At 46.1% G+C, this 72,089-nt stretch overlaps 1 protein-coding gene across 2 annotated transcripts; it reads left to right on the top strand.

Moving 5' to 3' along the window:
• The first annotated feature begins 23,371 nt into the window (after positions 1-23,371).
• PRNP (prion protein (Kanno blood group)) lies at positions 23,372-68,883 on the top strand. 2 transcript variants are annotated; one of them, XM_068274822.1, is made up of 2 exons: positions 23,372-23,468; positions 63,841-68,883. In XM_068274822.1, the coding sequence occupies exon 2, from the start codon at positions 63,851-63,853 to the stop codon at positions 64,655-64,657; it is 807 nt and encodes a 268-aa protein (XP_068130923.1). In that variant the 5' UTR covers positions 23,372-23,468; positions 63,841-63,850; the 3' UTR covers positions 64,658-68,883. The 2 variants fall into 2 exon arrangements, with proteins under 2 accessions (XP_068130923.1, XP_068130924.1); XM_068274823.1 differs by lacking the exon at positions 23,372-23,468 and adding an exon at positions 39,066-39,086.
• The last annotated feature ends 3,206 nt before the right edge of the window (positions 68,884-72,089 follow it).

The following is a 72,089-nucleotide window of genomic DNA, read 5'->3' as shown; positions in this document are numbered from 1 at the left end:
AGCAAAAGACAAATCTCTCTCTGATCAAATCTGATTAGAGAGAGATCTGTCGGCTGCCCGTACGCCGCAGGCCAATTCATGCTGAAATCAATTTCATGCTGAAATCAATCAGGAATTGGCCTTTTGACGCCGCTTCACCAGCCCGGCACTGTCTCCCTAATGTGCAATGTACACACACTAGGGATGAGCAAGATTAGTTTCACAAGAAGCAAAACTATCATGGCGTGCATAGGGGCATGATCTGCAGCGCAGAGGGTTAAGTTAAAGGGGCGTAACTACAAATCATGGGGCCCCCAGCAAAACTTTGATGGGGCCTCCCAATGTTAACTCCCTTTCCCTTGCCTTCCTTGGTAAACCTCATTGCTGGGGGGAAATCAGGAAAAAAAGGGCGCAGGAGCCCCTGTGGAAAAAAAATGGCGCCACATTGGTATCTATGATACAAACAGCGATTAGTGGCAGAAAAGGGAAATTTGGGAACGCATGGTGGCACCCGCTATCAGGCGCTTGTCCACGCCAAAATGTACCCCTTTTCCTGTAAATCACAGCTTTTACTTTTCCACAAAGCACCAGAGTGCTCGCTACGCAATGCCGCAATTTGCATTTCACAAACCCCCTGCACCCGCGATTGTATTGGGCGGATGCAGAAATCTTGCCACTCATTGGGCGCCTCCCGGAACCCAATGTTAGCTAGCTGCTTGGCAATTGCTACTCCAGCAAGCGAACAACTAACACAGGAGCACCGCAAGGGTGTGTTTTGTCCCCGCTCCTGTTCTCATTATACACCAACAACTGCACCTCAACCGATGACTCTGTCAAGATCATTAAATTCACAGATGACACAACAATCATCGGCCTCATCAGCAGGAATAGCGAGCATGCCTATCGTTATGAGATAGACAGGATCTGCAACTGGTGCAAAGACAACAATCTCGTCCTCAATGCGGCAAAGACTGTTGAACTGATTGTGGACTATAGGAAGCGTCCGCCCCCCCTCCTTCCAGTTCACATTGGGGAGACCGAGGTCTCCAGGGTTCCGTGCGTTAGATTCCTCGGCACATCCATTACTAATGACCTAAGATGGGGGAGAACACCACCAAAATCCAGAAGAAGGCACAGCAGCGGCTATTTTTCTTGCGCCAGCTGAAAAAATTCGGCATCCCGCGTGAACTGCTTAAGAGCTTTTACATGGAATCCATCCTGTGCTCCTCTCTCATCGTCTGGCATGCAGGGGCATCTGCCAGGGACAAGTACAAACTGCATAGAGTAATCAGCACCGGAGAAAAGATCATAGGAGTGCCCCTGCCGCCCCTTGATCTTCTCCACACTACCAGAATGAGGACAAGAGCCATCAAGATCTCGCAAGATCCCTCCCACCCCGGCAACCGCTTCTTCAAGCTTCTCCCACTGGGCCGCCGTTTCAGAGCTATCCCATCCAGAACCACCAGACGCTGGAATACCTTCTTCCCTCAGGCGGTACACCTTCTGAACTCAACCTCGAGCCCCCCATGACCAGTTCAGCCATCCCCTGGCCCTTGCCCTGAATGCATGTTCCCTAGGCTCACTCCATGTGTGTTATGTTATTTTTGATGCAGTACATGCTATGTTTGCTATGTTATATATGTTTGCTATGTTTGTATATGTTCGACTGCCATGCCATGTGTACCAAAAACAATTCCGGGTACGTCATTCCGCATACTTGGCGAATAAAGCTGATTCTGATTCTGCAGTATCGCAGCTTTACCTTGGGAGGGTTAAGAGCTAGGAGAGGGGGGAGGGTTAAGTACGGGGGTTAGGGTTAGGCACCACCAGGGGGTCTTAGGGTTAGGCACCACCAGGGGGGTCTTAGGGTTAGGCATTGGGGGTCTTAGGGTTAGGCACTACCGGGAGGGTCTTAAGGTTAGGCACTACCAGGGGAGGGTTCTGTGTGAGACCAGGATTTGGTTTAGCTATAGTAAAATATCGGTAAATATTACCAATATTTTACTATGGAATCCAGCAGTAGGTTATCACTAATTTTAGCTATATTCTACTAGCAGCAGTCCCGTGCGCACTTTTTTCCAGGTGCCTTCATTTGATGTATGCTGCTGGGTGGCCCATCTTGAAAAAAATCATAAATCAAGTATGGACATCATAATCGTCACACCCATAGCAAGGGTAGTCACAGAAACACCTGATCTGAAGGATGGACCCTTTTATCAGAGGGAGTAAAGTATTAGTTGGGGCCCTCTTACAGCTGTGTACCCCTGGCGGTCACAAGTACTGTTCCCCTGTAGTTATGTCCCTGTTAATTTTGCTATAACACCACATCTTGCCGCTGCACTGTACGCTGCTCTTCATCCCCCTGACTTCCTGTTGAGTAGGCAGAAGTGTTGAGAAGGTGGAGAGCAGTGTGCAGCAAAGCAGCAAGAAGCAACCATATTGGTACGTTAACCCTTCGTGCCATGGCCCATGCCCCAAGACACTCCGTGTCAGTTTCACTTCTAGTGAAACTAATCTTTCTTATCCTTAATTATCATGCTTAACCTGTTCTGTACCAGCAGTCTCTGCCCCCTTAAGGACCAGAGACTGCTGGGTACAGCAAAGCGGTGAAAAACTGCGCTTACCGACAAATCTCTGCACAGTTCCGCCGCTCTCACCGGTCACACCGCTCGCCCAATGCCACCGGTTCCTCTCTCTGCCGTCTCTACGGCAGCAGAGCGCTGTGTGACAAGTCAGGAGCCGCTTTCATTGGCTCCTGACCCTGTCAATCATTGTAAGCCAATGGGATTGGCTTACAGTGATAGCAGGGTCAGGACCCAAAGAAACATGGCTCCTGACCGGCTCACAGAGCTATTTCGTCACAGAGACGGCAGGGTGAGTGTATTGCGGCGGGGAGAGAACGGCAGGAGCGGCGTGACTGTGCGGTGAGGGTTGTTGAATTATACGTCCTGTCAGATCCGCGCGCTGCCACATGCAGGACGTAGATTTCAACTGCATTGGTCCGGAAACAGTTAAGAAACATTAGTGATGGCTCTGAGAACCAGTGTCTCTAGCTGCATTTTATTATTGTTTTATATATCGATATATCGCCAACATTTTCTGTAGCACTGTACAGAGAGCAAACAAATATTGTGAAACATATATACATGAGCACTTCAAGTAGTTCAAGACAATGTACAGTCATGACATCCATTAATACAAGTACAAATACATACATAGTATGTATAGACTCCACCCACCAGGAACCCAGAAAACCCATTCGAACCGCACCGCAAGTGTACTGGCTGACCCAGCTGTCACTTCTCCCTTACGCATCATACGTAACTACAAATGTCCCTTAGCATTAGGTAGCCAGAGGTATCCTCAGTATTAAGTAGCTAATGGTGCCCCCGACTAAAGGGAGATCTTGTCAGTGGAATGCCTAGAGCCAGGTGACTAAACTTTCATTTACACTCTGCTCAGGACTCAGCATAAGGTAGGAGGGAGGCGCTAGAGGAGGGGAGTGAGCCGCCCCTCCATCATCAGATGCCTGTAGGCACGTGCCTGCAGTGCCTTATGGTAAATCCGGCCCTGCCAGTCACTGCACCACACAGCATCTCTGCCTGCAGGCCACTTGACTGCCTTCTCCGCCACCACCAACAGGGTCCAGGACTCCAGGCGGATTCCTGAATTTTTAAGGCTGCTGCTAGCAGCGGCCGCTATAATAATTTTTCTGGTGCGTGTACATGCCTGCCTAATGTTTTGGCTGCACTGCAGCTGCAACAACAAAACAAAAGGCATGTACATGTGTCAATTCCCCTACGTGATCGTTACCTTGCCGCGGTGGAGGGGCTTGCCTATCACAATGAAGCAATGACCGCCGGCTATATGAGTGTCTCGGGGGGTGGGCACTCATCGCCGGCTATATGAAAGTGTTGGGGAGCATACCCAAGATAATAAGGCCATTGCTTCATTGTGGACAGACCAAATTCGATCAGCTGGACAGTCACTGTTTTTCTGTCATTGAGCTACCTCAGCCCGGCGACCATATGGGCTTGAAAACCGCTATCGCCTACACTCTGGCCATGGTGCGCACCAGTCCAGCACGGCCCTCACAACATAAACAGCTGTTTGCGGTGCGTTACACAGTGAGTTTGGTCTGTCAGTGTGAAGCAGTACACTAATTAGATTACCTGATTGATGTATACACATGCAAGATGTTTTAAAGCACCTTAGGCCTCCAATTTAGCATGCAATGTGATTTCTGCCCTTAAAACGCTGCTGTGCGTCAAATCCTAATTTTTCCCCGGGACTTTTGGCATGTATCCCACTCTGCCATGCCCCCCTCCAGGTTTTAGACCTCTTGAAACACCTTTTCCATCACTTTTGTGGCCAGCATAAATGTTTGTAATTTTCAAAGTTCGCTCCCCATTGAAGTCTATTGCGGTTCGCGAAGTCTTTTGCGGAAGTTCGCGTTTGAGGTTCGCAAACCTAAAATTGGAGGCTCGAGCCATCTCTACCTCAGAGGAGCGGAAGAAGAGGTGGATGAAACCGGAAGCAGAATTTAGTAGGGGCTGGAGAGGCGCCAGTCTGCTTTTTGGTAAACCAGGGGGTTACAGTAGTCAAGATGGGATATGATCAGAGCATGTACAAGCATTTTGGTTGCCTCCTGTTAAAGGAATCGACAAATTCTGGAAATGTTTTTGAGATAGAAGTAACAGGAGGTAGTTAATGTATTAATATGTGGTATAAATGAGAGCTCAGGATCCAGAATTACCCACCAGACAGAGAGCTAGAGGAATTGAGGTTATTGGGGTGTTTTTCTACATTGATTGTGACTATGGGAGGTGGAACAGAGAGCATAAGGGGAAAATATCACAATCTCCGTTTTGCTCATATTAAGTTTAAGGAAATGGGATAGCATGACTGTAGAACAGTGAATAGACAGTCAGGGACTTTATATAGTAGTGTGGAGAGGTTGGAGGCTGAAAAATAAATTTGGGTGTCATCAGCATAGAGGTGATACTGAAAACCAAAAGAGCTTATTATTTGTCCCAGGCCAATAGTGTAAATGAAGAAGAGGAAGAGTTCAAGGACGGAGCCTTGTGGTACTCCCACAGACAGTGGGCCTGGAGCGGAGTTGGTATTGGAGTAGGAGACAGTGAAGGATAGTCCAGACAGGTAAGTGTGGATCCAGGAATGTGCTAGGCCCCTTGATTCCCAGTATCGAGAGGCTCTGGAGAAGCAGAGGATGATCAACAGCATCAAACGTGGAGGACAGACCTAGGAGTTTTAGTACAGAAAATTTGCCTTTGTATTTAGCAACTAAAAGGTCATTGGCAGTCTTAGTAAGAACTGTTTCTGTGGAATGCTAAGAGCAGAAGTGTAACGATCGGTGTAACACAGAGAGGGTCTGATTATTGGCGATCTGCAGTATCACCAAGAATACAGATATATACCCGATTATTGATGATCTGCAGTATCACTGATAATCAGATATATCACTAACCTCTGGACACCGGAGTGATATGAGTGTTTTGGTGCAACAGTAATACTTTGAGGACAATACCTGGAGAACAGGTATTAGAGCAGTAGACTATACTGCATAAGAGAACAAGTGCCTTCCAGCAACCTGAGAATCTCCCGAAGGGAGGAGCCAGGCAAGGTGGTGGAAGGACCAGAGTGTGAGTGACACCAATAGGAGGGTGCCACTAATGATCTGTGAACTATCTCTAAGGTGGGGAGATAGCTCTCGAGGTCGTGCAAGCCAGGTCGGCAACACACGGACAGATAAGTACAAAGACAGGAGACAGATACAGTAATCCTAAGACATGCAGAGTTTGGCAACAGAATATCAGATATAGCGAAGTACCAAATCAGTAATCAGAAGAGTAGTCAGGAAAGCAGAAGGTCATAACAGATAATAAACAATGCCTGGTCTTGGGTCTGAGCTCCGTGATCATCAACACCCTGGAACTAGTCTGACAAATAACAGAATGGTAACTCAAGTCCCTAGTCTTGGGTGTGAGGTCCTTGATCATCAACACCCTGGAACTAGTCTGAAGTATAACAGAATGGTAATACAAGTCCCTAGACTGGGTGTGAGGTCCGTGATCATCAACCCCCTGGAACTAGTCTAAAGTATAACAGAATGGTAATACAAGTCCCTAATCTGGGTGTGAGGTCCATGATCATCAACACCCTGGAACTAGTCTGAAATATAACGACTGGTAACACAGAATCTAACAAAAGGTCTGAGTGCTTTCATGTAGTGATCGCAACGGCAGACAACCAGTGAATGACGAGCACCCAGTATATATAGCACAGCGCTCTCCAGCGCCTCCCCTAAGTGCTGGACCAATGGGAACTGGTTGAATCGTCAGCTGACCGGCTTGGTCAGCTGACTCCCTTCTGGCTGTCAAAAAAGTTCTGCCTCTCAGCGCGCGCGCGCGTCCTTCTGAACCTGTGTGGACTATCAGTCCCAGCCACACCAGCCATGTGTTGTGTACCACCCGCCGTGCTGGACGCGGAACCAGCCACACCGCTATCAGGGCATGCGGCGGTTTCTCCGCGTTCAGCCATACTAGTAGATGTAGGCCTACGCGTGCAAACCGCCGCGTTGGACGCGGAGTCAGCCGCCTTGTGCTGAACACACGCGGCGGCTTTTCCGCGTTTTCTCACAAGAAGTCAGACAGGAAGGGGTCCAATAGGGAGTTGGCAGAGAGAAAGTCAGACAGCTCTGAATAAATGTGGCGTTCAGGGCTGGATTTCTGGGAAGGCTAGAAAGGCCATGGCCTAGGGCGTGAAAATCAGATAAGATAAGAAGGGCGGCAGGACTTGGAGAGAGAAGAGGTCATATGTCAAAGTAACAGCCCGTGAGAAGCCTCTCACTCTCGCATCCAAGACTTCTCACGGGCTGTCCCTTTCCTTTGGAACGCTCTCCCTCAGCTGGTTCGTCATGCCACGAGTCTGGAAACTTTCAAACGTACTCTGAAAACACACCTCTTCAGACAAGCCTATAATCTGCTATAGGCAGCTCTGAAGGCACACTGGCTCACCCACTAACCCCTGTGTTTCCTTCCCTGTTGTTTCTTCCCCACTACCCTCTAGATTGTAAGCTCGCAAGGGCAGGGACCTCCTCCTAGTGTTTCTCATACTGCTGTAATTTTAACATATGCACATGTACCAACTACACATCAACTATGTATGTATTTGTATTTATTCTATTCAATGCCATGACTGTACAGTGTCTTTTACTTCTCATGTATATTTGTTCCCCATTATTTGTTTGTACTATGTACAGCGCTATGGAAGATGTTGGTGCTATATAGATAAAAAATAATATTAATAAAAATAATAATAACCTCTTCTGGTCCCACAGTGCAGCCAGCCAGCGCCCTGCTCTGCACTAATAGATGAATTCCACAGTTCCCCAATCCCTGCATCTTTCTCTCTCACTTCCTGATATGTTATAACAATCAGATCTGCTGTCACCTGATGATGCATTCCTCTGTATGATGGACATACAAGTCGATGTGAGAAATGCCAGGGATTTACATTACAAAGCAGATAGAACTAAGTTCCGCTGAGTTTTAATGCAGGCATTCACAAACATCAGTAGGCTCTGCTAGTTTCTTAACCTTCTCTTTTACAGCTGTGACACCGACCCCAGCAGTTGTTAATTACTTTATCTAACCCTAATTTATGACTTTCTCTTTTTTTTTTCCGAGCTAGCAGTGATCTCCTCTCTGCTTCAGTTAACTCTTTCCTGACTCATTTTTTGTCCATCAGTTCCTGCCACCTGAGAACTGCAGGAATAAAAATGTTGTTTGCTTCCCTTTCATTGCTAAACTGTCATCTGAGCTGTTACTACCTCTATGCTAGTGTGTATGGTTTGGCATCCTTCTACTTTCCTGTAGTAGTAAAGCATTGTACCATCTTGGCCATCAGCAAAAGCAGAAAGTTTGGAATCAGGATGATACCATTTATTGGCTTAAAAGAAAAAGAGTAAGCTTTCCACTAATAAGCCTTCTTCAGACTTTGTTCCCGTATACTGTTATTATGTTAAGCCTCGTACACAGCAGGCACAAATGTAGCCAGGGAAATTTAAAAAAAAAAAGCAGCGACAGCTCGTCGCCAGGTCCCTCTGTGCAACAGCCGTGTACACGGCGCACAGAGGGACACAGATTCGGCAGAAGCTGTCGCTGAAGGTTCCTCCCCCCGCCGGAAGCTCCATACATTGTGTATGGAGTTGCTGTCGCTAGTCCACATACACACTGCGGACTAGCACCAGTTGTGTCGAAGTTGCGGCGACAGCTGTTGCCGGCGATTGACCAAGTCAATTGCCTGGTGACAGCTCTGACAAGCGATGCTTCGGGGCGTGCGCATTATATACACGGGCAACCTGTCTCCGCAACACGCGCGTGCCATGTGGTTGCGGCGACAGTTGTAGCCCCTGTGTATGTAGCTTTAGAGCACACCACCATATGTACATTCAGCATTCAAAAGAGATACATAGATTTTTTAGCAAATATAAATAAATATCATTCAGATGCTCTAAAGTGGAGCTGAACTCTTGCACTGGACAGAAGGAAAACAGAGAAATGTTCCCTGTATGTATTTAGAGAGCCTGTCTAATTTCCCCTTCATCTGTGTCTAATCACAAGTTGCAATTTGATCTCTACCCTGTGTCACCTGACTGCCACAACATCTAAGCTCATTTGAAAGCACAGAATGTTAACAATATGTCTGCTTCCATGAAAGTAGGAAGTAGACACACTGCAGATTTATTGCAGGATTTGTATCAGCTGTAACAAAGAAATGTTTTTCTTTAAAGGTTATGTTGTTGCATATCTTTTAGAGCAGAGAGAAAGTTCTGAGTTCAGGTCCACTCTAATTACAACAGAACATCCAAAGTGGGTCTTGAAAGGATGTTTGCTACTTACCTGTTCTCTATTTTGGATGGGCTTCTCTCCATTGCACTGTCCTGGCACCTGTTTGTGGCTCTGACTGCAGCCAGTCACACAGAGGACAAAGAAAAGGGGAAGGGGGGGGGGCATTTTTTAGACGGCAGGCCTAGGGCACTGGAAAGTACAAATCCGGCCCTGGTGGCGTTCCAGCAGTTTGGAAGCAAAGGGAAGGAGTGAGACTGGGCAGTAATTGGAAAGGGCTGTAGGGTCCAAGGAGGGATCTTCTGATGAAAATAAGTTTAGCATGAAAAGTCTTAAGTCTTTTTTTTTTTTTTTTAAGTTGTGCACAAATTTTGGTGGCTCCATAAAATGTTTCTGCCACAGGTCTGTGTGGCCTTTCCTCAAGTCCGGTTCTCGTTTTCAATAGCCCTAAGCCATGTTTATTGCCCTCTTCTTAGCCCCAACAGCTCTTTGAAGCCAGAATGCATTGACTGGTGTAGTACACATTGTAAAACTATGAGGTAATGACAGCTACAAAGCATGTCTTACAAAACTTGTTATAAATGCCGGCTTTGTGTCTCCACAGAAGCGTTCAGGACAAGTCATCCTAACATGAAGTGCCTTTTTGTTGAAGAGAGGAAACACTAATGGCAAAAATAGGAACAAAATTATGTAAAAAGTACAAAACTGTTTATGAAAATGCAATATTACATAATCGTAAAATTGATGAAACGATATGTTCCTCATTTTACGGTAAGCAAGCGCAACACAAAGCTGAAGGAGCAGTGAAAGTACTGAGGATTCCCCACAAAATAAGTGAGAGGTATATGGAGGCTGCCATATTTATTTCCTTTTAAGAAGCACCTAAACTGAGAGGCTTATCAAGGCTGACATACTTATTTCTATTTAAACATTACAGATTTCATGGTTGTCCTACTAAGCCTCTGTTTTTAATACCCTTAGCAAGAAACCCTGAAAAAGTATGCACATCAAACGGCTAGTCAGATGGATTCGCTGAATGCTTGTTCCAGGTGTGTTATTCAGACGCTACTGCAGCCAAAGAGATCAGCAGGATAGCCGGGCAACTGGTATTGTTTATAATAACTTTAATCACCCTCACCTCAGATGCGTATCTGGATAATATATAATATGGCGCCTATGGCAAACTCACACGCACCCACGTGCAATATGTCGGCAACCACATGGGACGTGTGTGTGTGTGTGCGTGCGTGCGTGTGTGTGCGTGCGTGTGTGTGTGTGTGTCGAGGAGCCAGCAACAGATACCGACAGGTAAAGTATTTGTGCACTGGCACCGGAGGGGTGGAGGAAGGGGCACATTTTACACTAGGAGGGACAGTGCCGGGGTTCCGCCATGTTTGTTGCTCATTCCAATAAGTCACGCCATTGCCACCATTGCATTTTTGCTCCATGGTCTTATGCCCCTGCCACACACATAAATGCACCCACACACACTCCATACATATGTGCGCACGCACACACGTACACACACAAACACACGTACACACACACACACGCACACACACGCACACACACCCCCATGCTCCACGCATACACACACATGTCCCATACTTAGGGCTAGTTCACACTCAAAGCTTCCTTCTCGCAATTTGCACTTGTGATTCCCATTCATTAGAACAAGAATCACAGCGCAGTCGCTAATGCGCTGCCCTGGATTCCCTGCAGCTACAGGGAACAGGGAATCCTCATTGGGACCATGAGGCTTCCCCCCCCCCCCCCCCCCCTTGAAGTAAGTATCCCCCAGAGGGTTTTTTTTACAGTACAGAGTCTCTTTAAAGGACAACTGAAGTGAGGTATCTGGAGGCTGCCATATTTATTTCCTTTTAAACAGTAACAGTTGTCTGGCAGCCCTGCTGGTCTGTTTGGCCACAGAAGTGTCTGAATCCCACCAGAAACGAGCATGCAGCTAATCTTCTCAGATCTGACAATAATGTCAGAAATCACTAATATGCTGCATGCTTGTTTAGGGTTTATCGCTAAAATTATTAGAGGTTCAGCAGGCTAGCCAGGCAACTAGTATTGCTTAAAAGGAAATAAATATGGCAGCCTCCATATCCCTCTCACTTCAGTTGTCCTTTAAAGAGTAACTGTTAGCCCAAAAAATCAAATTTAAATCTCTATTGCAATGTGTTAAATAGTTTGTAAGGGAGCCAAAAAGGCAATGCTGAAGTTAAAAAGCAATCTAATTTTTTTACTGTGTGGCTATCATTCAGCCTTTTCTCCAAGCTCCTAAGGAGGACGCAAAGCCGTATAACAGATACTGCAGAGCATGCCCATGTCTGCCCGACCCCCCTCTCCCTCCCCCAGGACCAGGTGCCGATGTCTGTCCGCTCCCCCCCCCCTAAGAGCCGATGTCTGTCCGACCCCCTAGGACCAGGTGCCGATATCTTCTCACCCCAAACAGCTGACACGGAGAGAGAGCGGGAGCGGAGTACATCTACACACTTCCAGCGCCGCCACCGCAGAGCAGCCGCCGCCGAGTCACATGTGAGAGAATCACGAGCAGGAGAGAGATGCACAGCGGCGGCTGCTCTGCGGTGGCGGCGCTGGAAGTGTGTAGATGTACTCAGCCAAAGAGATCAGCAGGACTGCCAGGCAAGTGGTATTGTTTAAAAGGAAACATCCATATCCCTCTCAGTTAAGGTTCCCTTTAAGGGTGCATACACACATCAGACCATAGTCTTTGGAAAATGAAAGATCAAAGACTAATTTTACCCCCATCCATGTAGTATGAGAGCCATACCTACACAGTCTATTCTATTGAGCTGAACTCCCCATCAGATAGAAATCTTTGCAAGATGCTGTACACATTCAAAAGATCAGTATCTGCAAAAGATCTTTTCCTGCAAAAGATCCATTCCTGCAAAATGCATTCATAGTCTATGATATCTGCAGATCCTCATACACACCTTGTTTAAGGCCCAGTGCACACTGGGCGGATCCGCCGGCCGCATCCGCCTGAAAATCCGCATGGCTAATGTATCTCTATGGGCTGGTGCACACCGGCGGTTTGAGGTTTTTAGCAAGCTTGCTGCACGTTTGCGGTTTGCTTAAAACCTCAAACCGCCGGTGTGCACCAGCCCATAGAGATACATTAGCCACGCGGATGCTGAGGCGGATGCGGCCGGCGGATCGCATCAAAATCCGCCCAGTGTACACTGGGACTAAACTCTGTCATCCGCACCCAAAACCGCTAGCGTTTTGTGGATCTGCTAGCGGTTTTGGTGTACACTGGGCCTGACAGACATTCATCTGCAGATCAGATCCACCAGGATGGATTTTCAGATCTGCAGATGATTGTCAGATATGCAGATATGTCTGTTAGGGCTGAGACACACCAGAAAAGCTCCCCAAACGCTAGAGGTTTCAAAAGCTCTTCCCAATGTAATGCTATGGGTTTTTTTTAAAAACCTCATCGCTCCAGTGTGCATAGACACATAGGATAACATTAGCACCAGGTTTCAAAAACTAAAAACGCTCAGAAAAACTCCTCTGGTGTGCACTAGAGTTGGGCCGAACGGTTCGCCTGCGAACGGTTCCATGCGAACTTCAGTGGTTCGCGTTCGCGTCCCGCAGGCGAAGTTTTGCGGAAGTTCGGTTCGCCCCATAATGCACCATGAGGGTCAACTTTGACCCTCTACATCACAGTCAGCAGGCCCAGTGTAGCCAATTAGGCTACACTAACCCCTGGAGCCACTCCCCCCCTAATAAAAGGCAGGCAGCGGCCGCCATTACGCTCACTCGTGTGCCTGCATTAGTGAGAGTAGGGCGAGCTGCTGCAGACTGTCTCTCATAGGGAAAGATTAGTTAGGCTTAGCTTGTTCCTTCCTGGCTGCATACCTGTTCTGTTCAGTGAGCCCACCATACCTGTTCTCTTCAGTTAGCCCACTGCATACCTGTTCAGTGAACCTGCCACTGCATACCTGTTCTGTGAACCCACCACTGCATACCTGTACTGTGAACCCACCACTGCATACCTGTTCAGTGAACCCACCACTGCATACCTGTTCAGTGAACCTGCCACTGCATACCTGTTCAGTGAACCTGCCACTGCATACCTGTTCAGTGAACCCACCACTGCATACCTGTTCAGTGAACCCACCACTGCATACCTGTTCAGTGAACCCACCACTGCATATCTGTTCAGTGAACCTGCCACTGCATACCTGTTCAGTGAACCTGCCACTGCATACTTGTACTGTTCTGTGAACCCGCCACTGCATACCTAGAGTTGAGCTGAAATTTTCGTAATTTCGCATTACTATAATTACGCATGCGAAATTTGCGATTACGATGCGAAATTAGCGTAGCGAAATTGCCATTAAAATCGTAATTGAAAATACCGTAAGCGTAATTTTCAACGCGAAATTTCGCGTTTCGTTCATGCCGTAATTTCGCATTAAACGCTACCGTAATTTCGCGTTAAACCGTAACGCTCCGTATAATATAAAAAAGCCGCCGACTTTAAGGGTTAATAGCAAAGCCCCCTTAAATGCTAAGAGCCTCAAATTTGGAGAATATATTAAGGAGATCAGGAGGAATAAGAGGAAAATTTTTTTTTTCAAAAAGACCTTATAGTTTTTGAGAAAATCGATGTTAAAGTTTCAAAGTAAAAATGTATACATTTAAAAACCCGCCGACTTTAACGGTTAATAGCAAAGCCTGCTTAAAGTTTAGGAACACCAAATTCCTAGGGTATATTAAGGGGATCAGTGGGAATAAGAGGAAATTTTTTTTTTTCAAAAACACCTTATAGTTTTTGAGAAAATCGATTTTTAAGTTTCAAGGGCAAAAATGTCTTTTAAATGCGGAAAATGTCAGTTTTTTTTGCACAGGTAACAATAGTGTATTATTTTCATAGATTCCCCCAAGTGGGAAGAGATTTACTTACTTCGTTCTGAGTGTGGGAAATATAAAAAAAAAACGACGTGGGGTCCCCCCTCCCAGACCTCTTTAACCCCTTGTCCCCCATGCAGGCTGGGATAGCCAGAATGCGGAGCACCGGCCGCGTGGGGCTCCGCACCCTGACTATACCAGCCCGCATGGTCCATGGATTGGGGGGTCTCGGAAGGGGAGGGGCAGCCAAGCTTTCCCCTCCCCCTCCGAGCCCTTGTCCAATCCAAGGACAAGGGGCTCTTCTCCACCTCCGATGGGCGGTGGAGGTGGAGGCCGCGATTTCCTGGGTGGGGGGTTCATGGTGGAATCTGGGAGTCCCCTTTAAAAAGGGGTCCCCCAGATGCCCACCCCCCTCCCAGGAGAAATGAGTATAGAGGTACTTGTAGTACCCCTTACCCATTTCCTTTAAGAGTTAAAAGTAAATAAACACAGTTATTACAATATAACAACTTTGTTACCCTGTAACTACGCCGCACCCGACGTCACTCACCGCCGCCGCCGCCGCCGCGTCTGCGCTGCAGGACCCGACAGAGCTCTGAGCTATAGCTCAGAGCTCTCGAAAGCATCTTTGTATTTGGGCTCCAAGGAGCCCCATTGGTCCTTAGCAGACCAATGGGGTTCCTTCTGATTTGAAGGAAACCCATTGGTCTGCTAAGGACCAATGGGGCTCCTTGGAGCCCAAATACAAAGATGCTTCTCAGAGCTCTGAGCTATATAGCTCAGAGCTCTGTCGGGTCCGTGCAGGACGCTAAGTCCCCGCCGGCTCCGCTGCCCTCCCCGCCTCTCCCACATGTCACCCACATGTCACCCACATGTGGGTGACATGTGGGTGACAGATGTGGGCGGGGTGGACAGCGGGAGCTGCGGGGACTTAGCGTCCTGCACGGATGCGTATGCGGCGGCTGAGCGGCGAGTGGCGTCGGGTGCGGCGTAGTTACAATGTAACAAAGTTGTTACATAATAACTTTGTTACATTGTAACTGATAGAACATTTCCGAGGATATTGCGTGGGATCATTTATTTAAAGGGACAGGTAAGTATTAATGGTTAATTAAGAATATTAAAGGACTTTTTTCGTGGTTATGTTTTTTGTTCAATTAAAATACTTTTTCTATGTGTTTGTGTGTTTATTTACTTTTAACTCTTAAAGGAAATGGGTAAGGGGTACTACAAGTACCTCTATACTCATTTCTCCTGGGAGGGGGGTGGGCATCTGGGGGACCCCTTTTTAAAGGGGACTCCCAGATTCCACCATGAACCCCCCACCCAGGAAATCGCGGCCTCCACCTCCACCGCCCATCGGAGGTGGAGAAGAGCCCCTTGTCCTTGGATTGGACAAGGGCTCGGAGGGGGAGGGGAAAGCTTGGCTGCCCCTCCCCTTCCGAGACCCCCCAATCCATGGACCATGCGGGCTGGTATAGTCAGGGTGCGGAGCCCTACGCGGCCGGTGCTCCGCATTCTGGCTATCCCAGCCTGCATGGGGGACAAGGGGTTAAAGAGGTCTGGGAGGGGGGACCCCACGTCGTTTTTTTTTTATATTTCCCACACTCAGAACGAAGTAAGTAAAACTCTTCCCACTTGGGGGAATCTATGAAAATAATACACTATTGTTACATGTGCAAAAAAAACTGACATTTTCCGCATTTAAAAGACATTTTCGCCCTTGAAACTTAAAAATCGATTTTCTCAAAAACTATAAGGTCTTTTTGAAAAAAAAAATTTTCCTCTTATTCCCACTGATCCCCTTAATATACCCTGGGAATTTGGTGTTCCTAAACTTTAAGCAGGCTTTGCTATTAACCGTTAAAGTCGGCGGGTTTTTAAATGTTTACATTTTTCCTTTGAAACTTTAACATCGATTTTCTCAAAAACTATAAGGTCTTTTTGAAAAAAAAAAATTTCCTCTTATTCCTCCTGATCTCCTTAATATATTCTCCAAATTTGAGGCTCTTAGCATTTAAGGGGGCTTTGCTATTAACCCTTAAAGTCGGCGGCTTTTTTATATTATACGGAGCGTTACGGTTTAACGCGAAATTACGGTAGCGTTTAATGCGAAATTACGGCATGATACGACTGTAATGCGCAAATTACGCGAAAATTACGCTTACGCGAAATTTCGCGAAATCCTTCTTCATTACGATTATGTACTTACGGCCATAAACGTAATTACACTAATTACGCGAAATTTCGCAAAATCGTAATTAGGTCATTACGCTCATCTCTATGCATACCTGTTCTGTTCAGTGAACCCGCCACTGTATTCCTGTTCAGTGAACCTGCCACTGCATACCTGTTCTGTGAACCCGCCACTGTATACCTGTTCTGTTCAGTGAACCCGCCACTGTATACCTGTTCAGTGAACCTGCCACTGCATACCTGTTCTGTGAACCCACCACTGCATACCTGTTGTGTTCAGTGAACCCGCCACTGTATACCTGTTCTGTTCAGTGAACCTGCCACTGTATACCTGTTCAGTTAACCCGCCACTGCATACCTGTTGTGTTCAGTGAACCCGCCACTGTATACCTGTTCTGTTCAGTGAACCTGCCACTGTATACCTGTTCTGTTCAGTGAACCCGCCACTGTATACCTGTTCTGTTCAGTGAACCTGCCACTGTATACCTGTTCAGTGAACCCGCCACTGCATACCTGTTGTGTTCAGTGAACCTGCCACTGTATACCTGTTCAGTGAACCTGCCACTGCATACCTGTACTGTTCTGTGAACCCGCCACTGCATACCTGTTCTGTTCAGTGAACCCGCCACTGTATTCCTGTTCAGTGAACCTGCCACTGCATACCTGTTCTGTGAACCCGCCACTGTATACCTGTTCTGTTCAGTGAACCCGCCACTGTATACCTGTTCTGTTCAGTGAACCCGCCACTGTATACCTGTTCAGTGAACCTGCCACTGCATACCTGTACTGTTCTGTGAACCCGCCACTGCATACCTGTTCTGTTCAGTGAACCCGCCACTGTATTCCTGTTCAGTGAACCTGCCACTGCATACCTGTTCTGTGAACCCACCACTGCATACCTGTTGTGTTCAGTGAACCCGCCACTGTATACCTGTTCTGTTCAGTGAACCTGCCACTGTATACCTGTTCAGTGAACCCGCCACTGCATACCTGTTGTGTTCAGTGAACCCGCCACTGTATACCTGTTCTGTTCAGTGAACCCGCCACTGTATACCTGTTCTGTTCAGTGAACCTGCCACTGTATACCTGTTCTGTTCAGTGAACCCGCCACTGCATACCTGTTCTGTTCAGTGAACCGGCCACTGTATACCTGTTCTGTTCAGTGAACCCGCCACTGCATACCTGTTCTGTTCAGTGAACCCGCCACTGTATACCTGTTCTGTTCAGTGAACCCGCCACTGCATACCTGTTCTGTTCAGTGAACCCGCCTAAGTCACAAAAGTGTTAAGTACCTCACCTTTATCAAAATGAATGAGGCATGGATCCCGGAGGGCTGCTGCCCGCCCCAAGACTAAGTCAGTCCCCGCACACACAGCATCTCTGCCTGCACGCCGTGTGACTGGCTGCCTGGCCTGCCCCAAGAAGACTAAGTGGCTCCCAGTCCCTCCACACAGCATGTCTGCCTGCAGGCCGCTTGACTACCTTCTCCGCCACCACCAACAGGGTCCGGGACTCCAGGCGGATTGCTGAATTTTTTAGGCCGCTGCTAGCAGCGGCCGCTGTAATAATTTTTCTGGTGCGTGTACATGACTGCCTAATTTTTCTGGCTGCACTGCGGGCAGCTGCAACAACAAAAGAAAAGGCATGTACATGCGCCCATTCCCTTTCGTGATCATTACCTTGCTGTGGTGAAGTGGCTTGCGTATCACAATGAAGCAATGACCGGCGTCTAGATGAGTGTCTCGGGGGGCACACAAAAGATAATAAGGTCGTTGCTTCATTGTGGTCAGACCAAATTTGATCAGCTGGACAGTCACTGCTCTGTCATTCAGCTACATCAGCCAGGCGACCATATGGGCTGTAAAGCCACCAAAACCTGCAATCTCGCCATGGTGCACACCAGTCCAGCACGGCCGTCACTACGCAAACAGCTGGTAACTTGCGGTGCGTTACACGGTGAGTTTGGTGTGTCAGTGTGAAGCAGTACCTTAATTACAGTACCTGATTGATGTATACACATGCAAGATGTTTTAAAGCACTTTAGGCCTGTCATTTAGCATTCAATGTGATTTCTGCCCTTAAAACGCTGCTTTGCGTCAAATCCAGATTTTTCCCGGGGACTTTTGGCGTGTATCCCACTCCGCCATGCCCCCTCCAGGTGTTAGACCCCTTGAAACATCTTTTCTATCACTTTTGTGGCCAGCATAATTTTTTTTTTTTCAAAGTTCGCATCCCCATTGAAGTCTATTGCGGTTCGCGAACTTTAACGCGAACCGAACCTTCCGCGGAAGTTCGCGAACCAGGTTCGCGAACCTAAAATCAGAGGTTCGGCCCAACTCTAGTGTGCACCAGGCCGTGTGTATGAGGATCTGCAGTTATCATAGACTATGGCCCAGTGCACACCAAAACCGCTAGCAGATGGTCAAAACGATAGCGGTTTTGGGAGCAGAGAGCAGATATTTGGCCGGGTGCACACCAAGCGGATTTTGTATGCGATCCACCAGCCGCATCAGCCAGTGAAAACGCTTGGCTATTGTATTTCAATGTGTGGTGCACACCGGCGGTTTGAGGTTTTTTAGCAAACCGCAAACGCGCAGCAGGAGGCACGTTTGCGGCTTGGAAAAAACCTCAAACCGCCGGTGTACACCATCCCATTGCAATACATTAGCCAAGCATTTTTCCAGGCGGATGCGGCCAGCGGATCGCTCCAAAAACCGCTCGGTGTGCACTGGGCCTATGAATGCATTTTGCAGGAACAGATCTTTTGCAGATACTGATCTTTTGAATGTGTACAGCATCTACTGTTCAGCATCTCGCAAAGATTTATATCTGATGGGGAGTTCAGCTCAACAGAATAGACTGTGTAGAGTATGGCTCTCATACTACATGGAAGGGGGTAAAATTGGTCTGTGATCTTTCATTTTCCAAAGACTATGGTCTGATGTGTGTATGCACCTTTAGCCTAAAAAAACACACTGTTAACTTACTGTACCCGGGGCTTCTTGCAGCCCCTGGAGTCATCTTGTGCCCACGCTGTCCTTCCATCCTATAACCCTCCAGCAAAAAGCGGCAATCCCCTGAAAACTGAAGGTCATGGGCAGTCGGAGGCTACTGCGCATACACAATCCCAATCCTGGCCGCAATAGCAGCATAGGGGGCGATATACAGGCTGGGAACACGAACAATCACTCGCGTTCCCATGCCTGTCGGCCGGTGACGGCCAAACCGGAAGTGTTCGCCGGCGGGTCCTGGACCATCAGAGCGGGGCTGCGAGGGCACCGATCGGCTGCAAGGGGCTGAGGGAAGCCCCAGGTGAGTTAATCTCATTTTTTGGGGGTGACTTTAGGTTCACTTTAACACCCTTTCAACCAATAAACAGGGAGGGTGGGGGAAAAGGAGGAGGCAAAAATAAATAGGTCTTCCTAGGGCCCTGTATTGTTTTAATCTGTACCTGGTGCGCAAACTAATGAGCTGTAATTGTGAGGGAAAGGTTAGTATTAGGAGTGGAGAGAAGGTTAAGACCGGAGTGGGAGGCTATTGAGTCAAAAACCATGGGCAACAAATGTACGCAAGAAAGGATTCTGTTTTTAGAGGGGAAAGAGGATCTGACCAGGAGGGGGGCTTGGGAGGCGCAAATTAAGCGTTTGCCATAGGCGCTACATTACCCAGATACGCTCCGACCCGCAGGGGCAGCACGGTGGCGTAGTGGTTAGCTCTCTCGCCTTGCAGCGCTGGGTCCCTGGTTCGAATCCCAGCCAGGGCACTATCTGCAAAGAGTTTTTATGTTCTCCCTGTGTCTGCGTGGGTTTCCTCCGGGCACTCCGGTTTCCTCCCACATTCCAAAAACATACAGATAAGTTAATTGGCTCCCACTAAAAATTGGCCCTAGACTACAGTACTTACACTACATAATATAGATAAATGGCAATGGTAGGGATTAGATTGTGAGCTCCTTTGAGGGACAGTTAGTGACAAGACAATATATATACATACACTGTACAGCGCTGCGTAATATGTCGGCACTATATAAATACTAAATAATAATAATAATAACATGCCCTATCAATCACCTTTGGAGGCAGAAGGTGATCGGGCATGTTGCAAAACCCACACTGAACAGTGGTGAAGAAGGAATAGTGGCTCAGTGCTTGCACAGTATTCTATCGCATCATCAGTACCACGTTTAGAGGTTTGATGAATTCTTGATTAGATTTCTGCTGAAAGCTGATCAACATCGGGACGAGTATACAAGTTGAGTTGAATCAGGGGCGGCGCCAGGGGGGTGCAAGGGGGTGCTCGAGCACCCCCTAGAATTGTCCAAGCACCCCCAAAGCACCCCCTGGAGTGAACTGACTTCAGGCGTCTAAAAGACGCCAAGTCAGTTCACACAGCGGCAGCACGGAGCAGCAGGCAGGGCTACGGTAAGATGGCCGCCCGGAGCCCTGTTCTGCAGACTTCGAGTCTGCAGTGCATGGCTTCGGGCGGCCATTTTCCCGTAGCCCTGCTCTCTGCATGCAGGCAGGAAGTCTCGTCGTGACGTCGGGAAGGAAGAGGATCGTGGGCGCGCGGGCGCTGCGCCACAATGAGGTCGGGACTCGGGACAGGAGGTCGGGAAAGAAGGTCTTCTGGCTGTAGGTGAGTAAATGGGTTTTTCTTTTCTTTTTCAGGTGATGCTGATTGTGCATATTGGGGCTATATCTGCTACGGATTGTGCATATTGGGGTCATATCTGCTACGGATTGTGCATATTGGGGTCATATCTGCTACGGATTGTGCATATTGGGGTCATATCTGCTACGGATTGTGCATATTGGGGTCATTTCTGCTACCGATTGTGCATATTGGGGTCATTTCTGCTACCGATTGTGCATATTGGGGTCATATCTGCTACGGATTGTGCATATTGGGGTCATATCTGCTACGGATTGTGCATATTGGGGTCATATCTGCTACGGATTGTGCATATTAGGGTCATATCTGCTACGGATTGTGCATATTGGGGTCATATCTGCTAAGGATTGTGCATATTGGGGTCATTTCTGCTACCGATTGTGCATATTGGGGTCATATCTGCTACCGATTGTGCATATTGGGGTCATATCTGCTACGGATTGTGCATATTGGGGTCATATCTGCTATGGATTGTGCATATTGGGGCCATATCTGCTACGGATTGTGCATATTGGGGTCATATCTGCTACGGATTGTGCATATTGGGGTCATATCTGCTACGGATTGTGCATATTGGGGTCATTTCTGCTACCGATTGTGCATACTGGGGTCATTTCTGCTACCGATTGTGCATATTGGGGTCATTTCTGCTACCGATTGTGCATATTGGGGTCATTTCTGCTACCGATTGTGCATATTGGGGTCATTTCTGCTACCGATTGTGCATATTGGGGTCATTTCTGCTACCGATTGTGCATATTGGGGTCATTTCTGCTACCGATTGTGCATATTGGGGTCATATCTGCTACGGATTGTGCATATTGGAGTCATATCTGCTACCGATTGTGCATATTGGGGTCATATCTGCTACCGATTGTGCATATTGGGGTCATATCTGCTACCGATTGTGCATATTGGGGTCATATCTGCTACCGATTGTGCATATTGGGGCCATATCTGATAACGATTGTGCATATTGGGGCCGTATCTGCCACCGATTGTGCATATTGGGACCATATCTGCCACCAATTGTGCATATTGGGACCATATCTGCCACCGATTGTGCATATTGGGACCATATCTGCCACCGATTGTGCATATTGGGACCATATCTGCCACCGATTGTGCATATTGGGACCATATCTGCCACCGATTGTGCATATTGGGACCATATCTGCCACCGATTGTGCATATTGGGACCATATCTGCCACCGATTGTGCATATTGGGACCATATCTGCTACCGATTGTGCATATTGGGACCATATCTGCTACCGATTGTGCATATTGGGACCATATCTGCTACCGATTGTGCATATTGAGACCATATCTGCTACCGATTGTGCATATTGGGACCATATCTGCTACCGATTGTGCATATTGGGACCATATCTGCTACCGATTGTGCATATTGGGACCATATCTGCTACCGATTGTGCATATTGGGACCATATCTGCTACCGATTGTGCATATTGGGACCATATCTGCTACCGATTGTGCATATTGGGACCATATCTGCTACCGATTGTGCATATTGGGACCATATCTGCTACCGATTGTGCATATTGGGACCATATCTGCTACCGATTGTGCATATTGGGACCATATCTGCTACCGATTGTGCATATTGGGACCATATCTGCTACCGATTGTGCATATTGGGACCATATCTGCTACCGATTGTGCATATTGGGGTCATATCTGCTACCGATTGTGCATATTGGGGTCATATCTGATAACGATTGTGCATATTGGGGTCATATCTGCTACCGATTGTGCATATTGGAGCCATATCTGATAACGATTGTGCATATTGGGGTCATTGGACGTGTTTTTTGTTAAAATCTGCTCACATTACGTGTATTTTCTTGAGAAAACCTGCACAATTATGTGAATTTTCTGGGAAAAGGGTCACCAAAACTTGGGCCCTCTGTCTTTGCGTTGCACTTTTAAAGGGAACCCGAGGTGAGAATAATATTGAGGCTGCCATATTTATCTCCCTTTAAGCAATACCAGTTGCCTGGCTGCCGTGCTGGTCCTCTGCCTCTTATTCTTTCAACCATAGACCCTGAACAAGCATGCAGCAGGTCAGGGGTTTCTGACAATATTGTCAGAACTGACAAGATTAGCTGCATGGCTTGTTTCTGGTGTAATTCAGTTCACTACTACAGCCAAATAGATCAGCAGGGCTGCCAGGCAACTAGTATTGTTTAAAAGGAAATAAATATGGCAGCCACCATATCACTCTCACCCTGGGTTCACTTTAAATTACAGTTAGTCCCGCCCTCATCCGGTCATGACCACGCCCATTTTTTTCGCCGCTTCGCGCGCCGCAGGTTTTCGCGCGCCGCAGGTCGTCAGCTCCCCTGGAAATTGGTCCAGCACCTGCATAGCACCCCCTAAAAAAATTTCCTGGAGCCGCCACTGAGTTGAATTGATCAATACCAACCAAACCAAGGTAGATCGATTGTTATTATGCAGTTATGTACAGCTAGCGTACTATAAGGTGTCTTCTTTGACAACAAAAATCTTACTTCCAAATGAGGACAGGAACAAACATATAGCAGGGAGGGGGGCATCACACATTTCCATTGAAAATTAACCTGTTTTCCTAACGTCGCCTAATGAATAAATCATAACCTTCCATCCCCATTCAATCAGACGGATGTAAAATCCATTTTGAACAAGTCTCCCTCCCCTTCAGGATGAAGGATGAATGTGTCAGCCCCGCCTTCCCCTCTGCCCCTCCCTCCTCTGGCTGCCTCCCCCAGCTCACAGCACTTCCCAGCCAGCACTAGAACAGCCTCTATAGAAGTACATAATATACACAGCTCTGGGTCTACACTGCAGCTAGATAAGGTAAGCAGCACAGAATAGATACAGCAGTTCATCCTTTTGCTTTTATAAAACCTGCAGTACTACTGCTCATGTGTTCTGGTTTGTGTTGTGTGCTTGCTGGTTATGGGGACAAAGGAATGATAGTCTGGCCCCAGCCTTATGCACCCAGTCTATTGCTTAGTATTCTTGGCACACTATATGGTAATCCCAGATTAAATGGATCTATTATGACACACGATACACCCATTATCCAAGGATACCTCTTTATTATATATAATGATGGTCTTGTCTTCTAATCTTGTGATCAGCTCTTTAATATCTGTAAAGTAGTAATGGTTATTTTTTTACGTCTATAGAAAACTAGATCTGACGATGGACTAAAATATTGATTGTACATTGATATTGTATGCATTAAATTACAATGATGAAAAATTAAATTATTTAGATTTTTCTATTACCGGGCAGAATTCATAGTTGTAGTTGTGCTATAAAAAAAAATGCCATTATAATATTGGATTACAGCCTAGACGAGCATTGTGGAGTATTCCGTCACTGAGGTACCACTATGGCGGTGTGATCAGTGCTGCACTGGCCTGTGATGCTGCTCCACACTTGCCTATGCTTTATTATGTGATCTCTGTGATGGGCTGGCTCTATGGTGTGTGTGTGTGTGGGGGGGTGCTTGTTTATGCAGCCAGGTCATAAGATAAACAATGCTGTTATGTCAATCTCTAGAGACATCTAGTGAGGTCTGTGGAGATAATAGGCTGGCCTTGTTACCATAAATAAATAATAAAAATGAATACCGTAGAGTGTAAACTGGCAAGGGCAGGGACCCCCTCCTATTGTTTCTTATTTTGCTGTAAGTTACCATATGACGGTATGTTAATTTTAGTGTGTAGAGCTGTACAGAGGCGCCAGTAGGATAAAAGTCATTAAAACGTTTAAAACGTTCGGGATGCGGTGGTGGACCAGCCAACCCAAAACAGACACAGGTACTGTCGATTCAAGTAATAAATAATTTATTTATATACTCCAAAGACAAGTTGCAACGCGTTTCACGGGCAAATATCCCGCTTCCTCAGACAATAAACAACTGGAGTGATACACTAAACAATGACGACAGAGATAAAAAGCAACAATTAGAAGACCGTGTGTGGCGTAACAGTATGACAATAATGTGGTATTGACAACCGTGACTTATACATAAGAGGATCTAATACCGTGACCCTGGAGTTATGAACTATACAATCTGTATCAATAAATAATGTGTAGCGAAGACACCAAATTTATATGTTATCAATACTGGTATGAGGTGGGACAAAGTCTGAAAATCCAAAGTTATATAATTATTTCAATAACCATAAACAATGTATTCCTGAGCGATTTTCATGTCAATCTGTAATATCCCAAATATATATATATGAAACCTTATCCCTATGATAGAAAACTATAGTGCGATAGGTAAATGTTAATGTTGTATAGGGGGAGGGGGAAAAAATTGGAATGAGGGGGGGGGAAATGGGCAGTTAACAGGTAGGAGAGAAGTAATGGTTTCTAACAGGGGGGAGGGAATGATAGGTAAGGAGTAGAATGGGGTGAAGGCAAAAAATTGTTGGAAAATAGGAAATGGTCACTTACCAGCATGGAGTCCAAAATACGCTTGGCACCTCTGTGCCGGTCAGTTGCAAATGACACAGTTTATATAAATGTGTGATAGCTCACACATTAACTATGCATGTATTTGTACCTGTATTACTGGATGCCATGACTGTACAGTGTATTGAACTTCTCATGTATATACTGTACGTTCCCCAATATTTGTTTTGCACTATGTACAGCGCTAAGGAAAATGTTGGCGCTACATAAATAAAAAATAATAAAAGTGATAATAGAGACTGAGCCCATCCTAGACAATCTAAAACACTCTTGTATACTTCCTTATGAGGGCCCTTTTCCACGAGCAGCATTTTGTGATCTAATTCCGATCGCTTGCAGATGGGAAAACGCTAGATACTCTACAGACTGAGGGAAACCATGCTGGAATGTTTCCATTAGTGCGCTGCGTTTGTGACACGATTTTTCCTGATCGCTATCGCTGTGCCTGCTGCATTTTTCATGCGCTTAGCTCCTATACAAACTATAGGAGGGCAGATAAATCGCATAGTAATTGTGCTGTTATGTCATCCAAACAACCAAACTTTTTCCAATTGTAAATTTGATCACATTTTTTTGCTGAAAAATTGGTCACATTGCAATCAATGCTGCAGCAGGTATTATAGATGTCTGGCCTGAATCTGTATGGTCTGCTTTAGATAACCTATGTACAAGACACAACCAATTTTCTTAGGAGACATTGACCCATATGTAATTTACTTTTTCTCCTGAGTTTTCTCCTGGGTGATAGTTTCATACCTTGTCATAGAATGCTTTTTAAACCACCAGCAAGCAAGAAAATACTCAAAATAATTTTAATGGTGCTTGTAGGAGATAACTGGGAGAAAAAAAAATAATAGCATATGGTCCATTGTTCTGCGGTGAGAGCTCATGGAAAACCACCTGATCATTGTATCATATAATAAATCTGTATTGATTGGTTCGTCACCATCAACCTACACTGCAAGCAAAAGTGATACTGGGTCACATGATCTTGAGCAACCAATCAGAGAAAATAAACATATCACCTGATGCATTATGTAATATTCTCCTAGGAGTTTTGATTCCCTCTGCAACTACAGTAGATCAGATTGTAGGTGTTTCACCTCTGCCAATCCTCCAGTAAACCCTTCTCAGGGAAAGGTCTGATCTGTGGGATTCTCACTTGCCTTGCACTCGGACATGCCCTGTCTGGAGGCCAGCCACAAGATGAGGAGGGATCCTGTGGTGGTAGAGTGAGCTGTAGGAGTATCCAGGAAGCAGGGATGAGTAAGAGCAAGTGTGGTGAGAAATGAAACTGTACTCACGTGTGTGAGGAGGGGCCGCGACAGCGAGGGTTAATTTACCTGTAGACTGCCTCTTGCTGCGGTGATCCATGCTGCATTCCATCCTCCCGACACTTCCTCCTTCACAGCCGGAACTTCCATTGTGAAGACGGAAGTGTTGAGAGGAGCAGCATGGAGCATTGCGTTGCTCTTCTCTGCAATGCTGACTCCATTCACCTATACTGAATGGGACAACTCTGGGTAGCGTATAAAATCCATGCAGCACTGCATTGTTAATAGATACTGCCGGGCAGGGCATAAGTGTGCCCATCAGACGGTGCTGTCTGTTGTCCCTGCACATCCCAAATTGATATGCATTGCTGAGCAACGCAACAGGCCCGTCTTCTTAACTCTGCGCCATTTTTTCCCATTTGCACTATCACGGACTTACCCAGGCTTGAAGTGCCATTTAGCTTCTCCCACTATACTGTATGTGTGTTTTTTTTGTTTGTTTTTTTAAAGAGGAACTTTACCTAGGATTGAACTTCATCCCAATCAGTAGATGATGACCTTTCCCACGAGACATTTTTATCTTTTCTCGAATAGATCATCGGGGGGGTCTGTATGGCTGATGTTGTAGTGAAACCCCTCCCACAGTGTGATGTCATGACCATGGTCTATGAACCTCGTTGCATTGTGGGAAATAACAGCTTTTTCCAACAGCCAAGCGTGCAATAACTCCCTATGCACATAGAGCTCTCAGTAACAAACATTCTGTACAGATCACCTGATAAAATTACCAGTGATACAACCTCGAAATAGAGTCTGGAAGACACAGACAGACATACAAACCCAGGGAGGAGAGACTATGCAAACACTGTGAGCAGAAGACCCTCGAGGACGAAAATCACTTCCTGCTGCACTGCCCCAAATATACCGCAACCAGGGAAACCTTCTTTAAGAAACTGATGGAACTATTTCCAGACTTTCACACATTAGAGGATGAGAGAAAACACTACATTCTATTAGGAGAAGAGACATCCACAGTGACAAAAATTCTGCACACTATGGCTATCATTCATAAAGGAGCTGTCGGTACCGGGAATCAGTGCGGGAAAACACCGCTGGCGGTGTTTTAGACTTCTGGGTGGGCATTCATAAAAAAACATCCAGGTGCGGTGGCAGTGCGGAGATTCCCCGAACTAGGCAGGCGGTAGGCTGGCGGTAGGCAGGCGGAGACACGGAAGCTGCCGAGTTGATACATTTCTCCGTGTTCCGCTCTGCTGCAGCTGCCTGGGAGGTCTGTGTGTCTCCATTCACTTGCATTGGTATCGCCACATCAGAGGGAGCGGTACTTCCCGACCTCTCACCGCTTGCGGTGATCTTTATGAATGAACATTTTGCTACATTTGTTCGGATAATCACCGCACAAGGCGGTGATTTATCACTCTGCTCGGTAGTGTCATTTTTTTATGCGGAAAGAGGCTTTATGAATGCTGACTTTGCCGAGTGGTCGGTAAAGTCAGCTGTTTTTAGCATTTCCGCATGCGGAAATGCTTTATGAATGATAGCCTATGTCACAGCATGCCACAGACCGAGAGGAGCATAAAATAAAAACGGCACCCCCCTCCCCCCCCCCAATTTCCACAAACTGCTAACTCACTGCACCCCCAGCCCAACCCATGTCCCTCATTCCCCCTGCTTTGACAATGCCTGTATTGAAGCTTGGTCATGCCAATAAAGCTATTTTTGATTTGGTTTGATTTGATTACATTTCAAAATGTAAATCAGAGAGAGGAAAGATTTTACAATGTGCAAACAATGTAGAGAGAGGTTTCAGCCCATAAGACCAGCACTACACATATTTATGAAAAAGTATAAACATATTTATTAGAGCAATATACACCACTATACATGTAAAAACAATTAAGAGAGAGCAGCCATACCACAATACATCATTAAATAAGCATCACTGTCATAGTGGAAAATAACACCTCATGAATTAGATATATGCAGCTCACAAGAATGAACAATGGTAACTATCACCTGATGTGTTCATTAATAGAGCGCCCTCAGGATCTGAACCCGGGTTTAGCAACCTCTGTATGATTAAGTGCAGCAATAATGAAATGACAGGGTCTCATAAAAGTGAAACATGAAGCAGGATATAACAGCAAAGTGAACCATAAGATAAACAAGGCTGAAAAAAAAGCAATGAATGAAAAAGAACCATGAATGCAAACGTGCTAAGTTAAGTTAAGTGAGACCAGGCGTGAAAATGCTATAGACAATAGGGTGCAATAAAGTGGAGGTATACTTATCCAGGTGAAGGAGGTGTAGATGGCAGTGGTATGGAGGAAAGGGAGCCCTCGATGGACTGCTTGCCTGGCTATCCTGCTGATCCTCTGCCTCTATTTCTTTTAGCCATAGACCCTGAACAAGCATGCAGCAGATCAGGTGTTTCTGACATTATTGTCAGATCTGACAAGATTAGCTGCATGCTGTTTGGTATTTTTTCTCTCACTGCTTAAGACATATAGGTCAGCAGGGCTGCCAGGCAACTGGTATTGTTTAAAAGGAAATAAATATGGCATCCCTCTCATTACAGTTGTCCTTTAACCCTCCTGGCGGTCTAATTAATTTCGCCAGGAGGCAGCGCAGCAGTTTTGTTTTTTTTAAATCATGTAGCGAGCCCACGGCTCGCTACATGATACATGATAGCCACTGCTCGGTGACATCCCCCCGCCCGCTTCGATCGCCGTTGGCGATCTCCGATCAGGAAATTCCTGGAGGGCTTCCCCCTGGGGGGGGGGGGGGGGGCGATGCGGCGCGACGGATAGCGGCGATGGAGCGCGGGGCGGCGGCGATCGGTGTGCTGACTGTCACACAGACTTTGTATTGCTGTGCGTTTAGTCTGCGTTATAATTTTTTATAACATGCGACTTTAACGTCGCACTGTGAAAGAGGCCTAAAAGACAGAGTGTGGTTTTAAAACTGCAACTGTAACAGTATGATGCAATGTTATAAAAAAAAAAAGCTATATAACTGAAAATAAAAATTGGGACAAATCATTCTGAAAAGGGGTGTCTGCTTCAATGCACAGCCATTGAAAGCAAAAAAAAAAAAAAAAAGTATGAAAAGCTGTGGTGCCACAGACAATTATAAATGTTTATAACAAGTTAAATTTCCTCTGCTCTCTTCAGACACTTCAGTCAAAGACACAGGATTTTCTCTCACACACATAGGGTTAACAGATGCACTGTGAGGTAATTCCCCCTCCCCTCATGGCTCACTCTGCCGTCAGATTAGAGCATACTGCCGTCAGTTTAGAGTGAAAGGGATTTGATACAGTAAACAAGAGATAAGCAAGTGAATTGTATACATCATTATTTACCAGCACTTCAGGAACTCTCTCAATCCCAGGTTAAAAACATGTTAATCGATAGTTGTTAATTGATAGTGTTCCTTTAAGCTTAGCGGGCGGATGATAGGTATCTGTATTGGGAGGGTTCAGTGTGAGAATAGGCTTAGGTTTAGCTGTAGTAAAATATTGCTATGTAATACAGATGTTTTACTATAGTTGTTTCCACTTAACAGTAGAATATCACTAAATTTACCAATATTCTACTGTCAGGTTTTCTGCGTCCCCAAATTTCCAGGCACTTTTTTTTTGATGTATAGGTATTAAAGGACCACTGTCACAATTTTTATTTAAATATCTATGTACATTTCTCCCAGAGTAAAATGCACTATAAACTACTTTTTCCCTATGTCACTTACAGTAGGTAGTGAATATCTAACACATCTGTCTTTGGTTTTGGAGTAGTCCATCTCCTCATGGGGGAATTCTCAGTTATTTCTTTATTTGCAAAAACTGCAGTTGATCAGTCCATCTACCAAAATTTTGTGCAAATAAGTAGGAAATCTTTCTGACATCTTTGTAAAGTTCCTTTCCAGGGAGTGCTTTTGTAAAGAATTAGTCCCGTTTCCACTACAGCAGAATCACGGCGAATCAAGTGTGAATTCGGATGCAGAATTGCTGCCTACTGCAGTTTTCTGCCCAGCATATCTGGATCCTCATAGCAGTGCATGGCACAGCTATAGCAAGCCGGATGCGTCTTCACATAAGCACAGATGCCGCATTTGATTCAGAAACAGACCCGGCACCCCAGAGAAAACCTAGCCTGAGGGTAATACTGAGAATCCCCCATGAGGAGATGGACTACTTCAAAATCTTCCAGCTTTTTACTACCTACTATGAATGCAACATAGGAAAAATAATAATTTACAATTCATTTTTACTCTAGGAGAAATGTACTTTTTTACAGTATATGTATTTACAATTTTACAATTTCCCGTGACAGAGGTCATTTAGTGCAAAACTTGCCATGCTTTTTTTCAGGGGACAGGTACAGGTCAAACAAAATCAAGATAAAAAATCAAGCAAGATCACACACAATTTGGCAAAAAAATAGAAAAAAGGCTATTGTCTTTAATTACTAAAAATGTATTAACAGTATCTTTTGTTGCTGGGATACAAACTATTATTACTTATTATTATTATGATGCACTTATATTGTGCTGACATTTTTCTGCAGTGCTTTACTGAGTACACTGAATAATTCATGTCACTAAATGTTACTCACAGGAGGCCTCAATCTAATGTCTCCATCCACAGAGCTGTACCGAGTTGTCTACCAAAGCTCTTGGACTCAAGGCACTCTCAGTTCGACGTGTGTGTGTGTGTTGGTTAGCAGCAGCTTTAAAGACCTATCTGGGATCCTGTTAATCTACGATGAAAGTAGATACATCAGGTGACTTGCAGCCGATTGACCATGCGATTCGATAATTATCAAATTGGGTGAAAGTCTGTCCCGCCAAGAGCATGCCTGATTGACGATGAGATAAGCCACAAACGTGACGGAACTCCCTGCACTGCAGCACCACCCCACCCCCTTCCACCGTAGAACATCACCGAGAGCGGCATCACCTTGGACTTCCCAAATGATTTCACGCTGAAATTGATCAGGAATCAGCCTGTTTAGTTTGTTGCTCATTCTGATATCGCCCGCAGTTACTGCCATGTACCCGATCGACCCTGAGATTTCCCAGCATTCAACCAATTCTGGGCAGGCATTGGTCGAATCGTCGATCGGGCATGCCTGTGGTGGCACCATTTTGCATCCAAATCGCTAAAAATTATTGAATTGGATGGTCAATCGGCTGCGTAAGTGCTAGATGTATGGCCACCTTTGGCCATTGTCTTCTTGTTCACAGACAGTCTGGATGGCCGATATCTTAGGCATTGTCTATTACAGGGTTTCTCAACATTTTATTGATATGTACTCCTTTTATAACCTTGCACTCACCAAGTACCCCCTGGCATAGTAAACATTATCACAAGTACCCCTTGACATTTTATATTTAATCGTAGTACATTATAATTGATTCTAAACAATTTCCAAGTATTTACTATTAATATTATTAGGTGTTGTTTCAGATTTATCATTTTCTAAAACTTTAAATTTGTTAGTCTTGGTTAACTATATCAAGCCCGAGTACCCCCTGGAACCATCAGACATACCCCCTGGGGTACGCGTAGCACATGTTAAGAACCTAGGGTCTATTACACACCAGAACAGTTTGCTGTATACAAGCAAATCTACGCAGTGGCGTAACAATAGGGCCTGCTGCCCCCCCCCCCCCCCGGGGCACGCTCTGGGCCGTTTTGTGGGGGCTGGAGGGATGACAGTATGAGGGGAAAGCCTTGGCCACAGTCGGCGGGGAGAGGGGAAGTCCCCCCCCCCCCTCTCCCTCACCTCGGGGCTCTCCCCTCTAGCTTAAGTTACAGTGTGGGCAGCGGCGGGCAGATACATACCTTCAGTGCATTCCACCGCATACTCCTTGCTCTAGCGTCTGTTGTCACTTCCGGGAGTGACGTCACTTCCGGGAGTGACGTCACTTCCGGAAGTGACGTCAGACGCTAGAGCGAGGAGTATGCGGTGGAATGCACGGAAGGTATGTATCTGCCCGCTGCTGCCCACACTGTGACTTAGGCTGGAGGGGAGCGCAGAGGGGAGAGCCCCGAGGTGAGGGGGGGAACTTCCCCTCTCCCTGCCGACTGTGGCCAAGGCTTTCCCCTCATGCTGCCACCCCTCCAGCCCCCACAAAACGACCCCGAGCGGGCTCCGGGGAGGGGGGGGGCCGCTCTGAAATTCTGCAGGGCGGCCCGGTGGGGCCTAGTTACGCCCTTGAATCTACGCAATATGACAATAGTAGTCTTTTGTTGAAAGCGGGATTGTCAGCCACAAAACCAAATTCTATATAAAAACTGCAGTGTGTTTAAAATGCTGCCAGAAATCTCTCCCTGCAAGTACAAGCTCTCCAATCTATTCAGGAATCTCTCCACTGTTATTATATTTTCTCAGTCCCCCAGGCTCTTTTCTGTGCAATGACCCTTCCACCTTCCTGCTTCTCACTGATTGGCTGAGCAGATTGCTGCTTAGCTGAAACATGATCCTCTGCTCACTCATGTTTACAAGCAAGGCTGAGGTGACTCAGTGATTGGAGAAGAAAAGAAAACAAGTTAAAGAGACTCAGAGATGAGTCTTCCTGAATTTTTTCTTACTTACCCAGGGTTTCCTCCAGCCCCATTAGCATGGCTGTGTCTCTCACCATCCTCCTAGGATCTCCTGTTCAGCCGCGGTCAACTTCCGGTACACGGCTCAGTCGGACTCCGTCTGCCTGAGTGATGTCATCCGGGGCCTTCTGAGCTTGCGCAGAACGTCTGCGCATGCGCAGAAGGTCCACCACTGACGCCACTTACCGGGACTCACCGCAGCTGAACGGGACATCATAGGAGGATGGCGAGGGACACAGCCATGCTTATGGGGCTGGAGGAAGCCCCGGGTAAGTAGATCAAGTATTTATCTACTTATATATGTGTGTTTTTCCCCAGGCATAGTATGGCTAATTCTCCTGCTTGAAGACTTTAGTCTTTGTTGATACAGTATCAGATGTCACACAGGCAGCATGGGATGCATATTTAGTTGCATACAATGAGTTCTGTACACAGTATCATTAAATTACAGGATTTCATAATGAAATCACCCATATCCATTTAACATGATTAAGGCTTCTTTTCCACTAGCCAAGATCCGCTCCAAAAAGCGGATTGTGGACGTTTTTCCGATTGCAACCGCACCGTGATTTACATGTAAATCGCAGTGCTCATTTTCCATGATCACATTTCAATGTTTTGCAAATTGCAATCGCCGGGCTGTGCAATTTTTGGTGCGATTGCGCTTCCTGAGGGTTCATGGTGCAATCACGGCGATTGGAAAATGTAGGATCACAGCACAATTGTGCGTGCAATTGCGCTTCCTAGTGGAAAAGCAGCATTGGGCACCTTCCACAACATAGGTGTTTATGCACAGCTGTTGGTGTTGATTGGCCACATTGTTTTTAATGGGTCCTTTTACACTTGCTATTCATGGCAAAGATTGTACGTTGCGTTACAATGTAACAAAAAAGCACAAATATTGTGTGAAAGGGCCCTAACAAGCTGGCCCGACTCGGAAGATATTTATTAATTATCCTTTCCATGAAGACTTACATTTTTCTTTAATTGGGGAAGCAAGTTAAATAGCTTCTCAATTGCACAAATAAAACCCTTTGTATAGTGCCAGGAAGTAGTTAAGGAAGGTTAAAAAGGTTACAAAGAAAATGACTTTCTTTATCTACTGCACTTTATAAAATGAAAACCAGTTATTGATTGGCTGCTGTGCTTACTGAAAATCTGGATTACAATACAATAGAAATAAATCCAGTGAACATCTAGCGATGGATGGGCAGATCGGCCAATAGACAGATCTTTTTCTCTGATCGGTGTGAGATCTGTTGCCTGCCCATACCCCGCAGGTCAGTTCTCTATAGATTTCAGGCATACTTTCAAAATCAGCGTGGACAAATTTTGGCGCAAGGTGAAGCTGAAAGACTGCTCACCCTGGACCTGCTGAAAGTCCGGAGTGGCATTAATACTACTCCCCCGCCGAGTTGTCACAGCTCGGGAGGAGGGACTCATAATTAGGGATGGCCCTGCCTAGGAGAACTTATGGAGAAGCATGTAATCCGTTTGGTCAGCTGATAGATTTGTAAGGTTCTGATTTGCTGTGATGACTTCCTGGTTTAACACATGATCATGACCAGCAAATCAGAGCCTTACAAATCTATCAGCTGATCAAACTGATCACCTGCTTCTCCATGAGTTCTCCTAGACAGGGCCATCCCTACTCATAATTCGAAAGAGGTCATTCAAATGACCTATGTTTTTTTTCTAATTTGAGCTCCAACAATCGCTGGCGCCCAAATTAGTCATTGAGTGTCGCTCAGGTCATCGGGGCAGCTCTGCGCCAAAATTAGCTGTCTCTGATTTCAGTATGAAATCTATCAAGAATCAGCCTAGCACTGCCTCTGCCCAAAATTTAAATGTCTGTGCCCCCCCCCCCTTCCCCCCCATCCCTGGTGTCCGTGCGTTGTAATATCTCACCTATCCTGCTACTGCGTCTCCTACCCTCCTCTGCCACCACCCCCGTGTCTGCCGTTGCACTGAGTACTACCAGGTAGTGGTGCATGTACCATGTAGGGCGTCTGTGACGTCACACACGTGCCTGGTGCCACATGGGGGTGACGGCGGAGGGGGCCAGGAGTCACGGCAGCAGGACAGGTGACTTTCTGCATCGAACGGGCACTGAAGGGGATCTTTATACTTGGGGTGGCCAAACAAACAGCGCCCATTGTGTTCGCCAGTCAGTACGGTATTGAACACCATTACCACTGTGCATGCAATCGAGCACTGTCGACCAAGATCTTATCGACATATTCAACTGATTTTGGCTCAAAATCACTTACATCACCGATTGGGCATGCTTGTTGTGCCATTGATTTTCATTCGTTTCAATAAAATTATCAAATCGGATGGTTGATCGGACTGCAACATCGTTACATGTAGAACACCTTTATTCTGATTATTCTAATGTTGCCAACTATTGACCTTATTTTGGAGCTTTCATGGTAAGTAATAACCTTTTGTGAGCAAGTATGTTGTGCATTGCCTTGTTATGCACTCATTCTCTCCCCAGTAGAGGCAGTACTACATGTAGCCTCAGCTGCCTGCAGACACAAGAAGGCTATGAAGGGTGCTATTGTATCCAGAATACAGCCCCTTGTATTCCTACTATGTCCATCCCAGCTTTCCATAGACAGAAGTGGCTGACAATGTCACAGGGTTCTCTGTTACCCTGTATGCAGCATATCTCAATTCATCTCATATTTCACAGTCCTCGCTTCTATTCATACTCCTCTCCTGCTCAAAATGTTCATAATAGGACTCATTCACATGAACAGGTGAACTGCATGGAAAGGTTAACGGGAACTTGAAGCGAGAGATATACAGAGGCTGTCATATGCATTTCTTTTTAAACAATACCAGTTGCCTGGCAGTACCACAGATCATTATGGCATCAGTAGTGTCTGAATCACACACATGAAACAAGCATGCAGCTAGTCAGATTTTTGTCAAACATCTGAACTGCATGCTTGTTCAGGGTCTATGGCTAAGATCCAACTGGTCCGAACTACTTATGATTGAGAAACCGACCTAAACATTAACTAGGAACACGTATCAATGCACGCCTTACCACAGTTACAGGACGCTATAGCGGGTGTCAACATGTATCTTTGTACGCGTTCATCCTCAAAAACACAAGCTGCCAGTGGTCACCAATACACAAAGGTAGATGCACAGAATAGAACCAATCCTCAGCACTTTAATAGGTACAGTATATGGATCTCCACACTTAGGCCTTGTTCACATTGCGTTCCGATCATGTTAACATTCGCGTTGGAAGTTTTTTGATGCAATTTTTTTGCGATTCCCGGCGCTTGGGTGGGTGGTGTGTTTTTGTTAAAAGCTCTTTTCTAAGCACTTTTCCAGAGCGGTTCCAGGGCTGATCAGTCAAAATAAGTCTTATCAGTCTGACGACAGCCTATACTCACGTGGAGCTGTCGTCAGAACGATCGCCCCGTGGACGGGTCTGATGACCCATAGTTTGAAAAAGTCTGACGTGTGTACGCCCCTTTATACTATGACTGATTTACACACTTTGCTCCCTGGAAGGGTTGAAAAGGAGGAACTTTACCAAAAAACAGTAGCAGGGGACAAAAATAAATCAATACATTGCAAAGTAAGAAGTTAAAAAATAAAAAAAAAGAGATCAAAAAATGATTTATATTCACCATGTAATCCGTTGATGATGTTTGATACACAATAAACCAGCATGTAATCATCTTTACTACTGGCAGACAAGAAAAAAACGACACAGAACTGTCATTCTCTATAAACACACCCACTAAAAATGCAATAGGCTAAAAAAAAAAAAGTTGTTTGTTTTATAGATATACATACACACAGTGGGAGGTACTGTTTGCTTGGCAGATGGAAACAGTCGTTATTTCCCACAGTGCAACAAGGTTCACAGACAGGAAACTATCTTGACCATGGTTATAACATCACACTGTGGGAGGGGCTTCACCAAAATATCAGCCCCACAGACTCCCCTCATGATCTATTTGAGAAAAGGTAAAGATTTCTCATGGGAAAGGGGGTATCGGCTACTGATTGGGATGAAGTTCAATCCTGGGTTGAAGATCTTTTTAAGCACTTTCTAAAACGCTAGTGATGTTACAGCAATGGTGTCTTGTAGTCACTTCCTGATTGGGTCCTGATGCGTTCTAGAAGTTGCCATGCCGCCATCACACAGCAGTTCCTTCTGGGGGGAGGGGTGCGGCATTTTCATCACACGCCCTCTTCTTGCTTGCTGGGGGAAGATGTGGGGGGGGGGGCAGCTGTTATCTATTCCTCCCTCTCTGTTTCATAGCAAGGTCCCATTTTAGATTTTAAGAGATAAGAGATTTTAAGCACAGCTATATATAATTACATGAACATGAATTAATGGAGTAGCTAACCAGTGGTGTAGCTGCAAACCGCAGAGCCCCCATAGTACAAAATGAAGGGTCCCCAGATATAGGCACCCTTGAGAATTAACACCATCCCTACCCACCTCCTATATAGATAGTGGTAGAGGACAGATAATTCACTGCTGCTTCTCTTATACAACCTTACGTCAGCTGCATTGTTAATGGCTGACGGCGTATTGGCTTTTCTGCAAACTGCTGCCGAGACGAGAAGCCATTTATCTATCCCCTAGAATCATTATCATTCAGCCGCCTAGTTTGTGCAGTGATACTTCAGGTTGTTTTTATAAAGTACAAAAGCTTGACTGATGTTGGAAGAAGGCAAAATGATTCCCAGATAATCAGAAGTGTGTGTTGCCATGCTTTTCCTGGGCACATTTGTAATCCAGCTATGTTACCCCAAACTAATGAAAACAATAACAAGATCATTCGGTGCTATGCCCATGCGCAGTAGCAGCTTCCCACTCCGGCTCTGGTGAAAATAGCCAAGTCTGATCGGGCCAGCTCTACTGTGCAGTTGCAGACTCGCGCCTGCGCAGTAGAAGGGCTTTAAGCTTTTTAAGAATAGTATATCCACCCCTTGACAGTTGCCACTGTAATGAATGTTAGTGGTTGTAATGTTGTGGCTGATCAGTTTGGATTTCACCTACGTTTCCCAGTGTGGGTAACTGAGACCTGTTTAGTTGTATGTGTGTGATAGGCGTGCAGCAGGTTCTGTTTGCTGAATACCAGAGCTGCAGGCTGATGTTCTGGCATCTCCGTCTCTGTGCAGATAACAGTCCTGTGGGGCAGTGGCTGCTATCTCCCTGTACAGATGCTGGCAACAGCTGAACCAGACACTCCTATGCCGGGGCCTGTGTACTCTGAGCCCTGTTGCATTGTCTGTACAATTAAATTTTCATGCAGGCATTTGCCATAGCAAACATTTGAATTCGGGCAGGCATGCATCTCGGCTCTCCAGGCTCCCACGTTGCTATAGTAACCGTTTCCTCCAGAGTATCTTTTGCTGTGAAAACACAGCTGAACATGTTATTCTGTATAGAAATCCTCAGATTTTCGACTTGGGTCACAATATTTCAACGTGCTAAAGATTTCCTGTACATTAGCGCTGTGTGATGTGTGGTGGCTGCTTTCAGGGCAATTAGTTGTACTGAAGTCGGGTTAGGGATGTAATTTTCTTCGCAGTGCATTAGTATAATCAGGCGAGGGAAGAGAAGGCAGCAGATGGTAAAGTCTTTGTTTGCCATGGACACATCTATGCAAAGAGGCTTCAGGGCCTACCGCTTATAGATCTGTGTACATACAGAAAGCTCTACAATGGGGTGGCCTTGTTCAGAGTGCTGCTTAATGCGTTCCTTCCTGGAGCTTCGTGCTAGCTTCTGGCCTTTGCAGAAAAATATGCGCTTTATGGACAGATTTTTTTCCTTTCGTGCGGTGTGACTTACTGGCAAGAAAATATACTGTATCTATTCATGTTGCATAACAGCACATTGTCACATAGAATTTATACACATACCATTTAAAGCGGAGAGAGGGGAGGCGGGGCCAAGCGGTGGAAGTGTAGTGATGCGAGGTAACTGAAGTAAATAGCTTGGCATTTTTCCTCAGAGGGGAGGCAGGGCCAAGCAGCGAAAGTGGAGTGATGTGGGGTCTTCGGGACGCTTTGTGTGACAAGACTCTGGAGGTAAATATAACTTTTCATTACAGCAGCGCCGATAGATTTGTATATTTTGTGTGGAGGTCGTCTTTAATGTAACAGAGGTTTATTACTGTATAAAGAGATGTAAAAGTAGATTTATGCATCCTGCAAGGCCAGAATTTTTCTGGTTGCTTGAGAATTCTGGTTAACGGAGTTCTGGATAACAAGGGTTTTACTGTGTAGATAAAGGGGTCAAGTCCTGAAGGTAAAATCTGGAAAAATAGTGGGCAGCATCAGCATAAGAGGGGTCTGTGGCAATCTCGTTGGCTATGTTTTGCACTTACTGTTCAGATCCAATAGGGGACAAAATAAAGCCAATTCTCATTTCTGCTAAACTGTTTGCATTACATTGGACAATACAATCACATTGCAAACACAATGCAATTATATTGTAATGGTAATGTTCACATCGGCATGTTAGCATTAAGGTGGAATGCGATGGCATAATGCAAAGCATTGGTCTACGTGCACGTCCCAGTGTGAACTTACTCTTAAGGCCTCTTGCTCACTGCAAGTGATTCCGATTCCGCTTTTTAATCAGTTTTTACATCCGATTCCGATTCCGATTTGTAGTTTGCTCCCTGCACACTGCAAATCGGAATCTGAATCTGATGTAAAAACTGATTAAAAAGCCGAATCTGAATCGGAATCACTTGCAGTGTGCAAGAGGCCTTAAGTGGATCCGAGATAACCTTTTACTCATTGCATAATTGCGTTTTCTTTCATATAGTTTATAGGGCATTCCTCAAGCCAAATACTTTTTTTGGTTTACTTTAATACTCTCAGGGCTCATTTCCACTATCGCGAATTCGCATGCGTTTTTCGCATGCAAATTCGCATAACAATACAAGTGAATGGGACTGTTTCCACTTGTCAGGATTCCTTTGCGTTTTTCTGTGCAGAAAAAATTCGCATGGCAGAGCCATCAGAATTCGCATACTGCATACCGCTATGCGAATCGCATACAATGTATTTAATAGGAAATTCGCATAGAAACAATGGAAAAGCACACCAGCACTGCCATGGTTAAATTCGCATGCATCGTCATCCATGCGAATTCACGTGCGAATTCGCATGAAAATTCGCATGGACCCGCATGCGAATTTCGCATCCTCATGCGAATTTTTACCGCGGCGATTCGCACCGCACAAGTGGAAATGCAGCCTAATTCTCTATAAACTAAACAAGCCTCGCCCATAACTTCTCCACAGAGCCTTGGCACTTTGAGACTTAGTAGCAAGGGCTTATGGGAGCTCAGTCTGGGCAGAAAGAGGAGGAGGTTACTAGCCAGAGATTTCAGAGGCCGAAAGGAGGGGGGTTTTAAAGGGAACCAGAGAGGAAGAATAGGGAAAAATAGGAAAAGGTTTTATACATACCTGGGGCTTCCTCCAGCCTCATAAGCACGGATCTCTCCCACGCCGCAATCCTCCGCTTCCTGTATCGCCGGTACCGGGCCCCGTCACTTCCGGCGGACACGACCAATTGTCTGCATGCACAGGGGCTCCCTCCATACCCTTACGCATGCGGCTGCGCAGTTTGTAGCCGCACACGTAGGTATACAGAGGGAGCCCCTGTGATGCGGACAATTGGCCGCGTCCGCCAGCCGACTGGCCGACTCGCGGAAATGACGGGACCCGGTACCGGCAGATCCAGGCAGCGGAGGACGGCGGCGTGGGAGCGATCCATGCTTATGGGGCTGGAGGAAGCCCCAGGTATGTATAAAACCTTTCCCCCAACATCTCTGGTTCCCTTTAACAGGCTGAGGGCTGGAGATACAGATCAGCTTACCTGTGAGTAATGTGACAAACAGAACACGGACGCTCTCATTGTATCACAGGTATAAATAATCATAAACTGTTGAAGCTGTTTGCAGCTAGATTTGCTGTGTAAACTATCTAAACTTTAGATAAGATTTATAGACAAGTTACTTGTTAGTTAGTTTTTAATCTCTGATACATTTTAAAGTGGGATAAAAGGTTTTTTCTACTTTGTATTACCCATACAGTTTATTGCATTTGCAAACAGGTAATATTGTCTGTGTACACATTTTGGAATTGGGCATTTGTAAATATATTTAATCTGTGGGTGCCAGAGGGTGCACGGCCTCTGGCGCCCACAGCTGCCTCCCCACTCCAGCAGAGCACGATAAGTACTTTATTTTTTCACGTGAACACATACTTTTGTGTATTGACATGTGATTGCCATCCATTGTACACTTGCTGCTTTCATTAAAGCTACAGTGCCAGACATCCATGTTCTTTTTCTTCTTGAAGAATTGCTATGTACTGTTCACCTCTGTCTTGAGCACGTAGCTTCTGCTGAAGCTTGTTACCTGCAAGCAGCCATTTTGACAGTATCCACAGTTCTTTCTGAGTGCCTGCCACCCCCTCTCTCTCAGGCTGCTAAGATCCTTAATATAATCTATGCTCGCTTTTTAGCAGAGATCGATTCACCGATTGGTTAAGCCAACCAATTAATTGACCTATTGGATGTCTGAATCATAATTTAGCCCTATAAGCGATTGTACCGTCACGATGTGATTGTGGAATGCGCAAATGTTTGTTGTATAATCATATAGCTTTGTGCATACAGTTATACTGAGGAGCTCTTTTACTATTGTAGGCACTTTTATTGGCCTGATGAAGCGGGCTCAGACCTGCGAAACACGTTTGTGCTAAATAAAAATCTTTTGTCACATACAAGGGTTTTATTGAGGTAAGCCACCTCATATTATCTTTTCGATTTTAAGCTGTTTTTAGACGCTTTTATTCAACCAGGGCGCCTCTTTACTCCTAAAGTGCATCTGGAGATCAGAAAGAAGATTGCTCCTTTGGGTTGTCTTACATGGCCAGGCCTAATTATTCTAACCTCCACTCCTGTGAGTAAGATGGACTGTAGATCTTAAGCCTCTATAATATGACCTAGCTCTGTTACAATATATATTAAATACTCTGTGGACTCCTGTTGAGCCTTCCTCTGTAGCACCCTACATTATTTACTGTCCTCCTCTGTTGCCTGCTGGCTCCTGTAGACCCCCTGTTGCCCATTGTCTGCTGTAGGTGCTCCTCTTTTGCCCTCTACCTCCTGTAGTATACTTGTGTTGTCCTCTGCCCCCTGTAGCGCTTTCCTGTCACCAACTGCCTCCTGTAGTGCTTTTCTCTTTTCCTCCCCCCTTGTAGTGCCCTGCTGCTACCTCTTGCCCCCGGTTGTGCATTTCTGTCCCCCTCTGCCCCATGAAGTTCTCTTCCTTTCCCCCTTGCTACATGAACTGCCCTCATGTTGCCTCTTTCCAACAGTAGTGCCCATTTGCTGTCTACTGTAGTGCCCTTTCCATTGTCATTCGCCCACCTTCTTCCATCCTGTTGCCTCGTAGTCTACTAGTACAGTTCCAGGACCCTCCCAGTGCAGTGAGGTGCAGTTTTTGTTAATTCCCCTTTCCTGATGACGCTCCTGCCATCTGATCCAGTGCCTTGGCCTTGTCATGTCTCTCTGACTGAGCGGTGACAGTGAGTGACAGTAGAGGTGTCAGCCGGGTGTGTAGACTTAACGAGAAACCATGACCAAGAATTGAATTTCATCCCAATCAGTAGCTGATACCCCCTTTCCCATGAGAAATCTTTACCTTTTCACAAACTGATCATCAGACCTTGCCTTAGCTAAAGCTGAAGGTAAATACTCCATTCTCCTCGTCCTTGACCTTTCAGCAGCTTTTGACACAGTAGATCATCCCCTACTCCTCCAGTCCCTCCAGTCCTTGGGCATTCACAATCTCGCCCTGTCCTGACTTTCATCCTACCTCTCCAACCGCTCCTTCACGACCGCCTTCAATGAGTCCTCGTCCACCCCCAACCAGCTCTTGGTGGGAGTCCCCCAAGGTTCGGTCCTTGGCCCCCTTACTGTTCACCCTATACACATCCTCCATTGGCAAGGTTATCTCCTCCATGGGTTTTAACTCATCTGTATGCAGATGACACCCAGATCTACCTCCACACCCCTGACATATCCACCTCTACCATGGACAAGGTCTCCTCCTGCCTATCAGCCATCTCCTCCTGGATGTCCGCTAGGTTCCTGAAACTAAATCTAGACAAAACGGAATTTATGATCTTCCCACCCCGGCCATCCACGAACCTCCCAGATGTGCATGTCACTGTTAACCACACGCCCTACTTCTCAAGAGCGCTGTCTGGGTGTCACCCTGGACTCCGCACTATCCTTCACTTCCCACATCCAAAACCTCACAAAGTCCTGCAACTTCCACTTTCGTAACATCTGTAAGATTCGCCCCTTTCCTGACCCCTGCCACCACCAATCTCCTCATCCATGCCCTCATAATTTCCCGCCTTGACTACTGCAATGCCCTGCTGTCTGGTCTCCCATTGACCCGAACAGCCCCACTGCAGTCCACCATGAATGCGGCAGCCAGAATTATCCACTGCTCCCATCGCTCCACCACGGCAGATCCCCTCCTAGAATCCCTCCACTGGCTTCCTATCCAGTCCAGAATCAGATTTAAGATACTGTGTCTGACCTACAAATCTGTCCATAAAACCTGTCCAACCTACATTTCCGATCTTACTCAGAGGTACACACCTAGCCGCTCACTCCGCTCTTCCAATGAACTTCGCCTAACCGCCCCCCCCCCCCCCCCCCCCCGCATCACCCAGTCCCATGCACGCCTCCAGGACTTCTCATAGCTCCAACACTATGGAACTCCCTACCTCCACCCATTAGGGCAGCCCCCTCCTTCAACATCTTCAAGAAAGCCCTCAAAACTCACCTTTTCACTCTGGCCTACTACCCCTCACAAGTGCTCTAAACCCACAGCTGAACTCTGGTCCCCTACCGTTCGTGTCCTTACCTCTCCCTCTAGATTGTAAGCCTTTGGGCAGGGTCCTCCTCCTTTTGTGTCCTACCTGATCATGCACCTCCATTACTATGAACCCATGCTATGCATCTGAGGGAACCTAACATGCCTAATCTCCATGCTCCCCTCCAGTGACTAACCATTACATTGTACTCATACTGTGCTGCATGATCTGGTCTTTCTTGTATTCAGGTATTGTCATTTTGCTGTATGTCACCCCTAAATATTGTATGTAACCTAAATTAATGTTCAGCGCTGCGTAATATGTTGGCGCTTTATAAATACAATAAACAAATAATCAGGGGGCTCTGTATGGCCGATATTGTGGTGAAAACTTTCCCACAGGAAACTGTGAGGACCATGGTCCTGGCAGTTTCCTGTCTATGAACCCGGCTGCATTGTGGGAAATAGCTGTTTCCAACTGCCAAAAAAGCAAGCAGCAGCTACTTCCACTGACATCACCTGCCAGCACTAAAAATGTCACCATGTGATAAATGGAATTCGTCCTCCAGTTTGAAAGTGGCCATTACCCCATAACAGCTTCCTGGTAAGCACACTCTTAAACTGTAATATCATCCACTGGAGTCATGCCTGTTTGTCAGTTACTGCCAGCTGCAAACAGGTCTTAAAGGGAACCTGAACAGAGTTAAATTATTTCAAATTAACACATGATGTACCTGCAAAAGAATGCAACATACTTACTGTACCTTGCCGTCAGTTCTTCTCAGAAGTTCACCATTTTCCTCTTAAAACCATTCCTTCCATTTCTAACAAGATTTTGTCAGAACTGAAATGTATTAGTTGCTATCAGTTATAACTGAAAGAACAACTGATTAGCAAGGTAATGTCCATGTTTCCCTATGACTCCAGTGGACAATATTACAGTTTAAGAGTGTGCTGACCAGGAAGCTGTTATGGGGTAATATAGCAAAGAAATGAACAGCGCTACTTAAAAACAGATGAGTGCTTACCTGCAAAAGAGTGCAAGCCCCATTTATGGGATAAAATACACACTGAACATACACACATGACCTGTCTACCACTTGGAGGATGTTAGTTTCCTATAACAGCTTGCATGCAACTTGTTAAGTACTTGTCCCTCCCACTGTCGAAGAAGTCTTTCCTCCATGGGAGGGGACCTAACACTAACTAAATCCTACCTATGCATATGCATAGCTTGGGCGCGCTACCAAATAAAATTGAGAATTGCGCAAAAAAGTAGGATCAGCGCATCACCAGGCCGCCTCTGAATGGCCTCAGCTCAGAAATGCGCTGAGCCCCCCCAGAAACTACAAACGCACCTTGAACCCAAACAGAGACTCTGCATATACACCAAAGGCAAAACTGTTAAGTGGGAGCAGCTGACCAGAAATAAATGAAAACATAGCAAAGAAATGAACAGCGCTACTTAAAAACAGATGAGTGCTTACCTGCAAAAGAGTGCAAGCCCCACTTATGGGATAAAATACACACTGAGCATACACACATGACCTGTCTACCACTTGGAGGATGTTAGTTTCCTATAACAGCTTGCATGCAACTTGTTAAGTACTTGTCCCTCCCACTGTCGAAGAAGTATTTCCTCCATGGGAGGGGACCTAACACTAACTAAATCCTACCTATGCATATGCATAGCCTGGGCGCGCTACCAAATAAAATTGAGAATTGAGCAAAAAAGTGGGATCCGCGCATCACCAGGCCACCTCTGAATGGCCTCAGCTCAGAGATGCACTGAGCCCCCTCAGAAACTACAAACGCACCTTGAACCCAAACAAAGACTCTGCATATACACCAAAGGCAAAACTGTTAAGTGGGAGCAGCTGACCAGAAATAAATTAAAACATAGCAAAGAAATGAACAAGTTGCATGCAAGCTGTTATAGGAAACTAACATCCTCCAAGTGGTAGACAGGTCATGTGTGTATGCTCAGTGTGTATTTTATCCCATAAGTGGGGCTTGCACTCTTTTGCAGGTAAGCACTCATCTGTTTTTAAGTAGCGCTGTTCATTTCTTTGCTATGTTTTAATTTATTTCTGGTCAGCTGCTCCCACTTAACAGTTTTGCCTTTGGTGTATATGCAGAGTCTCTGTTTGGGTTCAAGGTGCGTTTGTAGTTCCTGGGGGGGCTCAGCGCATCTCTGAGCTGAGGCCATTCAGAGGCGGCCTGGTGATGCGCTGATCCCACTTTTTTGTTATGGGGTAATGGCCATTTTCAGAATGAAGGACGGAGGATTTCATTGATCACAGTGGACAAACAGGACACAGAGGAGGAGAAAGCAATTAATAAGTAGACTACACGGGAGGTAAGTATGACGTGTGTATGTTTATTTTCACTTAAAGAGAATCTGTATTGTTAAAATCGCACCAAAGTAAACATACCAGTGCGTTAGGGGACATCTCCTATTCCCCTCTGTCACAATTTCGCCGCTCCCCGCCGCATTAACCTCCCTGGCGGTAAGCCCGTGCTGAGCACGGGCTATGCCGCCGGGAGGCACCGCTCAGGCCCCGCTGGGCCGATTTGCATAATTTTTTTTTTGCTACACGCAGCTAGCACTTTGCTAGCTGCGTGTAGCATCTGATCGCCGCCGCTACCCGCCGATCCGCCGCAATTCCTCTCGCCGCGGCCGCCCCCCCCCCCCAGACCCCGTGCGCTGCCTGGCCAATCAGTGCCAGGCAGCGCTATGGGGCAGATCGGAGTCCCCTCTGACGTCATCCCGCCCGTCGCCATGGCGACGGGGGAAGCCCTCCAGGAGATCCCGTTCTTTGAACGGGATCTCCTGATCTCCGATCGCCGGAGGCGATCGGAGGGGCTGGGGGGATGCCGCTGAGCAGCGGCTATCATGTAGCGAGACTTTGTCTCGCTACATGAAAAAAAAAAAAAAATTAAAAAAAAAGATTTGCTGCCCCCTGGCGGATTTTTTGCAAACCGCCAGGGGGGTTAAAAGTGGTTAAAAACAGTTTTAAAAAGTCTGTTTATAAACAAACAAAATGGCCACCAAAACAGGAAGTAGGTTGATGTACAGTATGTCCACACATAGAAAATACATCCATACACAAGCAGGCTGTATACAGCCTTCCTTTTGAATCTCAAGAGATCATTTGTGTGTTTCTTTCCCCCCTGAGGGGGGAGTTCATAGCAGAACCACAACACTGAAGAACTTGGCAGCCTTCCAGACACAGGCTGACAAGTCTGACAAGGGAAAGATACATTGATTTATTACAGAGACTGTGATAGTACAAAGTGCTGCAGTAAGCCAGAACACATTAGAATAGCTTTTGGAACTTGTAGGATGATAAAAAACAGGATGCAATTTTTGTTACGGAGTCTCTTTAAACCACTTCACCACTGAGGGGTTTTACCCCCTGAGCACCAGAGCAATTTTCACCTTTCAGCGCTCCTTCCATTCATTCGTCTATAACTTTATTATTACTTATCACAATGAAATGAACTATATCTATTTTTTTCCGCCACCAATTAGGCTTTCTTTAGGTGGGACATTATGCCAAGAATTATTTTATTCTAAATGTGTTTTAATGGGAAAATAGGAAAAATGTGGGAAAAAAATTAATTATTTTTCAGTTTTCGGCCATTATAGTTTTTAAATAATGCATGCTACTGTAATTCAAACCCATGAAATTTATTTGCCCTTTTGTCCCGGTTATAAAATCGTTTAAATGATGTCCCTATCACAATGTTTGGCGCCAATATTTTATTTGGAAATAAAGGTGCATTTTTTTTCAGTTTTGCGTCCATCCCTAATTACAAGCCCATAGTTTATAAAGTAACAGTGTTATACCCTCTTGACATAAATATTTAAAAAGTTCAGTCCCTAAGGTAACTATTTATGTATTTTTTTTAATTTTAAATTTTTGAATTTTTTTTTAATTACAAAAAAAAAAAATGGGAAGTGTGGGAGGTAATGAGTGAATTTTTTGTGTAACACTCATTTATTTCTATGAGAAAAATGCTTAGGGTGTAGTTTTACTATTTGGCCACAAGTTGGCAACAGTAACTTTTTGTGTATTGCAACCTGCGAGCATCCTTCCGGACACTCGCAGGAAGTAGAAGGAGGCTGTGAGTGTTTGTTTTTTCTCACAATGATCGCGCTGCCCATCGGAGAGCAGCGGATCATTGTGGGGCTTAGATCAACGAACGGGAATGGATTTTCCCGTTCATTGATCTCCGGGCGAGCGGGCGGCGGCGTGTTTACTAGCGGCGGGCGGCGTGTTTACGAGCGGGAGCGCGGACAGCGGCGGGAACGCGGAAAGTACGGATTTCTCCGTCCCTGGGGGTTAAAGGATGGAAAAAGGGACGGAGAAATTCGTACGGGCGGGGGTAAAGTGGTTAAATTTTCAGTTCAGGTTTGCTTGGAATGACCACTACTGTGAAAAAAGTCAACTGTGAAAATGACAGAACAGACAGGTTTTGGACAAGTCCATCTGCTAATGGGGAAATCTCATCTCATGTTTTTCTTTGTTTTTAAAAAGCATTTCCTGAACAGCATTTTAACTGCCAAAATGGTAAGATACCAGCCAGCCTCCCTACTCACTTGCACACTTCTGACTTAGCAACAGCCGTTCAGGAAATGCTTTTGAAAACAAAGAAAACTCTAAGAATCCCCCATGAAGAGATGGACTCCTCCAAAACCTGTCAGATTTAAACTGCTTACTTTTTTCGCTGTAGTGATCCTTTATAGACCTTTTTAGATTTTCCTTTCTTCACCGAATGTTCCAATCCTCACGACTGACATGTATTGAGGTATTTTACCTGGAAACAGTAAATTCGGGCGCCTAGTGGACAAATCGGGCGCCGCCATTCACTCCTATAATAAATATCGTTTAATGGGCGCCCGATAGGAAAAAAGGGCGCCGGAGAAAACTAACGTTTTAAAAGCGGCGCCCGGAGACTTAATGTTTTATTACTGTTTCTCATGATTACACATTATTTAATGATTTATACATTTTTAAATATTATTTTTAAACGAAAAACAGTACAATATTTTTTTCCAAACATTATTTTTAAACGAAAAACAGTACTTTTTTTTTTTTTTATTTATTTTTTTCCATTATTTTTAAACGAAAAAACCAACAGGGGGGGGTCTTAGGTTTAGGCACCAAAAGGGGGGTCTTAGGTTTAGGCACCAACAGGGGGGTATTAGGTTTAGGCACCAACAGGGGGGTATTAGGTTTAGGCACCAACAGGGGGGTCTTAGGTTTAGGCACCAACAGGGGGGTCTTAGGTTTAGGCACTAACAGGGGGGTCTTAGGTTTAGGCACCAACAGGGGGGTCTTAGGTTTAGGCACTAATAGGGGGGTCTAGGGGTTAGGGGTAGGTACAGGGAGGGTTACTTAGGCACCAACAGGGGGGGTCTTAGGTTTAGGCATCAACAGGGGGGTCTAGGCTTTAGGGGTAGGTACAGGGAGGGTTACTTAGTAATTTTTTTTTAAACGTTATTATACGTTTCACTATTTAAACGAAAGATTAACGTTTTTACAATTGCCGATTTAATGCACATTATTTAATGATTTAAATCTTTAAAAAACATTAATTTTAAACGAAATACAGTACAATACATTTTTAAACGTTATCCATGCTTATCGTTAAAAACCCGGCGCCCTTTTTTCCCAGCGCCCCTTTTTAACGTACGCATTTTACCTCACTGGTCGGTAATTTTACTTTTTCATGCAATAACAGAGTGAATTGTTTTCACCGAACATGTAGTAAAACTCGACGTTTTTTTGCCTTACCACATTCGGTAATGCTTTGTGTATGGAGGCCATTGTCATTCACAGCAATATAGAAAAACAACAATACAATTTTACTTTAATTTAAAAAAAAAACAGCTAAAAACGTACAAAAGTAACAATAAATGCAGGAATATTCTGTTTTGTAATATCCAACTGTAACTTCAGACACTGGCTGAATAGATAATGCACCGTACCACTGATGACAAAGTAAAATCATGTGAAAGCGGATGAGAGTGAGTCATGCTGTGAAATGTCTCATAGGCTTGTGATTAATGTGAGGAATAATTTGGAGAACTGTATTTATTTACAGAAATTACCCGTTTAGTTGGTAACCTCATCTGAAGTACCCCTTGACAAATATACGGTATAAGGTGCCCATTAGCGGTACAATCTTCCATCAACGATCGACTGTACCGTATTGACTGCATTGACAGCTCACAGCAATATTACCCTTACTATCGGCACTGTGTACTGCGAGTTACACTATTAGGGGGACCCACAGTGCTCGACAAGTGGGACCATTGCTATGGTAACGCACTTTACTAATGAATGTTACCATAACAACGGTCGCGTTAATTAGTACCACGGGTCGCTCTAATAGCGTAATTTGTGGTATACAGTGCCGATAGGTAATAATGCTGTGCACTATCCGTGCACGGCAATATTACCGCGCTTTTGTGCATCAGTCCCAATGACCCTGCCATCCAGCTGTTACTATCTTGCCCTTGTCAAACTTGCTCATATACTTTTTTTTGCCCATTTTTGCCGTTTCCAACACGTCACCTTCAAGAACTGACCATTCCTGTGCTCTCTAATATACTCCACCCCTTGACAGGTGCCACTGTAACAAGATCATCATGTTATAGGCTTCACTGGTCTGTGTGGTTTCATTGTTGTGGCAGAACGGTGTGAATAGATTTGCTTCATAATTACCTATGCAGGCTTTCCAGACGTTCTCTTATGCTTCATTAACTAAATATACTTGCATACGGTTTATGATTTGAAAACTTAGTTTAATGAAGTGACAAACAATTGCAAGGTGAAGCAGGTGATTTTGGCGCCAGAGGCATCATGGTACTTTGGGTGCCTCCATAGCCTCCATTGTCAACAGCGCTGCAATGCAGGTGAAGGTGGCCGGAGCCAGGCCCTTTACTATTTTAGCACTTACTGTATATCCACAAATCGCACCTATGGTGGTGCCCACGGCGCCTGCTATTTGTAGCTGCAGTTTAGTTTGGTTTAGGTATCCCTTGTGGAGTCGATTAGGGTTAGGCATAGGTTTGGAGGGTCTGTTAGGGTTAGGCATATGTGGGGGTTTACAAAGGGTTAGAAATAGGTTGGGAGTTTGTTAGGGTTAGGCATCACTTGGAGGGTTTGGTTAGATTTAGGCATCGGTTAGGGGGGTTGATTAGGGTTATTCATAGTTTGGGGGTGTTTTAGGGTTAGATATAGGTAAGGGACTGGATAGGGTTAGGCATAAGTTGAAGGGTTGTAGTCAAGGCATCGATTGGGGGGGTCAGATAAGGTTTCGTATAAGTTGGTGGGGTAGGCATCACTTAAGGGTGATTTGGTTAGGGTTAGGCATAGGTTGGGGGGGTCTGTTAGGGTTAGGCATAGGTGGGGGTCGCATAAGGTTAGGCATAGGTTGTAAGGGTTGTTAACCTGCTGGGCGGTCTGGACGAGCTCAGCTCGTCCAGTACCGCCGGAGCCTGCCGCTCAGGCCCTGCTGGGCCGATTTGGCTCAAATAAAAAGCAGCACACGCAGCCGGCACTTTGCCAGCCGCGTGTGCTGCCTGATCGCCGCCGCTCTGCGGCGATCCGCCGCGAGCAGCGGCGAAAGAGGGTCCCCCCAGCCGCCTGAGCCCAGCGTAGCCGGAACAAAAAGTTCCGGCCAGCGCTAAGGGCTGGATCGGAGGCGGCTGACGTCAGGACGTCGGCTGACGTCGATGATGTCACTCCGCTCGTCGCTATGGCGACGATGTAAGCAAAACAAGGAAGGCCGCTCATTGCGGCCTTCCTTGTTTATTCTGGGCGCCGGAGGCGATCGGAAGATCGCCTCCGGAGCGCCCTCTAGTGGGCTTTCATGCAGCCAACTTTCAGTTGGCTGCATGAAATAGTTTTTTTTTTATTAAAAAAAAAACCCTCCCGCAGCCTGCCTGGCGATCTTAATAGAACGCCAGGCAGGTTAAGGATTGGGCCACTTGAGGGTAGTTGGTTAGGGTTAGGCAAAAGTTGGGGAGGTCTGTTAGGGTTAAGCATAAGTGGGGGTTTCGGATAAGGTCAGGCATAGGTTGGGGGGTTGTCGGGGTTAGGCATCACTTGGGGTAAGTTGGTTAGGGTTAGGCATTGGTGAGGGGTTGGATAAAGTTGGGCATAAGTTGGAGGGTTGTTGTCAGAAATCCTGTGCAGTTTTGTGTGCAGGAAAAATCTGCACGGCAGAGCCATCAGAGATTCGTATACAATGTATTTAATAGGAAATTTGTTTTCGTATGCAAATTTTACTGCGATTTTTACTGCGAATTTGCAGGCGTTTTCGCATAAAATCAATGTAAAAGCACACAGGCACTGACATGGTTAAATTCGCATACTTACTAACCTATGCAAAACCCCCTGCGAATTTGTGGTAAAAATCACGGTAAAATTCTCATTTGAGTGCGAATTCGGTTTTGCGTTTTCCGCTACTAATTCGCACTGCACAAGTGCAAACAGGCCCTAAGATAAATACTTCTTGGGGCCATTATACCGTATGGTGAGAGGCTAGGTTTTAGAAGACAGGGAGACACTGAGCTGGCATGTGGAATGAGCAGGGAACTCTGAAGGGAATGAGGAGGGAGGAGATGTGGTTTGGGAAGTGTGACCTCACCAGCTGGGAATAGCTGGAAGCTAAGCTAATAATACTTGGTGCCACACTCCTACACACCCCTCATGAGACTTCTCTCCTACTGACAGGTGAATGGTGTGCTTGTGCTCGTGTGCTTGTTCAGACAAATGCAAAGGGTGCATCATTTCATTACGAGACGCTACATGAATGGTATACAGAGTACTCTGAAATACTAGTTCATCAAGATTCACTCCTGTAATCTAGAACTGGGATGATTTAAAAGGGAATAACTATGGTAGCCTTCCCCCTAAATTGGCCCTAGATTAAGTTAGAACGATCAAGATTGTATTATTAGTGGGCACCTTCAAAGCTGGAGAGGGCCACCTGGTATGCTGCGGAAGCCCTCCACAGTACACCATCTGACGCGAAAATGAGGCAAGTGTACAGAGGCCTGCCACTAACTAAGGGCACCGACATGCTGGATCATTAGCCAACATATAATGCCTGGGTAGCCTCCAAACGCATTGTTCTTCCACACACCCCGCCTGTAGGAAGTTGCTCCATTGTGCATCATGCGACAAGAAGCTTTTCGTCAAACTAATGGAGAAGGGATGTTGCACCCTTGCAGGAGAGGAACTCCTTCCCCGCCCATCAGAGCCTTTTTACTGGCTCTCCAATGCCTGCTCCCCTCCTCTCCCCTGTCCCTTTCATGCCAATCAGCGCTCTGCACAGAGCTGCTTCTGTAGAGTCATGACCCCAAAGGTCACAGAAGTGAAAGTGAAGGATTGCAGCACAGAGGGGATAATGGGCGCTACCTGATCCGGTTACCCCAGCTGCACGCCAAGCCGCCCCGCCCCATTTTTAATTTTTTTTTTTTTTTCACTTTTAAGGCCGGCTCAGGTACTCTTTAAGTGAAAATAATCTGATGAGATAAACAATTGTATCGATCCTCCTACTCCTAAACATGATTTTTAACCTCCTTAGCGGTAACCCCGTGCTGGACACTGGGTAAGCCGCCGCAGAGGATTCCTCAGGCCCTGCTGGGCCGATTTGCATAATTTTTTTTTTTCAAACACGCAGCTAGCACTTTGCTAGCTGCGTGTTTGGTCCGATCACCGTCGAACCGCCGATATACAGGCCCCCCCCCCCGCATACCCCTTGCACAGCCTGGCCAATCGCCGCCAGGCTGCGTTATGGGGTGGATCGGGACTCCCTGTGACGTCACGACGTCGAAGACGTCAGTCCGTTCGTCGCCATGGCGACGGGGGAAGCCCTCAAGGAAATCCCGTTCAGAACGGGATTTCCTTATGGGCAAGCGGCGCCGGCGGCGATCAGACGCTACAAGGGGACGCCGCAGGGAGGGGGGAAGCATGTAGCTAGCGCTAGGCTAGCTACATGCTAAAAAAAAAAAAAAATAGGTTAAAAAACCCTCATACCGCCAGGAAGGTTAAGGATCTCACAGTTTTATGTTGTTTGGGTCACCCCGAGCTGCTTGGTTACTCTGTTGTATCGGTCCAAGCCCTATCTCATACAGCCATATCAATCCCTGCCATGTACTGATGAGGACCAAAAGCCCAAAACAGGCTATCCACGTGGGGTTGGTGTGGCTGTGTAATATTTAAAGCTATAGGCTTGCTATACACCGGTTCTGGATGCTTGCCTTACTTACAGGGGCCAAAAGGGATAATTTGCATATTCAGTAGTGGTGCATTGTGGGTAACCAAAAATGTTCACTTATAGCTGAATTATTGCAAATTTCCTTCTGTTTTAAAGGGAACCAGAGAGGATGAAGAAAAGCTTTTATACATACCTAGGGCTTCCTCCAGCCCCATACACCTGGATCGCTCCCACGCCGCCGCCCGCCGATACAGGGTCCCATCATTGCCGCGAGTCGGCCGGCGGACGCGGCCAATTCTCCGCATCACAGGGGGCTCCCCCCATACAGGTACGCGTGTGGCCGCTTACTGCGCAGCCGCATGCGTACGGGTATGGAGGGAGCCCCTGTGATGCGGACAATTGGCCGCGTCCACCGGATGCACATTTTGGCAGTTTTCTGTATCAATTACATCAGCTGCTGTGAAAAAACACGCGCGTTTTCCTGCATGGAAACACACTTAGTATGCAGAAAAAGTATGCAGAAAAACGCGCGCGGAAAACTGAAAGTCAAGTGTGTTCCCTGCCTGAAGAAAAACTCAGTTTGTTGCATAGCAGAATATTAACTCTTTCAGGCTTCATTTACACTGTAAAATCAAAATTCCAATTCTGATTTGTGATACAAATGTGTGATTTTCACTGGATGGTAGCAACACAAGACAAAACGCAGCCTGCAGGCCTTTTTTTTAATAATGCATCAAAAATCGTACTCTCATGTAAAATCCAAGCTTTTGCTTACAAACTTATTTTGGAATGTTCTAAGTTATTTACACAACTGGGTGTACAGTTGACAGGGGAAACTTAATATTGTTTTCGCAACATGAAAAATAAGTATTTTTTGTTTAGAAACAAAGTTGGCCTTCCATACTGTCACCCCTGCATGTGATGTGAGTGTGAGTATCTGGCTGACTGCCTCATTCACAGCATGCCTCAGCCTACTGCAGATCAACATGCTGCCAAGATCCAACTACTTCTCATCCTTAAAGTGGATCCGAGATATACTTTTACTCATTGCATAATTGTGTTCCTTTCATATACAGTAGTTTATAGGGCATTCCTCAAGCAAAATACTTTTTTTTGTTTGTTTTAATACTCTAATTCACTATAAACTAAACAAGCCTTGCCCACAGCTCCTTTTGTAGCAAGGGCTTATGGGAGCTCAGTCTGGGCAGGAGGAGGAGGAGGTTACTAGCCAGAGATTTGGGAGGCAGAGGGGAGGAGGAAGGATGAGAGGGGACTGAATTTACACACAGGCAAGCTGATAGCATTTCTAGCCCTCAGCCTGTGACAATATGACAAACAGAACATAACTGCCCTCATTGTATCACAGGAATAAATAATCATAAACTTTTTAAGCTGTTTGCAGCTAGATATGCTGTGTAAACTATCTAAACTTTAGATAAGATATATAGACAAGTTACTTGTTACAGTTAGTTTTTCATCTCGGATCCGCTTTAAAGGGCTTCTGTGGAGGAGTTAAAAGAAAAAGACGACACTTACATGGGGCTTCTATCAGCCCCTGCAGCTGTCATGTCCCGCGCCGTCCTCCTGCAATCCTCGGTTCCCCGCCGCCGGTCCTAGACGAATAGTGCTCGCACCCACGCACATCATCGGGAGTTTTCTTGTACTGTGCTCTCCATGAAGCGCATGGAACTCTGCCACAGCCACAATTCTGAGGGGGGCGGAGCGATCACCTGTCTGGAGGAATTAGGTCTGATCAGGTAAGTATTTAATCCTAAGTCGTCATTGTCCCCCAGTCTGGTATCATTAAGACAGAGCCTGGCATGACGGGCTGTCTTTTTTACTTTAGGTTCTTTTTAGAGTGTACCCAAGGTGTCACTAAGTTAGTAAGCAAAAACGTACCTAAGAAGGGGTAGGCCTCTGAATCCCACGCAGTCCTACAGTCCCCCGTATCTGAGTGCGGACCTCCAGAAAAGTACCCCCAAGAGCTTGTCAGTAATCACATTGGGGCCATTCTCCTCTTCAGGCACTAGTGTGGCCATGTCTGTGCAGTAAGCCAGTGCTGCTTGTGCACAAGTGGCTCCATGTACAGCGCAGGTGTGGCTGTGCTCGTTCCAGAGGAGGAGCATGACCCTGATGTTAACGCGGCGGCTCCCCCAGGACCATATAATGCCAATTGGCGTCAAGTCCTGGGGGGGGCGTGTTTTGCTGGGAATCGCGCGCCGATCGCCGGTTGGAGAATGTTAGACGGTGGTTTCGCAGTCTATTTACACTGTACAGTGCTGTGATCTATATCGGCGCTGTACTGGGGACAGCCGTGTCAATCAGCTGACCCCCTGGGAGGCTCAGAGAGTGATCGGCTCTCATAGGCTGATGTCTGTGAGAGCAGATCGCTCTGATTGGCTGGCGGGGGGAGGGATCGGGGGGGGGGGAGAAAGAAAAGAAAAAAAATCACCATTTTTATTACTTAAAAAAAAAAAAAGCAGAATTAAATTTAATAAAAAAAATAACCACTGCCTGCAGCAGCAGTCAGGGCCTACCAACAGAAAGCTCTGTTGGTGGGCAAAAAAGAGGGGGGATTCATTTGTGTGCACGTATGTGTGGCTCTGCAGCAAGCCATTAAAGCTGCAGAGCCCTAATTTGAAAAAATAGCCTGGTCAGTAAGGGGGGGTTAAGCCTGAATCAGCTGATTTCAGCGTGCGGCTCTAAGAGCCGAGCACCGAAACTGGGCGCCGTTTTAGCAGCAATGCTATGATTATTATTATTTATTGTATTTATAAAGCGCCAACATATTACGCACCCTGCGACAACTCGGAGGGGGAATAGTATTTAAATCCGCCTCGGAGTTTACCGGCAGCAGGGAGAACCGTCATTCGGTTCTCCCCGCGCCGAACTGAGCTGCGCCGATATGACATGCACCCGGTAAAGCCTGTGCTCCTTAAGGGGTTAAGGAGGGTCCTGGCAAGAGGTGGGGGCCTGGAGGACGGCATTGGAAAGCCTCTGGAGCAGGGGTGTAAAGCTCAGTAAAAAGTCAAAACAGCATCTAAGTTCTGGGCCAAATTGTTTATCCAGATAACGCAGTAGTTTCCGGTGAGCACCCTTACATATGATCAGATGCAATACCTGAATGTGGCCATTGCAGTGGTGTGTGCCTCTGGATGGGAACGCAGTGTGCTGTAATCTGCTGTAAAAGGAGGAATGGAGAACACCAACCTCTGCTCTGCTGTATACTCAGCAAACTGGAAGTTACAGTTGTATTGTGGGATTGCCAGGCAGGTGGGTGATGGGAGTGGCGGCTCCAAACAGCTAATAGCAGTATGGAAGGCAAGGGCAAAGTTGTTGTGGTCTAAACACATGCTGAGCATTGTGCGCCAACTGTAGATCTTTCCCCTACCCGTATATGACCAGTCACAAAAATGGGCAGGGTGCACTTGCGTGGGTGGCCTACTAAGTTGTAACGACAATTGTAATTATGACACAAAATTTACAATTACGACACAAAGTTGTAATTCATCATAATAAGAAAATTTGTAATTTCGCATTAAATTGCAATTTCCTGTTTAATTTTGTGTTGCTCGAAATTCCGTAATGTCTTGTGAAACAAGAAAATTGCACAAAATTACAGGTAACTTGTAAAATTACAGGTTACAGGTGACCTGAAAATTTGGCCTGAAAAATACTTGTAATTACGAAAATGTTTGTAATTACAAAACTTTCATCCCAAAACGATTGTGATCAAAAATAATGATCATAATTGTGAAAAATTCTTCTATGGTCGAAATTTTACACAATGTGCCATGGTGACAACTTTTTTAAACGTAATTATGAAAAAATTACATGAAATTTCACAAAATCGTAATTGTTACAATCATGCACATTTGAAGCTCTAGCGGGCCACATGAAATGGCATGGTGAGCCACATTTGCACCGCGGGCCATGAGTTTGACACTCATGGTTATTTAGTGATAGACGGGCATCTTCCATGAACATTTGCAGACCGTTTGCAAATTTTTCCACGAATGTTTGCAAACTTGTCGTTCGTGGGGGACTCCATTGACTTTAATGGCAGGCAAACTTTAAAAACCTTCAGGGCATATTTGCAGCTACAATGGCTTTTAAAAAGGTGTCAAAACTGTCCAAAAACACGGACAGTGGCATATCAGAGGCAATGGTAATTGTTTTTCTTGTTTTGCTTACAGATTCCCTTTAATAGAACAACCCCGTATAGTCAGCTGCCTCTTGCATCTGCATGCAGGCAATAAGTATCCTTGCTTACAGAGACTCTGACGTCTCATAAAATTCACTTTTTTATTTTAAAAATGTGTTTAACATCATAGCACTACCTAAAATGCCACATCCCCGCGGCTGTAATCACACTAAATCCCCCCCTAACACCCCCCTCACTCTCCCCCGCAAATTCCACAACTTTCTTGGTCGTGGATTCTGCTGCTGGAGGAGGCAGAGCTTTCCACTGCAGCTCTACCTCCATTCGCGTATATGAGCGGTGGATCTCCGCCTCTCCTCCGCCCCTCTCAGTGTAGGAAGACTGAGAGGGCCGGGCGGAGGCAGAGCTGCAGCTGAAAGCTCTGCCTCTCACGGAAACGCTGTCCGGATTGCCTCTCACTCTGCCTCTCACGGAAACGCTGTCCGGATTGCCCCCCGGGGAGTTTGGGGGGATTTAGTTAAATTACAGCCACGGGGATGCAGCGTTTTAGGTAGGGCTATGATGTTAAACACATCTTTAAAATAAAAACATGAATTTTATGAGACTTAATCTCTCTTTAACCTTCTTAGCGGTATCCGCCGGAAGGATTTTTTTCAAACACGCAGCAAGCACTTTGCTTGCTGTGTGTTGATTCCGATCGCCGCCGTTCGCCGCCAGTGCGCCTCTATCTGCCGCGTAACCGCCGCCCGCCCCCCCCCCCCCCCCCCCCGCTGAGACCCCTGCGCAGCCTGGCCAATCAATGCCAGGCAGCGCTGCGGGGTGGATCGGAACGCCGGATGACGTCACGACGTCGATGACGTCATCACGATCGTCGCCATGGCGACGGGAGAAGCCCTAAAGGGAATCCCGTTCAGAACGGGATTTTCTTATGGGCGAGTGCGCCGGCGGCGATCGAAGGGGTGGGAGGGATAGCGCAGGGAGGGGGGCATCATGTAGCTAGCGCTAGGCTAGCTACATGATAGGGGAAAACATTTTTAAAAAATACTGCTGCGCATGCACCCTGGCGCTCTTAATAGAACGCCAGGGTGGTTAATGGGAACCTAAACTGAGAAGGATATGGATTTTTCCTTTTAAAATAATACCAGTTGCCTGACACTCCTGCTGATCCTGTGCCTCTAATACTTTTAACCACAGCCCCTCAACAAGCATGCAGATCAGGTGCTCTGACTGAAGTCCGACTGTATTAGCCCCATGCTTGTTTTATGTATGTGATTCAGCCAAAGAGATCAGCAGGGCTGCCAGGCAACTGGTATTGTTTAAAAAGAAACATCCATATCCCTTCTCAGTTAAAGTTCCTTTTAATAGTTGCTCAGGGCCGGCGCTTCCATAGAGGCAAAGGGGGCAATTGCCCCAGAGCCTATAGGGGCCCCCAACATGTGTATCCCCTCCCCTGCAGCTATGATGACCCCATACATGGCTGCAGGGAATGAGGAAGAGAGGTGCCGTGCGGGGAAGTCCGGAGTGTAGCACCTGATGCTGCCTCCTGCGTCCTGCTGCCTCCTGGTAAGACCCCAATGTGTTTACACTCTGGATTTATAAGGGAAAGGAGGAGGGGAATAATGGGGTCCCCAACAATGCTTTTGAGAACATATAATTGGCACCTAATGATTTTGTGTGGCTGGGAGTGCTGTGGGATGGGCAGTGGCATAGCAATAGGGGTTGCAGAGGTAGCGACCACATCGGGGCCCTTGGGCCAGAGGGGCCCTTCCTCAACCAAAGTATTAGCGGTTTATGGGTCCTGTGGTGGTAATAATCACTTCTATAGATGCTTTGAATAGTAGAAATCATTAGCAAACTGTTGCCCAGCCCCTTCTTGCACCTCTGACACTGCGGATGACCTTGGTAGGTTTTGTTGCACCGTATCAAGTGTTACATATAGAGTGCTTGGGGGGGGGCATGTAAAACTCGCACCGGGGCCCATAGCTCCATAGCTACGTCACTGGGGATGGGCCCTGGGAGTCGGCTTGGAGACAGTGTGTGTGTGTGGTTGGGGGGGGGGGGGGGGGTTTGACATTGCTAGGAGGGCCCCCAAGTTACTTTTGCCCTGGGACTCCATTGTGGATACAACCGGCCCTTTAGCTTTAGCTAAATTACAAGACGACTGTGTTGCTTGTCAGTGAATACTAGTTGTCGTCATGCATGAAAGTCACAGGTCTTCAGTCTGCTGCACACACAGTAACATGAATGAAGTGCATGTAATCATTATCATGTCACTTCGCAATGATTCATTCATGTCAGCTGCTAACTTCCACTATGGCAGCCCTTGCCAAGTACAATGACACAATGGAATTTTAAGTGCAACTAAATATTCAAAAACAAAACATTATCCTAGATAGTCAGAACTCTAAAGAGGTACTTAAGCGAAAAGGGGGAGAAAATAAATCAATACATTGCAAAGTGAGAAGTTAAAAAAATAGAAGAGAGATGAGGAAATGAGTGATATTTGCCATGTTGTTCATATTGTTCGATCCACAATCAGCCTGCACGTCATCATCTTTACTGCTGACAGACATGAAAAAAAATGGACCGCACCCACTGCCATAATCTGTAACCACACCACAGTGCTCTCTCCAGAACTAATTTGGCGGGCGAGGAGCTGCCCAGCTGTTTTGAATCCTCGCCCGGCTGTTATCATTCGCCCACCTAGCTAGCAAAACCCAGCGCTGTAAACCTTAAACTGCACGCAGGAGCGCTCCATTGCCTCCTATCAATCAGCGCCTGGCTCTCACACAATAGCGAAAGACATTGCTGTACACTGCAGGAGCACTCCTCTGCCTGTGTGATCTCACGCTTCCTGGTGGAACAGGGAGTGGCTGGGCTGCTTGTAAGGGGCGGGACCATGCGCTGCATCTTGGTTGCCAACAGTCCATATTTGGCAGTCACACTGTGGGAGGGGTTTCACCACAATATCAGCCATACAGACCCCACTGATGATCTATTCGAGAAAAGGTAAAGATTTCTCATGTGAAAGGGGGTATCAGCTACTGATTGGGATGAAGTTCAATCCTTGATTACAGTTCCTCTTTAGGCTGCCTCAGGTCCATGCAGGAGGGGTGAGGGGAATGAGGACATGACACAACAGTTCCCTCATACTGACAAGGGCATGTTTACTTGGGAGCAGAACCAAAGGATGAATGAACTTGGGTTTACTGGTTCCCTTATCTTTTCACCTCAGGAACAGCAGCACTTTCCCTAATGGGACAAAAGCCCTTCCAATGTTATGAAACACCATGTATTCTTATATCCATATATGGTCATGTAAAAGCATAATCTGGCTGTGTAATATTTAAAGCTATAGGCTTCCTATACACCAGCGGTTCTGGATGCTTGCCTTGCTTACAGGGGCCAAAAGGGATAATTTGCATATTCAGTAGTGGTGCATTGTGGGTAACCACAAATGTTCACTTATAGCTGAATTATTGCAATTCCTTCTGTTTTAAGAAGGCAAATTCTACCAAGCATGTTCTATTTAAAAACTTGAAAATTAGATTTATTGTTTGGTCTCAATTCTAAAATATAGAAACTATGGACCCTTTTTTATCTATCCTCTGCTCTCAGGAATACAGTTCTCTGCCAGAAAAGTGTTTTATAGCTGTAATACATTGTCAGTGAGGGACGCTATAGTCCGACTGGTTCCGATTGAAGAAAAACTCAGTTTGTTGCATAGCAGAATATTAACTCTTTCAGGCTTCATTTACACTGTAAAATCAAAATTCCAATTCTGATTTGTGATACAAATGTGTGATTTTCACTGGATGGTAGCAACACAAGACAAAACGCAGCCTGCAGGCCTTTTTTTAAAAAACGCATCAAAAATCGTACTCGCATGTAAAATCCAAGCTTTTGCTTACAAACTTATTTTGGAATGTTCTAAGTTATTTACACAACTGGGTGTACAGTTGACAGGGGAAATTTAATATTGTTTTTGCAACATGAAAAATAATAATTTTTTGTTTAGAAACAAAGTTGGCCTTCCATACTGTCACCCCTGCATGTGACGTGAGTGTGAGTATCTGGCTGACTGCCTCATTCACAGCATGCCTCAGCCTACTGCAGATCAACATGCTGCCAAGATCCAACTACTTCTCATCCTTAAAGTGGATCCGAGATAAACTTTTACTCATTGCATAATTGTGTTCCTTTCATATAGTTTATAGGGCATTCCTCAAGCCAAATACTTTTTTTTTTTGTTTGTTTTAATACTCTAATTCCCTATAAACTAAACAAGCCTTGCCCGCAGCTCTTTGTGTGCCTTGGCGCTGTAGCAAGGGCTTATGGGAGCTCAGTCTGGGCTGGAGGAGGGGAAGGTGTTACTAGCCATTGATTGCAGAGGGGAGGAGGGAGGAGGAGAGGGGACTGAATTTACACACAGGAAAGCTGATAGCATCTCCAGCCCTCAGCCTGTGGCAATGTGACAAACAGAACATAGCTGCACTCATTGTATCACAGTATAAATCAATACATTGCAAAGTGAGAAGTTAAAAAAATAGAAGAGAGATGAGGAAAGAGTGATATTTGCCATGTTGTTCATATTGTTCGATCCACAATCAGCCTGCACGTCATCATCTTTACTGCTGGCAGACATGAAAAAAAATGGACCGCACCCACTGCCATAATCTGTAACCACACCACAGTGCTCTCTCCAGAACTAATTTGGCGGGCGAGGAGCTGCCCAGCTGTTTTGAATCCTCGCCCGGCTATTATCATTCGCCCACCTAGCTAGCAAAACCCAGCGCTGTAAACCTTAAACTGCACGCAGGAGCGCTCCATTGCCTCCTATCAATCAGCGCCCGGCTCTCACACAATAGCGAAAGACATTGCTGTACACTGCAGGAGCGCTCCTCTGCCTGTGTGATCTCACGCTTCCTGGTGGAACAGGGAGTGGCTGGGCTGCTTGTAAGGGGCGGGACCATGCGCTGCATCTTGGTTGCCAATAGTCCATATTTGACAATCACACTGTGGGAGGGGTTTCACCACAATATCAGCCATACAGACCCCACTGATGATCTATTCGAGAAAAGGTAAAGATTTCTCGAGGAAAAGGGGTATCAGCTACTGATTGGGATGAAGTTCAATCCTTGATTACAGTTCCTCTTTAGGCTGCCTCAGGTCCATGCAGGAGGGGTGAGGGGAATGAGGACATGACACAACAGTTCCCTCATACTGACAAGGGCATGTTTACTTGGGAGCAGAACCAAAGGATGAATGAACTTGGGTTTACTGGTTCCCTTATCTTTTCACCTCAGGAACAGCAGCACTTTCCCTAATGGGACAAAAGCCCTTCCAATGTTGTGAAAGGCCATGTATTTCTTCTTCATTGGTTAAAAAAGCAATATTTGTTTCCATATATGGTCATGTAAAAGCATAATCTTTGTATGTTTGCTGTTCAGTGTATTTTGGCTCATAGCAATTTGTGAAAATGGAATATGTCAAGTATATGACTGTGTTTGTCCCTTTTCCTACAGATCTGTCAGGATGTCCAGAACACTTTGGACCTGCCTCGCGCTCATCTCACTCTTGCTGGTGTTGACTGAAGCCTCAAAGAAAGGCGGGAAAAGCAAAGGTGGTGGATGGGGAAGTAGTGGGAGCAACAGAAATCCAAGCTACCCAGGAAACACAGGGAGCAATTGGAATCCAGGCCAGCGGAATCCAAACTACCCAGGAAACACTGGGAGCAACTGGAATCCCGGCCAACAAAATCCACATTACCCTGCCAATCCTGGTGGTGGCTGGAACCAAGGAGGTGGTTCTAACTGGAATCAAGGGGGTGGCTGGGGTAACAATTATAATCCAGGAGGAAGTAACTACAACAAGCAATTTAAGCCTCCCAAGAACAAGCCCAACATGAAGATGGTGGCTGGTGCAGCGGTAGCAGGAGCAGTCGGGGGTTTCGTGCTGGGAAATGCTTTCAGCAACATGAGATACAGTTTTGACAATGATAGGGAATCTCAATATTACAACAATTACCGCAATCAAATGCCCAACCAGGTCTACAGACCAATGTACCAAGAGAATACACACGTCACTGAAGATAGGTTTGTCACCGACTGCTACAACTCAACAATGATCGAATATGTGGGCAAGCCAGCTGAAGAGAAGAATGGCACTGATGTCAATGAAGTGGAGTTTAAGGTTAAGAGCACCATTATTCGTCAGATGTGCGTCTCTGAGTTTCGTCGTGGACCTGAGTATATGGGCTACAATGCTTCTGGGCTCAGATTGCCCTTTAGCTTAAGTGCAATCTTCTTCATCTCCCTCTTTGTGCATTTGTTGTCGCAGTGATCAGCTATATTGATGGGAGAAGTCCGTACCGTGTATATAAGTTGAATCGATACAGATATTCTGCTCCACTGCCTAAGCCAATATTTTCTCTATCGATTTCCTGTATGACCTCCGTCTCAGGAGGTCCTGAAATATGCGCTGTGTTTTATATTAGTGTAAACATCGCCTGTCACAGCTAAACAGCAAAAAAGCAACGTGGTTGTCAGTCTCTCCCCGGACATAGATCTGCATTTACACAACTGGTAAAAATCCACCTGTTACCTGGAACGATGAAACACGAAATTTATGTATTGATAAAAAGTTGTCTTCAATGTTTGCATGTTTTTGCACTGACCACCATGTTTTCTTTATCTGGCTACCTTGAAAGCATAACAAAAGAACTCTCAAAGCAGATATTTGCTGTTGTATTTCAAAAGAAATAGAAAGAAGAAGTCTTTGTGAAAATATACCCTTTTATTGGTTGTCTTTTAAGCTTAAGTTGCAGATCTGTTTGAAAAATGGACAAGCACATTTCTACGCCTAGATCTTCATTAATAGCCTTGTCCAGAAATAAAAAAAATCCACATTTTATAATCAAGTGAGTCAGGCGTGCCCCTGGAATTTAACCATTATAGAAGGAGGAAGACCAGCTGAAGGGAGTTGAGGATCACACATCTAGCAAATTATTTAATGCAACATATAACGTGCTATATTTGTATTTACACTTATGGGCTTATTTAATGAGACAAAGTGCAGTGTGCAACTGCAGCCAAACAGCAATCACTCTGAAAGTTCTAACTAAAGTAAACAAAGGCGAAGTTGAATGACTTCAGGTTGTACATCATCGTTTTTAGCATTGCTTTATTAAATAATCCCATTCTTGACCTAACCGAGATAGTTTGACTCAGACACAGTGTAATTGGCTATTCATAATACCTATATAACCAAGATGTGGACTGGTGACCCTAAAGTGACACGAAATGGAACTTGAGGCCTGAACATATTATTATAAAGCAGATAATTAAAGGTGGTCTATGGTGAGAATGGCTCCGGAGTTACTCTTAGGACAAATACAGCGGTTACCCACAGGGTCAGGTGACAGACCTCTAGTTTCAGGTCGAAGTCCCTCATCTTTAAGACTCTTTTTTTTTTTTTGGTTCTTTAATGTGATTGAGGCCTTCATTGGTCAACATAGAAACTCAAGAGCTCAGTTGTCTTTACTGTCAGCTCCACTTCTATCTCTCCAGTTTCTGGGGCTGCTGGATGTTTACAAGTGCAGTTGTCCTTGTGGGTATCCTCTGACTGGGTAGTTTGTTACTGTATGCTCAGGAAATATTCCTCAAGTTTACTTCAGGGTTACTTAAAAGCAAACATGTCACCTCAAGGCTGGGAAATAAAAACTGAGAGTATGGTCAATTAATACAAAGTCAGAGATTGCCTTCAATGTAAAATGCTTGTTTGAATGATCAGATTCATGCTAAAACCATATGCAGATGCAGATGTAGATGTTTTGCTTACGTTTTGCCTCTCCCGTCCACCTACCAAGGTGGTCTTGTGACATGACGGGTGGCTTTATGGTTCAGGAGAGAAGATCAGGAGCTCATATGAAACTTATTTCACTGTAACTCCAGCAACTTGTATCTCTGTAAATTCTGATTATTCTGACCTGCACTTTTCGCCAAAAGACCCCTCTGATTGTGTATTATTGCATCATGCTTTCAGCTTTTCTTTCTCTGGTTCGAAGCAGGTTTTCACCAACTGATGAAGTTATTATGCACATTGCCAGTCTGAGTGTAAGCATCATGGATGTAGAAAGGAACAAAGCTGTCTATTGACCTAGTAGGTCACATGTTTCTGTATTTGTACGATATTAATAATAATTAATAAAATGTTTGCCTTTATTACTGTGCGTTGTGGCTGCTGCCACAATACATTAGTCTGAAAGTTCCAGTCAAGTGTAGAATATGCAGATTATACATGTAAGCAGTCTTCTCCTATCTCTCAAGCATCCTAGATGAGATAAGTCTCTGTGATGGTTGGCATCTCCACCATCTCCCAGATGGCCATAAAAAAAGATGTGGCACTTGTTTCTTAATAATTCTGTATTGTAGAGAATCCACCATAAATGCCATAAGCGTAACTATGGAACTGAATATTCTTGTGAAGATATCTCGGTTTTATGATTCCTGAGAAATACAAGAAGTCAGTAGATGACTAATGCGGCGTGGACGTTTCCGGGGTCAATCCAACCAAAACGGATACTTCAGATTTGGATAAATGTTGATGGGAATCACGTAGTGGTTTCTTTCAGTTCTTGAAGACTCCGGTGAAACTAGTGAGAGATCGAAACTCCCAAAATTTGGTTTGAGTGATGGAAGAATAAGATGACCTGATAAATGGCCCATTTGGTCTTCATTGTACTTAAGGGACTCTAGCTAGAGATCCAGGCTTTTCTTGAGTTGAAGGCCTTTGCAAAGCTAGTTATTGTGCTACCACGGCTGAGTTGTCCATAATGTCAAATAATTGAGCAAATGGCCAATACGGTGGGCGGAGTTTGAAAACATTGTAATGTAGGTGGGAAATCAAGCTTAGATATCTCATCCCCCAGAGGCACAGAGAGGTATGAGAAGTATCTGTGTAACTAAACATTCCATCCTCACATATTACAGTTCTTGATCCCGGGATTCACATTGTTTGAGCTCCAGAAAGAGAACACCATAATGATTTTGGTAGAATCAGTTTCCCACCTCAATAGAAAGTTTGATGTATTAAAGTGCACTACTAAGAGTTGTCATTGCTTCTCCCACAGTCTTCAATCAGATTATGCAAGTATTCTCAGTTTTTACAACTAAATCAATATTTTATAACTGTGCAGTATCCCCAAGGCAATGCTAAAGCTTTGAAGTTATCACGAAGCATTGTTATTGCTTCCAGACATTGTGACTGAGCAACTTGGCAGCATCACAAGCAATAGATCAATTTTAAATCTAGCGGATATTCCTATCTAGTGGATATGCCATTTTATGCAGATATTACTTGTATTGATGCTAGAAGTTATCTTGCAGCAGATGCACTGCTCATGGAAGGTTTTTCTTTGCTGCAGGTGCCCTGGTAATTGAGGGGTTCCCTTGCTGCAGTTACTCAAGCAATTGAGGGGTTAGCTTGCTGCAGGTGCTCAAGCAATTGAGGGGTTCCCTGCTGTAGGTACTTAAGCAATTGAGGGGTTCCTTTGCTGCAGGTTTTCAAGCAACTGAGGAATTCTTTTGCTCCAGGTACTCAAGCAATGGAAGGATTTCCTTGCTGCAGGTACCAGGTTTCGGAGGAGTTCTTTTTGCTGCACTGGAGGTACTTAAGCAATGGAGGGGTTCCCTTGCTGCAGGTACTCAAGCAATAGAGTTGTTTTGTTTATCAATGGGAAGGTTTCCTTAATACAGGTGTTACAGGTGTTCTATCAATGTAGGTGTTTCTTTGTTGTAGGTACTCAGGCAATGGAGGGGTTCCCTTTCTGAAGTTGCTCTGGCAGTAAAGAACATGGCTTGCTGCAGTTGTTTTGGCAGTGAAAGGGCAGTAATGCTGCAGTTGCTCTTAAAGTGGAGGGATCAGCTTGTTGCAGGTTGCCAGCCACAACTAGAGAAGAACAGAAGGTTGCAGGATGAGGAGAGAGGAATCTGAAAGCAAAAGAACTGGGAAACCAACTGTAAACCCAGGATAGCATATCTAAGCAAAGTGAACCACCCATATTTAAGTCAACCCTCCACTTAAACCTTTTAAATGAGGGAGAATTTATCACACGTAATGAATTGAATTCACCAAAATGAAATCCTGATGTGCCACAAAACGTAAAGGGGCTACAATTCTGCCCATCAATAAATATCTGTAGATGCTAAAAAGTTACGATTAGAATGTGATAGATGTAGTCTGATTGGCAACAGGTAAGAGATGACAGCTCTTAGTGATGATCCTTTGATAAACGAGGCCTGTATGGGCAGCAGGGATGCTCACAGGAAGGTGCAAGCCTTCAGACACATGTACACCATGCTGGACCCCAGATCCCATCTAGAATGAGGGCCCGGTGTAACTGCAATCCTATTCCATTGTTTGTTATTATTTGTTGTCTTGTTAATAAAGCTGAGTGGAAAGACGCTCATGCAGCCTCCACATATTTTCTTTTAGTTCTTGATATGTATATGCCTTGTTCTGTTCAGCATGGTGTAAGGTGCCATTTATAATAAATTACTGTGGATTAACCAGGCTTTGGAGTGATTGCTGCTCCTGTTCAGGACAATGACTGGAGCGAAAACCTCACAATCCGCTTACACAAATCACTCTGCTTCAGCTTTAAATAACAGGAGATTATAGGGACACTGAATGTTAGCTATGACAACAAACAGCGTGGGCAGTGGTCCAAGAATAATGGCCCATACTCACGGGCAACTTTTCTTCACTGTCGCTAGCACACGGGAGCGTGTGCGCGACAGTTCGGCGACAGCTCGTCGCCACGTCCCTCTGCGTACACACGCGGAAGAGGGATCAGCGGTGCGACGGAAGCTATCGCCGACGTTCCTCCTCCCCCTGCCGGAAGCTCCGTGGTCTCTATAGAGGTTGCTGTCGCTAGTCCGCATACACACGTGGACTATCGACAGTTGCGGCGAAGTTGCAGCGGCAAGTGTCGCCGGGTGAATGACCGCGCCAATCGCCTGGTGACAGCAGCGACGAGCGACGGTTCGGGGTGCGCCCCCGTGTTGCGCCTCATACTCACGGGTGACCTGTCGCCGCAACACGCGCGCGCCGCGTGTTGCGGCAACAATTGGAGCCCGTGAGTATGGGCAATAAGGGTTGCAGAGGTTGCGACTGCTACAGCCACTTTGGTACAGAGTGCCCACGTGAGTCCTGCATCAGCACTGTATTGATTTTTTACTGGTAACAAAATCAACAGGGCCATTTCTAGCCAATTTTCTGAGACGATGACAGCTTAGTTAGACAATTAATAGTATTTGCCATTTCATTGTTATGCTCTTCTGCTCTCTTTTGTTATGCTAATCAGTCAGGGCCGGCCCGCTCATGAGGCGGGGTGAAACTTTTGCCTCAGGCGGCAAATTTCCAGGGGCGGCATCCGCCCGTCCGTGCGGGGAGCCGGCCGCCGAGCTGGAGGGGTAGCTGGCAGGACGGGGGTATTGGGCCTAGCGGCGGGGAGGGGGGGTCGGATCCCCCCCTCCCTCGCCTGGGTCCCCCGTCCTCCGCTCCCCTCCAGCCTTACATAGAAGCAGTCGCTCTTCCTCAATCCAGCGTGCGCTCCACTGACGTCACTTCCTGCAACGCTGCAGGAAGTGATGTCAGTGGAGCGCACGCTGGGAAGAGGTGAGTCCTCCCCGCCCGTGCGTCTTACAAATAGCGGCTGCTTCTATGTAAGGCTGGAGGGGAGCGGAGGACGGGGGACCCAGGCGAGGGAGGGGGGGGGGTACGACCCCCTCCCCGCCGCGAGGCCCAATACCCCCGTCCTGCCAGCTACCCCTCCAGCTCGGCGGCCCCCCAGAGCGCCCCCCACCCCCACCGGGGGGAGGGGGGGTGGCGGCGGAAAAAAATGTTTTGCCTCAGGCGGCAAAAAGTCTAGGGCCGGCCCTGTAATCAGTAGTACCCATTTATGTGTTAAAATCATCACTAATCCCTGTCATAAGGTGCGTACACACGTACTACCAAATGCAACGACGGGTCCGCCGGACCCTCCCGCTGGGTGGTCTTTAGCCGACAGTATGCGCATGTGTACGCGCTGTCGGCAGACTGATAAGGCTGCTTCTGAGCGATCCACTGAAAATGCAATTTAAATTAAGAGATATGTTCCTTTCATAAGTACTAATCTTTTTTTCCCTATCTCATGTAGAAACAGCTGTGCTGTCTCTCTCCTGCTCCTTTCTAATTATTCCTCTAGTTAGATGAATATTGTGCTTCAGGAAGAGGAAGACAGTCTAGGAGCTGTTACTTCCTGCTATATGCCTCCCCTCCCCCTGCTGCACATCATCTGATGAGTCATCCCTGACCTTCCTGCAAGCTCCAGACAGCAGGGGGAGGGATATCTGCCTCTTAAAGTGACTCCGAGCTCATCTAAAAAATAAAAGTTGTACTCACCAGGGGCTTTCTCCAGCCCATTGCTGGTCGGGAGGTCCCACGCCGGCATCCTGGCTCCTCTCCTTCTCCCCGCTCCGGAATGGCTGACAGGCCGCAGCCCGGGCGACACTCTCCCGAGTGTCGGGCTGCTTCTTCCGCATATGACGCGGATTACGTCACACGCCGGCCGCCTCGCGTCATCACGGCGGCCAACGTGAAAGTACTGCGCATGCGCGCTTTAATCGCGCATGCGCAGTACTTTCACGCCGGCCGGCGTGTGACGTAATCCGCGTCATATGCGGAAGAAGCAGCCCGACACTCGGGAGAGTGTCGCCCGGGCTGCGGCCTGTCAGCCATTCCGGAGCGGGGAGAAGGAGAGGAGCCAGGACGCCGGCGGGGGACCTCCCGACCAGCACTGGGCTGGAGAAAGCCCCTGGTGAGTATAACTTTTATTTTTTAGATGAGCTCGGAGTCCCTTTAAAGAGACCCTGAAGTCTCTTTTTTTTTTTTCTTGTTTTAATCATAAAAACCTCTAAAACATGAATGCCCCAGTTAAATCTCCACATCCCCGTGGCAGCTGGGTGATTTATTACACTGAAATAGCCCTGCAAAGCTCTGAGGCTCACAGGGCTTCACTTCCTTTAAGAGGCTGAGCTTTAGGCTCTAGCTCTGCCTCCTCCACAGTCAATCTCTGTGGATCGCTGTCTCTCCCCGCCCCTCTCAGTCTTCTTTCCCTGAGAGGAGCGAGGAGGAGGAGGCAGAGATCTGCAGAGATTAATTGCGGAGAGGCTGAGCTACAGCCTAAAGCTCAGCCTCTCCAGGAAGAGAAGCCCTGCGTGTTAGGGCAGCATGATCTGCGACCTGCAAAGTCATAGAACTTTGCAGGTCAATTAATCTGTAATAAATCACCCAGCTGCCATGGGGATGTGGCAATTTAACTGGGGTGTTCATGCTTAAAGGGACACTTAAGTCAAACAAAAAAAAATGAGTTTTACTCACCTAGGGCGTCCAATAGCCCCCTGCAGCTGTCCGGTGCCCTCGCCGTCTCCCTCCAATCCTCCTGGCCCTGCCGGCAGCCACTTCCTGTTTCGGCGACAGGAGCTGACAGGCTGGGGACGCGAGTGATTCTTCGCGTTCCCAGACACATTAGCACCCTCTATGCTGCTATATGGTATATGATATATGCTATAGCAGCATAGATGGCGCTATTGTGGCCAGGAACGCGAAGAATCACTCGCGTCCCCAGCCTGTCAGCTCCTGTCACCGAAACAGGAAGTGGCTGCCGGCGGGGCCAGGAGGATCGGAGGGAGATGGCGAGGGCGCCGGACAGCTGCAGGAGGCTATTGGAAGC

This window comes from Hyperolius riggenbachi, chromosome 3 (assembly GCF_040937935.1).
Source record: "Hyperolius riggenbachi isolate aHypRig1 chromosome 3, aHypRig1.pri, whole genome shotgun sequence".
Classification (NCBI taxonomy): domain Eukaryota; kingdom Metazoa; phylum Chordata; class Amphibia; order Anura; family Hyperoliidae; genus Hyperolius; species Hyperolius riggenbachi.
The sequence above is the reverse complement of the archived record's forward strand: the minus strand, read 5'-3'. Positions and strand labels throughout refer to the sequence as shown.

Excerpts from the sequence above, each read along its gene's own strand:
- PRNP (XM_068274822.1), top strand. The coding sequence starts at position 63,851 with ATGTCCAGAACACTTTGGACCTGCCTCGCGCTCATCTCACTCTTGCTG.